This window comes from Lepisosteus oculatus, chromosome 14 (assembly GCF_040954835.1).
Source record: "Lepisosteus oculatus isolate fLepOcu1 chromosome 14, fLepOcu1.hap2, whole genome shotgun sequence".
Lineage (NCBI taxonomy): Eukaryota > Metazoa > Chordata > Actinopteri > Semionotiformes > Lepisosteidae > Lepisosteus > Lepisosteus oculatus.
Genome location: NC_090709.1, coordinates 16,050,212 through 16,122,300, shown reverse-complemented (window position 1 = coordinate 16,122,300; position 72,089 = coordinate 16,050,212). Strand labels below are relative to the sequence as shown.

The 72,089-nt window shown below is 40.5% G+C and overlaps 2 protein-coding genes, 1 long non-coding RNA gene and 2 other non-coding genes across 5 annotated transcripts; all 5 read left to right on the top strand.

Moving 5' to 3' along the window:
* The first annotated feature begins 3,338 nt into the window (after positions 1-3,338).
* On the top strand, positions 3,339-3,410 carry trnaw-cca (transfer RNA tryptophan (anticodon CCA)). Its single transcript has one exon. It is a non-coding gene; the product is annotated as a tRNA-Trp (tRNA).
* Positions 3,411-21,916: 18,506 nt separating this feature from the next.
* LOC138216046 (T-cell differentiation antigen CD6-like) lies at positions 21,917-38,765 on the top strand. Its single transcript, XM_069198045.1, has 4 exons — positions 21,917-21,966; positions 36,422-36,733; positions 37,352-37,503; positions 38,616-38,765. The coding sequence occupies exons 1-4, from the start codon at positions 21,945-21,947 to the stop codon at positions 38,763-38,765; spliced, it is 636 nt and encodes a 211-aa protein (XP_069054146.1). The 5' UTR covers positions 21,917-21,944.
* Positions 38,766-38,804: 39 nt separating this feature from the next.
* On the top strand, positions 38,805-56,229 carry LOC138242512 (antigen WC1.1-like). The gene is made up of 9 exons (XM_069198044.1): positions 38,805-38,995; positions 42,567-42,881; positions 44,793-45,095; positions 45,276-45,344; positions 45,661-45,972; positions 46,300-46,338; positions 46,578-46,724; positions 55,805-55,894; positions 56,216-56,229. The coding sequence occupies exons 2-9, from the start codon at positions 42,713-42,715 to the stop codon at positions 56,227-56,229; spliced, it is 1,143 nt and encodes a 380-aa protein (XP_069054145.1). The 5' UTR covers positions 38,805-38,995; positions 42,567-42,712.
* A 1,430-nt stretch (positions 56,230-57,659) lies between these two features.
* LOC138242935 (uncharacterized) lies at positions 57,660-60,499 on the top strand. Its single transcript, XR_011191814.1, has 3 exons — positions 57,660-57,733; positions 58,777-58,848; positions 60,320-60,499. It is a non-coding gene; the product is annotated as an uncharacterized lncRNA (long non-coding RNA).
* Positions 60,500-67,478: 6,979 nt separating this feature from the next.
* On the top strand, positions 67,479-67,551 carry trnak-uuu (transfer RNA lysine (anticodon UUU)). The gene has a single exon. It is a non-coding gene; the product is annotated as a tRNA-Lys (tRNA).
* Positions 67,552-72,089: the final 4,538 nt, after the last annotated feature.

Sequence of the window (72,089 nt, the reverse complement as noted above, 5' to 3'; positions counted from 1 at the left end):
TGTCCCTCAGTATAACATAGAAGTTGTTCTATTAATGTTTAAAATGTTCAATATTTTTCATGCTCTTAAGCACTTTCTGTCACAAAGTTTATGGTGTTCTTGGTGCTGTGCTGCACGTAGATAATATAGACGAGAGCACAGGTAACAATACAGGACAAGCAGTGAGGAGCTCCCGTAGCTTTCAACTCAGTGCAGAGTCCAGAGGGAGGCCTAGGTCGCTGAACGATCAACAGGTATCTAATAATGACATTCACAAAGGTGACAATACGTTTTTTTCAACATATCCTTACATTTACTCATACAGCACAATGTATTTTCTGTACCCTCAAATCCCCAATGTAACTACTTTCTCCTGAGAAACACAAGTATAGAGTGAAATCACAATAAATTATACAACAAATCTATTCAAATGCCCAGATATGACAGAACACACCCCTTTAAATATGTATTTCCTTCATTTCAGTTTTCTTCCCTCCCCAGGATACCTGAAAATTCACTATCGCATATTAAAGGCTGTACATGTCATACATCTACTAATAAAGATGGACATTAAAGTTAATTATTTAAAAAATACACTTTTCATTAAGACATGTATTGACAAAATTATTGTGAATAGTTGTGGTGTCTGGAAAGCAATTTTTGTTAAATATAACAATTTTCAAGCGAGTGGTGCATAAGCTCGTTATTTAGAGACTAAATTATTTCCACTGCATTCACAACAGTTCTAATGTGTTTGCTTGTTCCGCATAGCCTGCTACTGAGTTGTTTTCAGAACTGAAACCTATAAGAACATTATTTAAGATGCACCATGGCCCAGAATCGTTCATTGGGACTAGGATTAATATCAACTGAAAGTACTCCAAAATAAAATATTTAACCTGAATATTAAAAGAGTAGGAAAGTATTAAAACAACACCATAACGTCTTAACTTCCAATCTTCTTCCTGGTTCAGGCCATGTACAGGAAAATGACATAATCAGTTGAGTCATGCCGAGACTGAAAGTTTAAGCCTCACCTGGAGCAGCCTGGTTTTCTGTCTTGACAAAAAAAGCGTTTTGTTCCACAACGGCGTGAAATGATCACGTCTTTCATTCAACTTCTCTCTTGTAGTAAAGCAGACCTTGCTAGGTGAGCATTTGCTCCGGTAAATTAGGTCACTTTTCATGTTAACTCACTTCTTCTAAACACAACATTTCCTGGTGCATGTTTTCTCCATGAAAAAAGACATTTTCCCTTACATGATTTCTCGTTTTGTTTCATCAAAGAGTACAGAAAGAAGAAAGAATGGAAAAGCGTCGTAAATGAACTCTGCCGCCCTTGGGAGATGTCAAGCGCATTGGACATGAAAAGTGCCCAATAAAAGCCATTTCTCTTCGTTTCTCTTACAGTCAGGGCTCCTGTTGCATGTAAAGGAGTCAGCTTGCTCAGCCAGCAGACTCAGTGCTTACTGAACACAGATGGCTCAGAGCGGTGTGTCCAAGCGGCTGTAAAAGAGGAGAATTCTGCCGGCGCCGTAGCTTAGTTGCTTTAAGTACCTGTCTCGATAACTGGAGATCCTGGTTCCACATCCCAGCTGTGCCTTTCTTCCTGTCTTTTTGTGCAGAAAGTACCATTTTGGACAACCGCATAGGGCTTGATTTAGTTTAATGCATGAATGCATTTCCTTTCTGCAACAACTTGTTTTTCAAGAAATTCCTACTGCTTGTAAAAATTGAAATGTAATTCTTGGCTATCAGAGCAGAAGGAATATTGCCGACTGGCAAGAAAATGCAAGCAATGTTTATTTTTTGACCAGAAAGGTGCAAATGGAGAAAAGCCCCTCTCGTCAGTCTCTGTGGTGCAATCAGTGAGCGTGTTTGGCTGTTAACTGAAAGGTTGGTGGTTCAAACCCACCCAGGGACGATCTTCTTATTATTGTCAATGTAAACACTGCCTCCGCTAAAGCCGAAACCTTAAACCTCTTTATATTTGCTGAAAATGTGAGTCTTTTGCCCGTGTCCAACAACAGCACTTGAGACCGGGGAAGTCCAATAGTGATCAACACCGCAACTCCCCAGACAACCATATTCACCCATGGAAAAGTATCTTTCAAGGGCTGGCGGGAGATATAATTTATACTCCTGTTGCGTCCTCTGCTAAAATAGTTTAGAAATACAACGCGGATCTGTTTGAGAATTTGACAAGCATTGTTACGTTAGCATTGTGAAGTTGGATGTTGATATTTTGATATATTTACCTTCATTTTAACATAAATATAAACATAAATGCTGTACAATCTGTGCTATACAATCAAACACAGGTATATTTTGAGTCTCGTGCTGATCGTCCTGTGGATCCAAAAGAAAATTTTAAAGCTGATACATTTTCGATTGTAATTTGCATCTAGCTACAATGTCCCTGGAAAAGAGATTTTATTAGTTGCGTGCAATCGGTATCTTTTACTTTACGTATGGTAGTGGAAATAGTTTGAAAAATGTTTTCTAAAGAAGATTGTATTGCCAGGACCTGCCTTTAGCGCTCAGTAGCGATGACGCTGTTGATATAGATGGAGAAGAAATGTAAGATGAATTGATGATCTAAGCTAACATAGCCCTAACACGCCTCCTGGAACAGTGTTTGTATTCATAGCAAGTAATATTCTTTTTCAAACCCGAACGTTCCTTTTGCATTAAGTGTTACATAACAATTACCGGTTTCGGTAGCTTCTGAAGAGCGCACTTTTCTAAACTGAAGCCTATAAGAACATTATTCAAGATGCACCATGGCCCAGAATCGTGCATCGGTACAAGGATTAACATCAATCGAAAGAACTCCCAAATAAGAGATTTGACCGAAAAATTGAAAGAGTAGGCAAGTATTAAAACAACACCATAACTTCTCGACCTCCAGTCGCTTTCCTGGTTCAGGCTATGTGAAATGACATGATCGGTGGAGTCATGCCGCGGTTGTGAGTTCAAGCCTCACCTGGAGCAGCCCGGTTTTCTGTCTTGACAGGTAAACAGTGTTTTGTGTTATTTGCTAAATGGAGAGAGGATTCTGTGTTAATTGTGCTTCTCCTGGGAGAGGTCAAGATGAGAAGTTCACGACGCTGGTAGTAAATATCCTGTCCAGGAATATCGGGGCTGTAGGGGGTCAGATCTATAGATGTAGTAAACACATCAGTGGAGACGGTGTGTCTGCTCTCTGTGAGAGAGCCGGGCGGAAAGAATAATCTGTGGTCTGGGAAGAAGAGACCCTCGTTGGAAGAGCGGCGCTCCTCACAGGAGAGAATGAAAAAAATCTTTTTCAGGGACACTGATTGTTCTCTTTGGGGGAATTAAAAGCACTTATAGCAAGTGACCTTGTGGCGTAACGGTAGCGCGTCTGACTCCAGATCAGAAGGTTGTGTGTTCAAATCACGTTGAGGTCAGCCGATGAGTTTGCAGGTGCTGCTGGTGCCGAACCCGGAAATTACACCACGCAGTTGGGTTTTATCTGTACACCACATAGGTAATCTGAACGAAGTAACAGCGCAGTACAGAACACCCAGTCAGGAGCTTATGCAGCGAATCATCTTGAACACGACAAGAGAAAAGGCACACTGCACATCCCCGAAACATCACGTCCGGCTTTAGAGACAGTAACATCAGAGAATGGAAGTTTCAGACCTCCCTTTTGTTACAGGTTCAAGCAAACCTGAAAGTTAGGGAGTGTTTGGTCACTTTTGTATGAAAAAGTGTCTGAAGCTTGTAATTATAATTTGCCCTTTTTTAATTGTGGTTGAAATCAACTCCCATGTACCAAGACCTTAAGTATATTCATGTTTACTTAAATGACTAACGCTATTGAACATTAGTTGGTGTTTCTTTTGTAATGATTTGCTATTTCATGCAGGAAAGAAAGGAACCCAGACCCAACGTTTGCTTTCAGGTGCGGTCTATTTACATAACGGACATCTATTTCTGAGGAGCCTGATTTAAATCACACAACCCCGGTAGAAGTCGAATCGACAATCTAATAAACCGAAATCAGACGCGTTATCCATTAAAGCACTAGCCCGTCACGTAAATGAATTGCACCATGGTGAGTTCAGCGCCGCTACTAGTAATACCCCACCCCCATCTTAAATTTCTAAGTGAGAAACGTGTTTTCTACATTTTTATCAGTTTTAAAAAATCATCACTTTTAAGCAGACAAAGCCTTTATGTGTCGCTCTGAATTTCTAATTGATTTAGAATTCCAAGAAAAAAGCGTTTTGTTCCACAACGGCGTGAAATGATCACGTCTTTCACTCTACTTCTCTCTTGTAGTAAAGCAGACCTTGCTAGGTGAGCATTTGCTCCGGTAAATTAGGTCACTTTTCATGTTAACTCACTTCTTCTAAACACAACATTTCCTGGTGCACGTTTTCTCCATGAAAAAATACATTTTCCCTTACATGATTTCTCGTTTTGTTTCATCAAAGAGTACAGAAAGAAGAAAGAATGGAAAAGCGTCGTAAATGAACTCTGCCGCCCTTGGGAGATGTCAAGCGCATTGGACATGAAAAGTGCCCAATAAAATCCATTTCTCTTCGTTTCTCTTACAGTCGGGGCTCCTGTTGCGTATAAAGGAGGCAGCTTGCTCAGCCAGCAGACTCAGGGCTTACTGAACGCAGGTGTCTCAGAGCGGTGTGTCCAAGTGGCTGTAAAAGAGGAGCATTCTCCCGGCGCCGTAGCTTAGTTGCTTTAAGTACCTGTCTCGATAACTGAAGATCCTGGCTCCACATCCCAGAAATTTAATTCTTTGCAGAGCAGAAGATATATTGCCGGCTGGCAAGAAAATACAAGTTATTTTTTTTAACCAGGAAATGGAGAAAAGCCTTCCCAATTAGTCTCTGTGGTGCAATCGGCGAGCACGTTTGGCTGTTAACCGGAAGGTTGGTGGTTCAATCCCACCCAGGGGCGGCCCTGTTGTTGCCATTGATGATCAAGAGTCTCACCACCCACTCTATGATGCCCCATAGTGGTGATCTGTAAGCAGTGTGTCTTTTACCCACCCACTTGAAATAACAGCAAGCTGGAGTCCCAGCCCAGCTCCTCTCTCTCTCCCCTTGGATCTGGGAGATTTCCTCACAACCAAGATGAGTGTGTTGACACAGGTATCTTGGAAAGCTGAGGAGGACAGGGGAGTCGCCCCAGCCCCTGTACCCCCCTGGTACAGCAGTGTAAGCAGGACAAGGGAGAGGGGTTTCAAGAACTCACCAATCCTGTCTACGTAGCCTCAGATCCAAACTTGGCCAGGAGGCCAGGACCTCATCGTACAGCTCCAGGGCTGCCAGAGCCAGGCTGGGCTGAGCGGGTATTGCAGCGGATGTGCAAGAGGGCGTGTGAGGGATGCACGCGAGGGAGTATTGGGGTGTCCAAAGTTAAGGTCCATGGGCTGTTCCTCTGGAGATTCGTCTCCTGGCCCTTTTGGCTGTCCCACGGCTGGATCTTGGTCTCCTGCCTGGTGATTTGTTAGGCAGGCCTGAGGAGACAGGGGCACAGAGACGTCATGAGGAGGACAGAGAGAAACCAAAGACGACCTTCTCTAGGAGGACAAGGCCCTGCCCCTGGTCTCCCAGGAATCCCGGTCCCCTTCATTACAGCTGAGAGCATACTTTTCGACAAATGTCACAGACACATAAGACTTACAAACTCACAGCTCTCGGCATCCTGAGGCGAGACACAGGGGAAGTCTGCTCCCTCTTTCTCCGACAGTCCGCAATTTCTCCTGAAGGATCTACAGGAGGAGAGATACTGTCCCATCAGATGACAGCAGCAGACCTCATCCAACCCCACCTTCCCTTTCACACACACCCACACAGGCATGATTTTGTCACCTTCAACACCACATCCACCATCACAACCTCCACTATCTTCATCATCATCATCACCACCTGCACCATCACAACGTCCACTATCTTCATCACCATCATCATCACCTGCACCATCACAACCCCCACTACCTTCATCAAGATCATCTTCATCACCATTCTAATAAATGATCAACTCCACCATCTTCATCACCGTATCCTTCTTCATCATGTCCACCATCATCATCAAAAGCTTTTTCATCAAGACAATCATCATGTCCACTATCATCATCAACAGCTTTTTTATTAAGACCATCATCATCTAGACCACTTTCATTCTCTTCACTATCATCTGTATCACTATCATAACCCTGAGCAGAACACACTGGTTATCTTACTCTGGAAGAGTCTTTGCTCAGAGCCTCAGAGTATCGGTGGCCCCTCTTTGACCTTTCAGGGTCATGTCTGTCTCTGTTGAGACCTGTCAGCAAGTTGACTGCTTTAGTCTCACCAGTAGAAGTCGACCAAGTTTATGTGTGTCGGGATAGGCTTTTTCGTAGTTAAACAATATTAAACATTTAAGGAAGAGCACTTAAAATGACAGGAGGAGGCACTTCTTTACATAAAAGGTGGTAGAGGTGTGGAACAAGCTGTCTAGCCATATTGTTGAAGCAGATTCCCTGGCTTGTCTCAAGAGACAGCTGGATGAGACCCTATAGTCAGGACAGGAGGCACTACTGTACATAGAGGGTGGTGGGGGTGTGGAACAAGCTACCCAACCATGTTGTTGAAGCCAATACTCATGTTTCTCTGGGATCTGCCCCAGGCACTCACAGCTCTCTGGATGTTGGTCTGGACTCTAGAGTGTGATTCCATTCGCAAGCGACCTGAACACCTGTTGATGGGTCACTTCTCAGACACACATACAGACACCCACACACATATAACACTCATTCACAGACACACATAGACACTACAAATACTCACAGACACACACCCACACACTCATAACTACAAATACATTATAACACAAATGCCACTAACATTATAACAGTAACACTATCACTAAGACTTACACTATCATCATAATTACTAAACTACTAAAACTGACACAAACTACTACTACACTACTAAAATTAATAATAACAGTAATGCTATCACTAAAACTAACGTAACATTATTATAACATTATAATCACTAATATTAATATTAACATGAATACTAGCATTAAAACTATCAGTAGCACTATCATCATTAATACTGACATGAACACTGGCATTAATATTAAATATTAAAACTACCGATTGTACTCTGACTAATATTAAGATGAATACTATAGCATTCGTTTTAGTTGATGTCCGTGATGTCACACCGCTCTTTGTGATGAAGGCGAGACAAAGTGACGTGGCGCTTGTCGCCGTGGTTACCATACTCATGATTTATAAACAGTGGAAAAATGAATTTAAACTAATTTAAACTTTGATACTTGCACAAATTTCTCAATTTGGAATATAATTTTCTTGCTCTAGGATACAATTCCTAAATAATAATTTTACTAATCATTATTTAATTTCAGATTGAACATTATTAACACTAAAGACACTATGGTAATTGATCGATAAAGGCGGTATTGACTGTTTTCTAGATATTTAAAACAGGGTCAAGAACGGGAAAAGAATCAGTACTCAACAATCGGTGGTTAATCGATTATTTTACGGTTCTTCAGTTTAATTAATTGGTTGTCGATAAATAGGTGATCAATAACTCTCCGCGCACCTCCCGTGTCTCGCTCTCTGATCCCGGTGCTCTGGCTGGTGTCTGTGACGTCACAGCGCTCTTTCTGACAGAGCGGAGCGCGTCTCCGCTGGAGGAGTCTCCTTTCCGGAGCCCGAGGGGCTTTTCTTACAAATATAACATCTCCAAGAAAAACAAACCGGGCTGCGATTCATAACATTTGGAGAAGGAGAGTGACTATCCGAGGAATGAAATTCATTTAACAGAAAAAAATATATGGTTTACTTTAGACACTAATGCATTACAAAGCGTACTCTTGTGGAGCAGAAAATAATAGAAATATAAAGAATGCAAGTCCCTGTAACAATCTGTTCTAAGCGTTTTACACGATTCTCCACAGAATAGAAGCCAGAAGGATCAGACGCCTGATCCCAGAGGTTTAAACGCGTCTCCTGGTTTGATTTCCACCCAGCTCTCAGTTCCTCAACCGGTTTGATGATTTAATCAACTGTATAACTGTTATCAGACACTGTACTGTATATTTATAAGACTCTCCGTGAGACAGGTCTTCTGTGTGATCTGAGTCACACTACTCAGAGCTACAGTCTGGTCAGCTGGTCACTATTGTAGACATGACCATCGGTCTTCTGCTGCTGATAATCACAATACACTTATAAGAGTGGCAATATTGCTGTTCATTAAATAAGTAAAAATAATAATAAGAGATAATCACATACTGCTCAATTATCAGTCAAACACTTCTGACAGAGGTTTGGAGGCTGACTTACAGTAAAGACATTAATCAGGGTAGTAATACTGAAGGGATGGAGGTCCTGGAAAGGGTTAATAGAATTTTCTTGCTTCTGACCTGGAACAGAGCCCACAGCTGCCAGATCAGTGACCCCTGAGCCCAGTTTACAGAGTGGAGAACCAGGAGCTCTTCTCTGTCTCTAAGAGGGCTATGAGGAAGGGGAAAAGGGGGAGATGTGACCTGAGTCCAGGCTGTTCTGTCTGATATTATTCCTGTAGCAGCACTGATTGTCTGAATATCCTCTGGTACTGGATTGTGAGGATAAAGAGAAGGATGTTCTGTCTGTTCAGGAGGTAGGAGTTTGGGTAAAGTATTGAGGGATCCAATGCTCTGTGTGTGAGTCTGAGCTGTGAATCTGACTGAGAGGAGATAAAGATTTTTTTTTTATTCTGCCTCTGAGAAGTCTTTTCCTTTGCCAAGTGATGTTACATCCCCTTCAGATACTCTGCACAGATTGTCAGATCAAGAGAAGAGAAGAGAGACGGAGAGATAAGAGCACACACAGCGAGAGAGACGGGAAGGGGGAGAGAGAGGAGAAGGAGCAGGAAAACAGTCCAGGTGTTCAGCCACACTGTGACCACAGGAGACAGGGCTCCCCTGTGTGTTTCATTGTACTGCTCAGCTCTCAGCTGCCTCATCACACTGACACCCACAGCCTCACAGTACAGCCTGGCTTCCTGTGCTGGAAGAGCTCAGAGGAGCACAAACCACAGAGTCACTGCTGAGTCTGACATGCAGCTCCAGTAGAGCTCTGAGGAAACAGGCCCATTTCCTAAAGACAAGGGGGAGAAGAGATAGTGCTGTTATACTGAAGATAATATGTCTTTCTGTAAAAGTATGTTGTCATGTCATTATATGAAAATATTTAATCCTGGCTTAACAGGGATTGTTGGCTTAAATCACAGCTGTTCGGCTGTATTAACAAGAACTGATTGTTTATAGTTAATCATTTTGTTGTTTTTTAATACTTTGAAACAGACTCCTGCTCTTCTGCTCCTGCAGTTATTATGGTGAAGTTGCAACAAATACTACTGCTGCTATTACTACAACTGCTAATACTGCTACTATCAATACAACTACTACTTCTGCTGCAACTATGATAAACACTACTGATTACTACTAATGCTACTAACGCTACTAGTACTACTGTTACTACTGCTGCAGGTACCACTGTAACTTCTACTACTGCTGCCACTGCTACTACTATTAATAAGGAGGATGTGAGCTGTGTTCTCACTGTTCAGCCTGGGTGTATTAACAGGGACTATTTTTTATTTTTATTTTGTTGTTTCTCCGACTTTGAAACTGACTCCTGCTTTTCTGCTCCTGCTGCTGCAGTTATAGTGAAGCTGCAACACAGCTCTGTTATACTATTTATTTTAAACTAAAGAGTTTAAATACAGCATAACTACTAATACTAATACTGTTCCTACTGCTAATGCTCCTACAATTGCTAATGCTAATACCATTACTACTGCTACTACAGCTACTACTACTGCTTCCACTGATACAACTTCAACTAATAAGATTTTATTGCTACTCTTACTGCTACTTCTAATGTTACTAAAGCTACAGTGCTGCCACTGACACTACTGCTACTACCACTACTACTAATAAGGAGGAGATGAGCTGTGTTCTCATTCTGTTCACCCCCGGGGGGTGTATCAGTGTATCAGTATCAGTTCAGCTCCACTGTGCTGTTAGAGAGTCTCAGTCTCACAGTCATCTCCCCACAGAGGGACACTGGGGCCACAGCTGGAGGGGCTGGAACATCTGTGTGGACTGGAGCTGCACAGAAACAGACTCAGTGTCTGAGGAACTTAGAGCTGCTGTCCACCAGGATCAGTACAGAGGGGACAATCACTGCTGGGCTTTTCTTTCTTTTTCATTTAAATTATTGGGCTCTATTCACAGCCACAGGACAGCCAGTTCTTATTCAGTCCATCTTACCTTTGTATTCCTGTGCTGACCTGAGTGACCTCACTGCCACTTTAGAATGGGCTCTCATCACACTGTCCTTGACCAGGACCAGAAGACATTGCTGTCTGGAGACACAACAACTCTGTGACTCACTGCAGGACACCAGTTATTGGACACTGCCTGACACAGACAGCAAGACACACAGGACCATATTCAGGACACCAGTCACTGGACACGGACTGACACAGGCAACAAGTGACACACGACCATATTCAGGACACCAGTTACTGGACACTTCCTGAGTCACACAGCCATTGAAACCACTGTCCACTGTAGTGGCCACAGATCACAATAACACAGGAACCCACAGGAAGAAATAGGGTCAGCACAATTCTACAGTCCTTGTAGTTACTGTATAGAGACCACATCTCTCAGGACACAAATATCCAAATCTCTGACCTGAAGACACACAGTCTTTAAAAGCACTGTCCACTGCAGTAACTATAGTTACCATAGGTGAAGAATCTCAGGAACAAAGTCATTACAGCCATTGTCCACTGTAGTTAACATAATACATAGAAAATCAGAAATATAGTAATTAAAACCATCCATTGCAGTACCTCCAGCTCCCAAAAAGCACAGGAACATTGTCATTATATCTGCTGACCATTGCAGTGACCACAGGTCACAGGAACACAATTATTATAGCCAATGTCCATTATAGTGACCACAGTACTAAGAAACAAGGGAACATATTTATTACAGTCCCTGTCCACTATAGTGACCATAACACCAAGAAACAAGGAACACAGGCAACAAGAGACACAGGACCTTATTCAGGGCACCAGTCACTGGACACTGCCTGACACAGACAACAAGAATCACAGGATCATATATACATAATTGATTATCTTGATACTGATTTATAATTATAATACCTTTCTACGACTGCAGAGATTTTTTTAGTTCAATATCTGAGCTCTGCTTGCCCCTGCAGCACCTGTAGCCCTGCTGTCTGTGTGTTTCCTCCAGTGAGACACAGAGCTGCTCCTGTCTCTCCTCTCTTCCGCACTGCTGGGGGTGTCTTCAGGGAGAGGAAATAGTGATGTGGCTCTGATATATATGGAGAAGACTGAAAGGGCCCTGTCTGATTGGCCGTCCTGCCTGTGTGAGAGGTTTCTGCTGTCAGTCTGAAAAGGCAGTGCTGTGTGTGATTGGCGGGGCAGGGGGCTGTGTTGTTACTGGGGGTCTGGTGTGCAGAGCAGCAGTTCAGTTGTCCTGTGGGCTCAGGGGTGAAGATTGGAGTCTCAACTGCACTCTGTCCTGATAACAATGGAGATCTGCCTGTCCATCTTCTCTCTCGCTGTCCTGGTGCTGCACAGCTCAACCAGTAAGAGTTCTCTTTTCTCCTGTCTTAGCCTGTCCTTTGAAATTAAAGTTTAGATGGAAATGGAGAAAAAAGTGGGTAGAAAACAATTAGCTTTGCAGGTTATTGTAATTATAAAAAAATAATAAAAATTATTACAATTTATTATATCTTTTTTTCTGAGTTTGTGAGTGAGGAAATATAATTAGTTGCTTAGAATAGTTTTAGTTTGAGATCTTTGTATTTCATGAATCCACTACAGAATATTAGTAAAATATTATTTAAATTATTTAAAAAGTTATTAATATTATTAATTTTATTCAGGTTCTATAACTCAGGAAAAATAATTTCTTAGAACAATTTTAGTTTTTACAATCACCTATATTAATTATAATTCCATGTCCATTAATGTACAATTAATCATAGGGTTATAGTTTTCGATAGAAATGGAGCAAAGAGTACTCTGGTTGAGAGATTTTATTTTAAATGAAGCTTTGTGGGAATTTATCAAAAATTGTTCAAAATTATTTTTGTCTGGGTTTGCAAGTTAAACAAATTCAATCTATGGTTATTTTATTAAATAAATCAGAATGAATTATATTTATACCATGGATGCTACATGTACTACACTCATCTCTCCAATATACTTGTTGGTTAATTAACATGTTATTAATACATAATTTTATACGTATTTAGAAACTATGCTGTATAAGACATGTCTATGTCAGGCTGGGTCAAAAGTGTTTTTTTTTTGTTACCATGTTAATCATCTACAGTAGATACTGGTCATTATCACTCTCTTCATAATTTGTGATATTATATAAAAATTAGTATATAAACTCTATTTAAAAAGTTGTTAACAAATCCTAATCTGTTACACTAATAATAATAAAATTATTCATATATAAGCATAAATTTGAGGATATGCTGGAGCATGTGAGAAATTAGAAAAATGATTCCATAATTATATAATAGCATACAGGCTGATTCAGAAATATTTAGCCTGTTGATTGTTTCATTATCACACAGGGTGGTTCAGAAATGTTTACCCTGGATTGTTTATTGCTTTATTGTGCTCAACTAAAGACAACTAGTAAATGTGTCATTAAAGACTAAAGTTTTATGCTAGAGAAATAAAACTGGAAATTTAATGCAGCCATTATGTCTCTTGTGTGTTCAGACAGACCTGGATTCTGTCTTTAAGCTGTGTAAGATTCAGTTGCTGTGAAATCAAGAGTTTATAAGATGTCGTGTTCCATTATGATAGAAAGTTATTAGTGTGAATTATTCCTTATACCGAGATATAATACTGAAAAATATAAAATACTGAAAAAGTAAAATATTGGAATCCTAGGCAGCCACTCAACCCAGTTCCCAGAAACACAAGACCACAAGTCCCAGCTCTCTGAAGTCACGCACTAATTACAGCCACTGTCCACTGCAGGGACCACAACTCCCAATAACACAATGACACAGTCAATTCACTCACTGTCCACTGTAGTGACCATATGTCCCAGTAGAAATACAGGAACACAAATCAAAGCCCACTGAACAGCCACTGTCCACATCAGTGACACTGCACTAAGGAGAATTTTAAGACTTTTTTTGTTCTGATTTAAATTCCGCTTTATGGATATTTATTAAAATTATCATGTTAAATATGATTTGAAATAAATATAATTCAATCTGTGAATCAAGCATCTATTAAGATTTTTAATGGTCAAATCTAAAAAAATACATTTTTTATATATTTAATGTTTCAAGAGCAAAACAAATTCTTTATTTCTCTTAATTACGGCTTCATATCTCACAATTGCAACACAGAAATAACCCACATTTCATTGTCTATCCTTTTGGGTTCTAGGGCTTGTGCCCTCACTGCTCCTACGCTAGTTCCCTAGTGACCCCATGGACTCAAACCCAGGTCTCCGGCATTGCTCAACAAGGGTCTTGCCAGCTGAGCTAAAAAAGACCTATTTTAGCCCTGGTGGCCAACATTGCTGTTATGCACAGGGGAGGGCAGTGCCGTCACCACACAGCAACTGGCTTGTACAACCTGTATGTTGGCTGTTCCATTACACTATATTCATAAATCGTACAGGATCTATAGGCCTGAAGACTTGTCTTGTCAAGTGCCCTGATAAAAATCAAATTAATGTAGGTCTACAGTAATTTTTATGGAAGACTATTTCTGCCAGGGAGGCTTTCATTGGACTCGGATGGAGAAGTGGGCCTCTTTTGTCAGATGAGCAACCTGGCCTACATAAGTTCATTGTTGGTGCCAGAAATGATGTCAAAATTGTGAGATATCAAGTCGTGAATACGAGAAATGAACTCTGAAGCACAGTATTTTAAGTTGCAATAGTGAGATATGAAGTCGTAATTATGAGATTTTAAGTCACAATTTCGAGATTTAAAGTCATAATGTTGAGATCTAAAGTCGAAACTGCGAGATACCATAGCGCATTTTTTTTTTACTCCCTGGCGGAAACAGGCTTCCATATAAATCACACTTTCAAATACAACACTTTTACAGAGATTCATAAGTGTGTAAATACAGAGAGTCACTGTCCTGCTAGACTCGCCAGTGTCTCACTGTAATGGGAGCCAGTCCTGACTCCCGTGAAGCATGTAATTAAGAACCCTATGCAGATGGTATTATCCAGAAGATTCTACAGGGATACAGGGAAAACACAGTGACAGAAGGACGGGATGACCAACAGGGTGCAGTGACGACAGTGATCCAGGTGCATGGGGGAAGCGTAGGCAACCAAGTCCAAACGAGGGAAGTCCAAACTGGAAACTAGGGCGTAGTCCAGGGTCCAAGTGCCGGGAGATCCATCCAAGACTGACGATTAAAACCAGGAACGGAATCAGGAACAAGAAAGTTAAAAACAAGATAACGAGGCCAGGCACTCTGAGCCAGACTCAGCTGGTCAGGACACCGTTCTGAAGCCTATGCCCTCAAGCTGCGGACGTGGGGCTACTTGATGCTAGGCGGGCCTCTGGCTGTCAATCTTCCAATGCAGAACCCTGAGCTTCGGGGTGTTTAAATAATTAAGGGGAAACCAGGGACAGGTGTACATAATAATGAAACTAAACACAAAAGGGTCAGAGCATCCTCTAGAGGAGGGATGGCGATCGTGACACTCACACACAGTCACTGTGCTGTTAGACTCACACAGTCAAGTCAAACAGGAAAAACAAAATTAAAATACAATTACCAGGTGTGATTCTAATAGGTGTAAATATAAAATATCCTGTAGACATGGTTGTAAGTATGTACGTTATAAATGTAGATTGTATATGTGTATAAATGTATAAATGTATATTGTTTCTCTTTCTGCAGGCAGTGTTGATGTGAGGCTGGTGAATGGTGCCAGTCCCTGTGAGGGGAGAGTGGAGATTTATCATGAGGAACAGTGGGGGACAGTGTGTGATGATGAATGGGATCTTGATGATGCTGCAGTGGTGTGTAGACAGCTGGGCTGTGGATCTGCTGTTTCAGCACCACAAAGGGCTCACTTTGGACCAGGATCTGAACCAACCTGGCTGGATGATGTTTCCTGCACCGGGCAGGAGTCAGCACTCAGGGACTGTAGATCAGCAGGTTGGAGAATAGAAGACTGTGGCCATCATGAGGATGCTGGTGTAATCTGCTCTGGTAAGATAGTGTACATTAATTTAATTCCAAATATGTGTTAACTATGATACCAAATGTATTCATCTGTTTCCCTATTTTCTATCATCCTAAACTAGAACACATTAGGATATTGTCTACAAGAAGTATTATTTTTGTATTTTGTTAGGGCAGTAGTTTCAGGTTCTGATTTTTCCAGAAAGCTGTCAGTCACCCGACCAGTTCTAAAAGGACAACTGTTTGGTGACAATTTCAAACCAAGAAGCTGGTGTTTCCAAGGGAGAAATCTTTGTGGGAGAGACCTTTATGGAAATTAGATTCCCACCTTCATGAACACAGATACAACCAGGAACAAATCTGTATATACACCATTTTACCTCACTGATGACCCACTGATGTGGCATCAATTATACTATCTCCCAGTGGAATTGCTATCTTATTTTCTATCGACATCTCTGAAGTTCATGCACATGCCTCATTAGTTTGAGGGATTTTTCTCATTCATGTGTTAATACAATAGGACACAGGAAGTTTGTCTCTCTCTGTCTCTCTGAACCTGTAGCTCATCTTGTCTGTCCAGGACCTTCAGTGTCGGACGTTTTAAACAGCCAGTTGAGTCTGTATCTAATTCACTGTGTCTTTACTGTTTTAATACCAATGAGGTAAGAGTCTGTTGTGGTTCCAGTGTGCTGTGGAATGAAAGGTGATAGTGGATCTGATTAGTTTCAGGTGTGTTCTAATGGTATTTTGGTGGTAGGTGCCAGTGGATCTGATCAGTTTTAGTTGGTTTTTAATGCTATTGAGCTCTAGATGAGCTCTCAAAACAGCATTGCCTATCAATAGAGATGAATTAGACCAGTTCTCTTAGTTTGTTCAGCTAATTCAATGATTTCAGGTTTACAATTCAAAACTGGACCTCTTACGTCTTAGCTCCTCAGTATGAGGAATTAAAGTTTGAAAGACTAGTTCTTTCTAAAGAGCCTTTAAAGACCTCTTTAAGGCACTGATGGTCATGTATTTATGCACTGTAGCCAGGAGCTGAGACTAAAACCTGTCACGTTCACCTTCAAAGGGTGCTCAAACTTCCTCATGTTAGCCTTTTTTAATTACCTGCATTATTTCCGGGTGTGCCTTGTTTTAGTTTCCCTATTTACGTTTACTCCTTCCTGCCTTTGGCACTCAGTTTTGGTACTGTGAGTACCAATAAATCCTGTGTGTCTTCCCTGAACATTGTCTATGGTCCATTTTCTGGAATCGCTGCCTTGCATAGTGTCTAAACACCACCTTCCATGGGAGACCAACCTGGCTTCCGTGACAAAACCCAGGTGTGTGTAAATAAAGCTGAACTCCATGACAGTGAGTGTTTTTCTGTGATCTGATATCATGAGGAGAAGCACTACCTTGGTCTTATCCAGAGTGTCTGTCAGTGCTCAGATCAGACAGTCCTGCTCCACCAGTGCCAGGCTGTGACAGTCCTGGTCTTGTCCAGAGTGTCTGCCAGTGCCCAGGTCAGACAGTCCTGCTCCAGCAGTGCCAGGCTGTGTCAGTCCTGATGTTCCATAACCATAGCTCCAGTTTGGAGGGGCTTCTAAAACAGCTTAATGGATTCCAGTTGCAAATTGTGAATCATTTTCCCTTTTTTATATGTTTTCTCCTGCTTGATATTCAAAACCAGTATTCAGCAGCCCCCAGATTCCTCCTCACCCATCTCAGATATCCAGGTCAGCTCTCAGGGTTTCCTGCAGCTCTGGCCCTTGTGTTTTACATCGCATACCTGATTTTGCCCGGCTTCAAGTTTCTCCTAGCTTCAGTATAGGATTTGTGGCTCCCAACTCCTCTACAATGTGGATTGTCAAGGGGTCTCTCCGCTAATAGAGGGGTCAGACTGGTCAGGGACTGTCATCTTTGTTAGTTTTCCAATATTCCAGCTCATTGAGGGGTCAGACTGGTCAGGGACAGTGATCTCTGTTATCGTTCTAATATTCCAGCTCATCAAGGGGTCATACTGGTCGGAGGAAGTGATCTCTGCTCTGGGAGAGTGGAAGTACAGCACGGAGAGACCTGGGGCTCAGTGTGTGACTCTGACTTCAACTGGCAGGATGCAGAAGTTGTCTGTCGAGAACTGGAGTGTGGGGTTCCCTCACAGTTGTTGAAAGGGGCTCATTTTGGAAGGGCAGAGGGACAGGTCTGGACAGAGGAGCTCCATTGCCAGGGCAATGAATCTCAGATTTTCTCCTGTCCAAAGTCATCCACAAAATCACAGAACTGCACCCACGAGAACGACGTGGGACTGAAGTGTTTTGGTAAGAGCAGGATAATTGATTTAATTTATTTTTGTAACGTTGTTCCTGAATGAAATGATCAGAAGTTTAGGAGAGAGAAAACCCTCAACTCTCTCCAGTCACCTGCTCAAAGCAGCCTGTCATTCCCAGCAGTCTTTGGTCTATAGCCCCTCCCCTCACTCAATGTCAATACAGCAGGGGCAGCAGCCCTGTGCCCTTGGATACAGGGACTATCAGTGTCTCATCCATTTTTGTTTTCTTCAAGCATGAAAGAAAACAAAGCAAATATAACTTGGTCATGTTCTGTTCTGCTCCTAACATCATACAGCAGTAAAGAGCTGCCCAAGTCCCATTGATTACTGTCTGAGTCAGTATTGTGGGTTTAATCAGTGAAGAGCTGTAGAGCCCCATTGATCAGAGGTACTAGGTTGAGGGGTTATTGCTGGAAATTGCATGAAGCTCAATGTGTTGTGACGCTACTCTCTCCCCTATACTGTGTGCAGGATATACAGGGTTCAGACTGGCGAACAGCTCGGACTCCTGCTCTGGCCGAGTGGAGCTGCAGCACGACAGTAAATGGGGGACAGTGTGTGACCTGTACTGGGACCTGAGAGATGCCAGTGTTCTCTGCCAGCAGCTGGGCTGTGGGGAGGCTGTAGCAGCGCCAGGACAGGCCTGGTTTGGACAGGGCAGTGGACCAGTAAGGGCTGATGTGTTTGAGTGCCGGGGCAATGAGAGCCGTCTCTCACACTGCGCTGTCTCTTCATGGGGGAGAGCAGGGTGCTCTCATGGACAGGACGCAGGAGTCATCTGCTCTGGTGAGAACCAACACACTTGATAATTAGAGATGTAAACTACAAAAAAAATGGGCATGCAGCCATTGCATGCAGAATGTAAACACAATTTTGACACATTGCGGATGCTCCACTTCCATCAATCTGTTGGATCCTAATGAAAAATTCTCCTTCAAATTCAAATTCCATCCATCCAATTTAGGGTCATGGGGGAGCTGGAGCCTATCCTAGCAAGCAAGAGGAGAAAGGTGAAATACTCCCTGGGTGGGATACCATCGCAGTGAACACACAGACACAAACACACTTTTATTCTTGGACCAGTTATCCCAAAATCTAATTAGCCTGTCAGAATAATTCTGGACTGTGGAAACAGAAAAACAACATGTAGATCATTACTGCTATGAGGCAGTAATGTTAACTACTGCACCACAATGCCACCAAATAAAAGAAACTTGATTTTCAAACATTTTGTTGAAAAACAGTTAATGATTATTAAAAACAATGCTTCTTGAGGTTGAACACATGGATGTATCAAGGTTAATTTTACCAAAAAGATGTAGGTGAAATCGGTCAGGTATGAACAAATTTTCCATCCTTTCACCTGGACAAAATAAATTCTCCATCTCTGTGGGCCTGGTTTATGGTCCTGATGTCTGACAATAAAACTTGATGATCATTCATTTTTTTATAGGTTCCTCCCTGTCAGCTCTAGACGGTGGAGTCCGGCTGTCAGGAGGAGAGAGTCATTGTGATGGTCAGTTGGAAGTTCACTACAACAGGACCTGGGGGAGACTTCTCCAGCACTCCTGGGGCTACAGAGAGGCGTCTGTGGTCTGCAGACAGCTGGGCTGTGGCTCAGTGGTGCAAATTTACAACTCCTCTGTGTATGAGACAGACAACAGTGCACTGTGTCTGACAGGTATTCAGTGCTCTGTAGTACAAGTCTATAACTCCTCTGTGTATGGAACAGTGACAGTGCTGTGTGTCTGACAGGTATTCAGTGCTCTGTAGTACAAGTCTATAACTCCTCTCTGTATGGGACAGTGGAAGTGCTGTGTGTCTGACAGGTGTTCAGTGCTGTGTAGTTCAAGTCTATAACTCCTTTCTCTATGGGACAGTGAGAGTGTTCTGTGTCTGACAGGTATTCAGTGCTCTGGTAACGAGTCTCACTTGGTGAACTGCAGCTCTCCACAGACAGTCAACTGTAGTGCTGGACAGGAAGTGTCACTGCTCTGCTCAGGTAGGATTCATTTGGTCTGTATGAAGGTTTTTCATTAGTTTAATAAAATATTTTTACTGTGTTATCTGTTGCATTGCACTGGTAGAAGTGGCCCGGAGCCAGGAGGTCTGAGTAAAGCAGGCTGAGCAAGCAGACAAAAGTGAAACTACAGCCAGGCAGAATAAAAATAATCACCTCCTCTACCTAAACACCCAGATCCTTCTGTAAAATCGTTCTTTGAGAGATCAACTCAGTCTGACTGCTTTGGCATTCTTTCCACTCTTCAGTGAGAATCACAGTTCTCACTCCTACATCAACTGACATCTTGCCCTCTTTAAAAGCAACAAAGGGAAAGAAAAAAGCCTTAAAGAGCTCTTCTAAAGACCCTCCCTCTTTCCAAAACCCAGTGAACAACCTATTCTACAAAATTAACCCATCACACCTCTTAGCAGAATTTTCCCACAACATACCAAAAACCTGAAGATGACTGAATCTGTGCATTGAGATAAAGAAGAGCAGCTAATTTTATTTTGAAATCATTAAAGATCAACAATTAACAATTAACTTATTGTGTAATTTGGAAGGCAAATGGTTACACCCACAATTGCAATTAACTATTTGTAAGGGTTGTGGAATCGTTTCCTATCAATTTGGCTAGAGCTTTCATTTCTAATTACTATTTAGAATGTCTCAGAACAAAATCAGAACACAATGCATAAGCACAAAACATTAAACGTAACTGATACATAACAAATGTGCTGTGTCAACCTACTGATGAGGTGACTCATCAGTACTATCAGTACTGATATAGACTAGTGGTCAGTCTTATCATGCAGTTCTTAAATGTGGGACTCTGATGCACAGATACAACAGACTGGAACAGATTCAGCTTTCTCACACCACAGCAGCTGACCACTGTAGTGACCACACCTCCAAAAAAAGCGAGAATACAAGTCCCAGCCCTCTGTAGGCACATTGTCTCACACTCACTCACTGTACTGCTCGATTCTCCAATGTCTCACATACAGTCACTGTGTTGCTAGACTCGCTAGTATCTCACACACAGTCAGGATGTGAACACAGGTTTGTGGAGTGAAAGGTAAGATGGTCTCTTGTTCACCCGCAATCCAGTCATACAGGTAAAAGAAAATAGAAATAAAGGTTGTGATTTTAATGTAATGTGTAGCGTTTCTCTCTCTCCAGGCAGAGCTGATGTGAGGCTGGTGAATGGAGCCAGTCCCTGTGAGGGGACAGTGGAGATTCACTATAAAGGAGAGTGGGGGACAGTGTACAGTAATAACTGGGATATCAGTGATGCTACAGTGGTGTGCAGACACCTAGGCTGTGGATCTGCTCTTTCAGCACTAGGAGGTGCTCACTTTGGACAAGGGTCTGGATCAGTCCTGTGGCACTCAGTCTCCTGCAGCGGTTCAGAATCTGGGCTGAGGGAATGTGGAAAACAAGAAGCAAAACAGTTAAATCTCCCTCACAATGTGGATGCTGGAGTGAGGTGTTCAGGTAGGAGACATCACATTTTTTCAGCCTCCAGCACTGAGAACAATAAAACTCCTCCACTGATCTAGAGTCCATCATCATGTCTTTCTACCTGTGTGGGGACCAGAGGTACAAATACAGAAGACAGGAGACTCTCTCAGACAGGAGACTCTGTCTGAGACTCAGACTGTCTGAGAGCTACAGCAGGACAAACGCCTCCTGTCTGCTGTCTCTCAGGGAGGAAGAAGACACTCTTTCACTAAAAGCAAGATCAAAGCACAAGAATTCATATCATAAGACAGTAAAATGAACGATTGATTGAACTGAACAAATCAAAATCCCGGACCCTGGATCTGTATGTCAAGTGTTTCAGAGTAGTGACTTGGGTTACAAGTCCAGTCTGTCCACCAAACAATGTAAATTATCAACCCTTTTCATTTCTCAAGTAGTCTTGTTCTCCACTTTACTACTCCCTCTCTCTATAGCTATTTTTAACAATGATAACAATGAACCAGATAATTAACATTTTTTTAAAATGCATTATATACTATTATTTATATAGTGCACATAACTATAAGAAATACATAGATTACATAAATATGATGTAATCAATGTAATTGATGTAATTAATAAATATATTGTAGACATATTGCATATTCAGAAACTGCACTCTTCAGTTTGAGAAAACTCTTCTCTTATCTGTGTGTCTCTGCAGCACGAAAACAGGAAGCCTCTGTCTGTCTGAAACAATAGCTCATCCTGTCTGTACAGGACAGTTAGTGTGTCTGCATCTATTTCACTGTGTCTTTCAATTTTTAACACTGGTGAGTAGAGAGTCTGCTGGGGTTCCAGTGTGCTGTGGGGTGAAATGTCTGCTCTCCTGGTGTCAGGTCAGTCTCAGCTTTCAGTAGATCTGGTCAGTTTCAGTTGTGTTTTAATGGTATTGTGGTGTCAATTGTCAGTGGATATGGTCAGTATCAGTTGTGTTTTAATGGTATTGTGGGCTCAGTGTTGTGGAGCTCAGTGCTGCAGTGCACTGTGTGTTCAGCTGCAGTACCCGCTGGCCTAGGAGATTATTCTCAGTCAGAGAGTAGTGAATGTCATTCTGGTTCACATGAATGTAATTGAAAGATGAACTCTCAGTACAACACTGGATATAAAAAAATAACTAAAACAGTTTTGTTGGGCTTATTAGAGTAATCCAGTGATTCATATTTGCGTCTAACCTCACTGCCATATTGCAATATGGGCTACAGATGCAGCCATTCAAAATGCGCGGGCGATACCGCATTATTTTCCGGTACGCTGTACGCAGTCTACCGCGAGTTACCGGTAAATACCGCTAGCAAAATAATAGTATCCGGAATTTCCGCAAGGTGGAGCTAATAAAGCTCAACCTCTCATGTTTGAGCTGTCGCCATCAAAGTCTTTAACGAAGATATTACTAATAGTATTAATAATGAATGACCTTGGACAAGCTGTAAGTGTAAACTCAAAGTATTGCCCTGGTCCACATTCCTTTTTTCATTGACCGTCTTTGTAAAAGTAACACCACAGCATTTCGCAATCACGCATTTTTTTCCAATCATGCAAAGTACAGTAATTTTTGAGAATCGATTCACCATGCCTTTCACATGCTCATAAAAGAGATTGATTTAGGAACATAAACATATTACCGTATGCAAACTGTACTGTATACAGTATGTATATGTATATTTAATGTCTTAACTGTGCCCGTTTAAGTATTGAATATTCATATGGAATTTTACCACTGAAGGGAAATCTTAGTAGCTGAGCATAAAAAGAACAGGAGCATACTGCAACGCGTGTGAAGGCCATAAACGATATTAATTTTGGAAAATAAACATAAAGTATATGGCTGGTCTCGGTACTTTAAAGAAAACATACACGAAACATGGTTTCATTATGACCAGAATCGGTCTTGAGATATTTTTAACTTGATTTACAGTATTTGAGAGGTATGTCTTAACACCGATACTACGTAAATACTGCTCACGTATATGTTTCTAGGTTTATATTATGCATTTCATACGGTCAAATTACTTTTGAGCAACTAATAAGACACGATAAACGGTATGCCCAGGGCATTTTAGTTTCGTTTTGTGCTGGGACTCTGCTTTAACAATGTCGCCGTGGATTGATTAGAGATATCAAGTACATACAAGTCATTTTTTAAATGTTGTAGTTCGTCTTGTAAAAATGTTACGAGTACATCATCTATCAACAATTACACAGGTTCTGTTTCCATATTGCGGATTTTGGTTACGTAATATTATTTTCTAAATTTCACGTTGTGAATATATGATTTGGGCAAACAGAGCCGCAAAGAAGTACATTATGGGTTGTTGTTTTTTTTTGCAGTTTTATCTAGAACAAGCGATGCTTAAACCTTTGTCTGATTCTTGTGAAACTATCCACACGACAGTTACAGTACCTAGGAGTTGACTTCAGTGATGTCACTGATGGGATGTTTCTAAAAATCCATCCTCTGTAAAACGTCTTCTCTAGTTGTCCTGCATATGTATTCGCTAATGAAGCTTTGTGTTCTGAGCCTGAATCTCTACATTTCTGTATGAACCAGCTTAGAGGGCTAAAGACAGCTTGTGTTTAAATTGAGTGTAAGGTAATTTATGCTTCTAAAGTCATGGTCAGCATTTATTATTGTACTGTGCTGTAAACTTGTTCTGTGCCTACTCACATTATTTTATAACATTTTTATAGTGTTATCAAATCTGGTGGTGCTGTGTGTTAGTTTCCTGACTCCCATGTCACATGGTCTGTGATTGAATCCCATGGAACTTCTTCTTCTTCTTCTTTTTCACAGCCTTAGTCCCAGACTGTCCTGGGGTCAGCTGCTTTGGTTGCTCTTCTCCATTTGTCTCTGTCGAGCACATCTTCCTCACTCACTTCACATACCTCCATATCTTTTCTCACACAATCTATCCATCTCTTTCTAGGCCTGCCTCTTCCTCTGTTACCTTCCACCTCAAATTCCATTACCCTCTTTGTTACTTCCTCAACGTCCCTCCTCATGATATGTCCATACCACCGTAACCTCGCTTCTCGCATCTTCTCAACCACATCCACCACCCTACATCGTCTACGGATTTCTTCATTTCTGATCTTATCCTTCATTGAAATCTGCAGAATCCATCTCAACATCCTCATTTCAGTTCTTCTCATCAAGTTCTCTTCCCTCTTTCCAACTGCCAAGCATTCAGCTCCATATAGTAATACAGGTCTAATCACAGTCTTGTACATTTTGCACTTTAACTTTCTGGGAATTTTCCTGTCACAGATTATTCCAGTTATTTCTCTCCACTTGTTCCATCCAGCTTTCACTCTTTGTTTTACTGCCTCCAGTGTTTCTCCTCCCTTTACCAGTTTTGATCCAAGGTATTTAAAGTCATCAACTTGTTTCAGTTTTCCTCCATTTGTCTCCTCAACATTGGTCATAGTATCTCCTCTTCTCTCCATTACCATTATTTCAGATTTTTCTGCATTCATTTTCAGTCCACCCTTTTCCAGACTCCTCTGCCATTTGAACACTTTCTCCTGTAGTTCTACTTCTGAGTCTGCCATCAGTGCCACATCATCAGCAAAGATGAGTTCCCAAGGCACTTCTGTTCTTACCTCCTCTGTCAGTGTGTCAATAATGTTTATGAAAAGGAAAGGACTTAGTGCTGATCCTTGGTGTACTCCAACTGTGATTTCAAACTCTTTTGTCTCTCCCTGTTGTGTTATCATCTTTGTAGTTGTATCTCTATAGGTTGCTTGGACTAACTTCACCATGCTTTCTGGTACTCCTTTCTTCCTCAAGCACCAATACACCACCTCTCTGGGCACACGGTCATATGCCTTCTCCAAGTCCAGAAAGGCCACTACCAGAAAGGAACTATGACTTTATTTTTTAACAAACATTTCTTTGAAAAAATGAAACTTTTCCCTTGGTCAGAGATTAAATAAAACCTCACTTGCACCAAACAAATTTATATTTCTAAATATCACAACATGATCGAATTTAAGTCTTTTTAATAACAATGAATAGTCACCTATGCGTTACAAAATAAACATTTATATTGATTTAAATCACGTTTTGATTTCGCGTGTTTAAAGGCGATATACTGTATAAAAGCGCTGATTCTTATGGAGTGTGTTCCGCCGGGGATTCAAAAATTTTATTTTTTTTAATCGCGTATCTAAGGAAAATTGCAGTATAACTTTGTTCATGCACAAACAGTGGCATGTTACATTATAATTTGGGTGTCTCCCCTTGCCAGAAAGCTCTAAATTGCATTTTGAGTGCGGTTTTTTACTTTTTCTAAATTGCAACCCATAAATAAAGCTGATAAAGCTTAGACTAACTGTATTCTAAACTGTATTACAACAGCACATTGGACAATGCAACGTAAATGACAAAAATGCACTTGGAATCTGTCCAAGCCCTCCTACGAAAATTATTTAAACTGCGACACTTATCATTCATCTCTAAATAAACTTTATTTTATATAGCGTTTTAAGCGAATAGGTAATTAGATTGCTCATAAACCTAATCGCTTTTTCTACATAAATACAGCGTGATTGCTCTCTGAAAATGCTTTTCCTTTATATTTAGGCTCAGATTTCAACTATAGATCGTATTATTATAAACTTTCTTGGAAAAATGTATTTTATGTAAACCATGTTTGCTATTAATTCATTTAGGGCTAAAATACGTTCATTGTCTTCCAATCGAGTCGAGTTGACATTGGAAGCTTGCCACTCCCGGACTGTTACACCAACGCATTAGCATGTTAAAGCGATTTCATTGAGGAGCCTAGCTACCAGTTAACACTGTACTTCCTACTTTAAAAATACCTGTGAAACTGGTTTAATTCGTCACAGCCAGCACTCCGGCAGAGAGGGGGTTGTACTCGTAAAGTAGAAGCAGGCGAGATTTCTAGCGAAAGACACCTCCACCCAAAATCCCAGTAAGTACAGTACTAGTTAGGAAAGGCGAGGCTCCTCAATGAAATCGCTTTAACATGCTAATGCGTTGGTGTAACAGTCCGGGCGTGGCAAGCTTCTAATTTCAACCCGACCATGGCGAAAGGAACCCTTCTTTCATTTGAAGACAATGAACATACTTTAGCCCTGAATGAATTAATAGCAAACATGGTTTACATAAAAGCCCTTTTAGCCTTTGTCACTAATGAAACCACTAAATAAAGACATAAATATAAAAATCTTAAGATTTTTAAAATACATGACTTTGCTAAAATTTATTTGAAAATAAAAACGATTACAAATGCCAGGGGAGAGAGAGAACAGGGGAGGGGTGTTGGTTTTGCATAAGGGGCGGGGCTATGGAAATGAGGTCTGTTTGGGAATGTGGAGTTACATGTTCTGGCTGTTTGTGAATTATCGTTGTTGAGTATGGAGTGTTGAGGTATTGATTTTGTGTAATGCTTTATGTTGAAAATTGAGGTGGATTTTGTTTATGATAAAGAGGATAAACTGGGATGGGAGGAGGGTTTGGTTTTGCATAAGGGGCGGGATTATGATAATTGGAGGAATTTGCGAGAGTATAATGGTTTGATATATTTGATTTTGTATTGTGGTCGTTATCTATGTTTTTGGTTGGTATTATGTTTATATGGTTGTTTTTGTTGGTTGGTTGTTATTATGGTTATTAATAATACGATCTATAGTTGAAATCGGAGCCTAAATAAAAAGAAAAAGCAACTGATTAGGTTTATGAGCAATCTAATTACTTATTCGTTTAAAACGCTATATAAAATAAAGTTTATTATTAATTTGCTGGACAGAGCGGTGAACATTATTATGCATAAGACAAAGATAACGATCCTGATCAGTTTAGAAATCTGTGTACGCTGTAAGGTTTTTACTTCTTAAACTTTTAAAATACACGTTTCGAATAGAAAGAAATCCTCTTCCTGGTACAGTCGCATGAAGAGAGAGGCGAAACAGCCCTACACAGCCATGTCGCAGTACACGAATATAATCATATCGTTATTAAATTCTTTAGATACGCGATTCCATATTATATTAGCAGAAAAGCTTAAAACTACCACTTTTTCACACGCTATTTCACGTTAGTTAAATTTAATTTATTTATATATTATATATTTATATCTCTGACCAAGGGAAACGTTTCATTTTTTCAAAGAAATGTTTGTTAAAAGATGAGTCATAGTTTTAGTGGGATTCAATCACAGATCATGTGACATGGGAGTCAGGAACCTAACACACAGTGCCACCAGCAAGGTCACATGAAAACTGCTGAAAAAGCACTACAGAAACATTATCGACAGACAATGTACAGCGTGTACTATTCTTGTGTTGCGGTACATGAATATAATTATATCGTTATTAATTTCGTTAGATATGCGATTCCATATTATATTCCCTTTTAATCAAATTCTAAAAGTATGCTTGTTGACTACGGTATCTCTTTAGTTAAAGACTTCGATGCTTAAAATGTTTAGGGAGAAATGGAATACTGGTGTGTATTTTTTCTTTAAAGTACTAAGACCAGCCATATACTGTATGTTTATGTTCCAAAATTAATATCGTTTATGGCCTTCACACGCGTTACAGTATGCTCCTATTCTTTTTATGCTCAGCTACTAAGATTCAAACAACCTGGAATAACAAGTGGTCTCAAAGTCACTGAGCTCACAGAGCTTCAACAACAGATGACAATTCCTTTAGTCCTTCTTTAGTCTTCCTGAAGTTGTCAGATTATGAGTGAATAAAAGCATTTTTATTAAAAACATGTTTGCGTTTGTTTGGGAAGCCACCATTAAAGGCAATATATAAAAGCGCTGATTCTTATGGAATGTGTTTCTTTCTTCTTTTTTTCAGCATGGAATAAACCTATAACTTGATTCTTCTGGATGCCCGGTTCCACCGGGGATTAAAAAAAATTATATATTTTTTTTTAATTGTGTATCTAAGGAAATAGCAGTATAACCTTGTTCATGCACAAACAGTGGCATGTTACATTATTAATTTGGGTGTCTCCTCTTGCCAGAAAGCTCTTAATTCCATTTTGAGTGCGGTTTTTGACTTTTTTTTAAATTGCAACCCATAAATAAAGCTGATACTGTTTAGACTTTTAATTATTTTAAACTGTATTACAGCAGCACAATGCACAATGCAACGTAAATTGCAAAAATGCACTTGGAATCTGTCCAAGCCCTACATTGTCAGGCATTTTCTTTTACTGTAATGGACATAAAAACTCCCTTGCTTTTAACAGAGCGTTTCATAAACTACGAAATTATTTAAACTATTATTTAAACTGCGACACTTATCATTCAACCAGAGCTCGAAATATCACAAGGATCCTCAAGAGCACAGCAAAGACTGTGTTAAAAGTATACTAGTGACAAACTTGTTATAGAGAAACATGATCAGATTTTCCCTGGTTCAGAAAAAAAGATCTAAAGTGTTTACACCTAACTTTCTTAATTAGATGTATTTAAAACAGTGAACTACTGTAAGTGTAACATAACATTCAGAAATACAATCGAGAATAGTTTTGTGGTGTTTGTATAGATGAAACTTTCCTAAAACGTATAACGTAACAAAATCTGTTGTATGTCATCGGAAAATACAAGAAGTTTCTGCTTTGTGTAGGGATGGTATCAAGAAGTAATCTAAGTGGTGAGAAAGCTGTGCTCAATGATAATTAAGGGACTTAAAAGTAAAAGGAGATGCTTCATATTGCTTGACTAATTTTAAAAACTAAGTTATAAATGCAGACGCTCTCTCGGTGCCGCGCCAGGTCTAAATATCTAAATATACATTTGCCCCGGGCAAAGACCGATGAGCGCCCGGCCTGGGTGCACGGGGAAGAGCAGGACAGGAGTGAAAGTGGTCAGGGCGGGGTTTAGGAAGGCCGCCGACCAGTGCTGCAGTGTGAAGCAGGCGTACAGTCTGGACAGGTATCCGTTTTCCTTGTAAATAGTTCCCTGCTTCTGCACCCCTGGGTCTCACTCTCTCTCTCTTTTCTCTCTCTCTCGGGCGCGCGGGCGGTGTGTTGGTTCGCGCTGTTGGCGGACGGGGGCGCGGGAGAGCCGGGCTAGCAGGTGGTGACGGAGAAGAAAAATAAAGGCTTTAACTTGCTTTAACTCCGCAAGTCTGAGTTCTTGTGTCCGTCCTATCCAAACCCGAAAGTATTACAATATGTATCTGTATAGCAGGTGGTGTACAGCTTTTTAGTATAGATTACACTTTTCTAAAACGTATTTAAAAAATAAAAACGATTACAATCTAATCCTTCCACGTTTGATCCCAAAATCCCAAGAAAAATAAATCTAAACGGGGAGAAAGCTATGCTGAAAGTTTATTAAGATACTTAGAAGACAAAGATACTGTATCAATTTATGTTGCATTTGTCTGATTACAATTAAAAAAACATATAACTAAACACGCGTTTGCGATTTAAATCAAGACGCGATTTAAATCAATATAAATGTTATAATAAAATAGTGTAAACACCAGGCCGCAGCTGGGTGATGGTCAAACCGGTGTCGACGAGGGCCTGGCAGGGAAGGAATAAGCCAACTCTTCCCACAGCAGGCAGGGTGAAGTGCTCCTTGCTTAGAATAGCAATATTATGGACAATCAATTGACAATAAACATAGAAAGCACACATTAAATTTGGGAAATTTGGTTTCAAAAGTCCTCATATCAACGATGCCTATACTGTGTTCCTCTACAGTATGCGAATCTATTGTAGTGCATTCGCCCCCCTCTTAGGCTGCGCAAACAATCTTTTAGATTTTTATAGAGAAATAGAGGCTGTACAGTATGCGTTACAATATAAACATTTACTGTCAACCTTTAAATCAATAATTGATTTAAAGACGATCTGTCAAAGCGCAATGAAACCTATTACTCGATTCTTATGGACTCCCAGTCCCGCCAGGGATTCAAAAATAACATGGAATCGCGTATCTAAAGAAATAACAGTATACAGTAACTATGTTCATGCACAAACAATAGCATGTTACATTATTAATTTGGGGGTCTTGCCAGAAAGCGCTAAATTGCATTTTGCCTCAACACTCCATACTCAACAACGATAATTCACAAACAGCCAGAACATGTAACTCCACATTCCCAAATAGACTTCATTTCCATAGCCCCGCCCCTTATGCAAAACATACATCCCTCCCCTGTTCTCTCTCTCCGCTGGCGTTTGTAATCGTTTTTATTTTTAAATAAATTTTAGCAAAGTCATGTATTTAAAAAATCTTAAGATTTCTTTATTTATGTCTTTATTTAGTGGTTTCATTAGTGACAAAGGCTAAACTTTCTTGGAAAAATGTATTTTATGTAAACCATGTTTGCTATTAATTCATTTAGGGCTAGAATATGTTCATTGTCTTCCAATGAAAGAAGGGTTCCTTTCGCCGTAGTCGGGTTGACATTAGAAGCTTGCCAAGCCCGGACTGTTACACCAACGCATTAGCATGTTAAAGCGATTTCATTGAGGAGCCTAGCTTTCTTAACCAGTAAGTACTGTACTTCCTTGGTTTTGGGGGGGGGGGGGAGGTGTCTTTCGCTGGAAATCTCGCCCCCTTCTACTTTGAAAATACCTGTGAAACCGGTTTAATTCGTCACAGCCAGCACTCCCGCTGGCCGCCCACATGTTATGCTCTTCGTTAATGTCTAAGCCGGAACACCTCATTATATCTCATTTTGTATTTCTTTAAAAAAAATTGGTTGCCCAGCCTAACAGTATTGTTGTTATTGTTTTTTTCCTGTAAAGCGCTTTGAGGAGCCAGCTTTAAAGGCACCATATACAATAAAGTTCATTATTATTACTATTGTTAATTTGCTGGACAGAGAGGTGAACATTATTACGCAGAAGACAAAGATAGCGATTTACATTGCATTGTGCATTGTGCTGCTGTAATACAGTTTTAAATAATTACAAGTCTAAACAGTATCAGCTTTATTTATGGGTTTTAAATAAAGGCGATTTAAATCAATATAAATGTTTATATTGTAATGCCTAGGTGACTATTCATTGTTATTAAAATGACTTAAATTCAATCATGTTGTGATATTTAGAAATATAAATTTGTTTGGTGGGAGTGAAGTTTTATTTAATCTCTGAGCCAGGGAAACAGCTCCAGTGGGATTTGAACACACAGCATGGGAACCTAACCCAGAGCGCCACCAGCAACATCACGTGGGGAGGGCTGAAAAAGCACTACAGAAACATTATCAACAGACAATGTACAGCGTGTACTATTCTTGTGTTGCGGTACACGAATATAATTATATCGTTATTAATTTCTTTAGATACGCAATTCCATATTATATTCCCTTTTAATCAAATTCTAAAAGTATGCTTGTTGACTCCGGTATCACGTTAGTTAAAGACTTCGATGCTTAAAATGTTTGGGGAGAAATGGAATACTGCTGTGTATGTTTTCTTTAAAGTACCGAGACCAGCCATATACTGTATGTTTAAGTTCCAAAATTAATATTGTTTATGGCCTTCACACGCGTTACAGCATGCTCCTATTCTTTTTATGCTCAGCTACTAAGATTTCCCTTCAGTGGTAAAATTCCATATAAATATTCAATACTTAAATGGGCACAGTAAAGACATTAAATATACATATACATACTGTATACCTTACAGTTTGCATACATTAATATGTTTATGTTCCTAAATCAATCTCTTTTATGAGCATGTGAAAGGCATGGTGAATCGATTCTCAAAAATTACTGTACTTTGCATGATTGGAAACAAATGTGTGATTGCGAAATGCTGTGGTGTTACTTTTACAAAGACGGTCAATGAAAAAAAGAATGTGGACCAGGGCGATACTTTGAGTTTACAGCTTGTCCAAGGTCATTCATTAGTAATACTATTAGTAATATCTTCGTTAAAGACTTTGATGGCGACAGCTCAAACATGAGAGGTTGAGCTTTATTAGCCCCACCTTGCGGAAATTCCGGATACTATTATTTTACTTGCGGTATTATAGGAGAATTTACAGTAACTCGCGCTAGAATGCGTAAAGCGCACCGCAAAATAATGCGGTATCGCCCGTTTGTTTTGAATGGCTGCATCTGTATGTAACTGTGCTGGAAACTGTGAACACCAATAAACCCTGTCTATGGTCCTTTTTCTTGAATCACCGCCCCACATAGGGTCTAATCACCACCCTCTATGGGAGACCAACCCAGCTTCCATGACAAAACCCAGGTGTGTATAAATAGAGCTGAACTCCATAACAGTGAGTGTTTTGATGTGATCTGATATTATGTGGAGAACAACTCTTGTTACGAAAGTGTTCTTTCAGGACCCTATGCAGACAACACGATCCGGAGTAGAGTGGGAAAAACACAGGGAAAAAGCATCCGGGTGTCAGGAATGAAAACAGGGGGCGTGTCCATGGTGCGCTGGTGTTCAGGGGAGGTGTGGCCTAGGCAAACAATCCAGAAATAAGTCCAAGGGGGAATCCAAGCGGAGGCAAAAGTCCAAAACCGGGCTTCAATCTGAGACAAACTGAATAAAAACAGGAATCGGGTCGAACTGGCTGGGGAACGGAAACAGGAACTAAAACCTTAACAGGACCAGGTACTTCCAGGTCCCGGACTCGCCTGGTATGGAAACCAATGCAGACCCCGGAATAGAGTTAGCGCCTAGCTTTTAAAGAGAACTTAATAGGGGGCAGGAACAGGGAGCAGGTGCAGAGGGTGAGTAGGAAACAAGGAAGGGCTGGAGAGTCCTTAAGACGAGGGGTTAACGAACGTGACACTCTGGTCTGGTCTGCTCCAGAAATGCCAGGCTGTGACAGTCCTGGTCTTGTCCATAGTGTCTGTCAGTGCCCAGGTCAGAGGTCCTGCTTGATTCTCTTGTTCCATGGGTGGTTCTCTTTTAATCAGTTCATGAATATCTATGGACATCCTGGGCAGCAATAATTATATGATAGTTGAAATGCTTTATTTGCTGGAGCTAGAGCTGAGTCTCTGACACTTACTCAAGAGCTGGAAATAGACCCCACACTGCAATTTTAGGATTAAATAGGAAATAAGAAACACTGAATCCTTTTGTACATAGAACAGCAAAATATCACTGTAAACCAAATATTTTTAATATTATAGTAATAATTGTTTCTGTTGAAAGGAACTTGAGAGATCTGAGAAACCCTCAACACCCTGGCAGCATCATATCCAAGAAAAAGGAACAAACTAATTTCATGATTGTTTTGTATTTTTTGTGGGTATGTTTTTATTGGAGAGGCTGTTGTAGTGTGCTCTCTGAAGGCACCAGTTCTGTAGGGTTTGGGCATTTACTGGGACAATTATTAATTGTAGCAGTAAATCACAAAATTGATTCTTTTGATGGCTTTAGAATCCAACCATGCGATATAACTCAAACAACGCACGCACACAGGTACTAATACACGAGGATACATTTATTAATACATAGAATATGCATATAAACCTAACAGATCTTATCGAGAGGGTTATCAGAATACAAAAGGTATATATTCAGTCAGTTACGAAGAGTTACACATCAAGAGGACATACGTTCAGTATATCATTCATATAGACCGTTTCGTAAATGAACTTGGTTATAACTCCTACATTAGATACTCAAAACAAGTACATAACTCTTAGGAATTAAATTGATATCAGCTGGTTGGGATAACAATTGAATTCTCGAGCTTTAATGCATTGAAGTTGAATACTCATCCAATCTCTGGGGATTCAGATCTCCTGCGGGCACAAAGAAACAGTTGCCGGCTGTTGCTGTCCAATCCGTGCTCTCTGGCTAGGTGCCAGGCTGTGCTGTGCGGTTTGCGACGGTGTGCTGCTGATGCTCACTGACCGGCTAGTTAGTGTTGGCTTTAACTAGCAAAGTTTGCACACAGCAGAAAAGATGACTGTGGGTCCCAGCAAGTCAGGAAGAGGACCGGTTCGTTCCTGATGAAGAGCTAGTTCTGAATAGTGATTCAGCTGTCCACAGTTCTGATCTGTTCACAAGGCCTGCTGCTGGTGCTAACCTCGGGTGGATCCTCTGGTTACTCTCTGGCAACCTCCCCTCTAGACTCTTAGAACAAAGGAAAGTTCTGGCACTCGGACACACTGGCCATTCCTTGGTTGTCCGGGCTGAATCTCAGGATGGTCAGGAGGCGCGCTGCGAGAATGTCCTGCCCTTGGGAGCCTTCTGCTCCTGGGCCGTCCTGCCCTGGAATTCTCCTTTGAATTCCCTTTAGAAAAGTCCACAGAATTGTCCACTACAGGCTCTCTGTGTTGCCTGTTTTTACCTGGAGGAACTTCAGCTCGTTGATTGGCTGAAAGTTCCATGGGCATCAGAGTCCTACGTGGGTTACTCGGCCCTACCAGTCCCTGATTGGTTGATCAAGGTGAGATATGAGTCACTTACTCCTGACACTTAGGAATGCAGTCCAGATGTCCATCTGGCACTCCCTAGACAGATAGGCGCCAATGGATGACCATTGATCATGATAGCCAGGCTTAGCTAAGTGCATCCCCCTTTGGGAGCTGTCCCTTATCAAAGGAAACCTTAAATCAGCCTGCATGAATAGTTTCTCTGTGGCTGCACCACAGAGATGAACAGAGATGGGGCCTCATTTGGGAAAGCTCAGAACACTTAATTCTTTCTTATTAATAAGCCTCGCCGCTACGCTGTTATAATGAAAATCACTATAAGGCCTCAAAATTATTTAAACTTTACAGTTTCATTTATTGCAGGTCAATTGGATTCACTTGTATAGATTTAAATCCAACAAACCACCTCCAAACCTAACAGTTTTATGAGCTACCACAGCACAAGAGCTACAGAATGCAGGTTGTTTACAACTTGTACACATAATCTGATGACCTTCATTGTTGCTAAAGCTACATTTTCATCATAGATCTCGGCATGAGACTTCAGTTTCTCTGACTGCTGTTGAGACTTCATGAGGTGCTCCTGCTGTCTGTCTAGATCTCAGCCCTCCTTCTCTCTCTCTTAAGATCTCAGTTTGTACTCTAACTCTCTGATTGTCATTCTGCACCCCCTCCTGGATGAAAGGGTGCTGTGGCTACACCTACCTGCCTATATTAATTTATCTAAAAAATGAAACTGAGTTTATTTAACAGTTTGTGTGTCTGGTAATTTAGAAAAACGACAGAAACTCTTAGATGGACTAACAAAGATGGTTTCAAGCTGTTTTCAGTTTAGGATTAAAATATTTAATACAGAAGATCTACACATAGTTATCTCTTTACATTTACTTCAGTGTATCTTTGATATGGCAGGCCCGTGACCAGAAACTGGGAAAAAACTCCTGGAAACCTGAAATAGAGAACAAACACACTAGGGTTATTGACTCAATGTCTGAGCCCCGAGGAAAGGTTCCTCATTGCTTAAATAATAATAATAATAATTGCTTACACTTATATAGCACAGGTAATGTGGTCTTTCCTACACCACCAATGTGCAGCCTCACCTGGATGATGTGACGGCAGCCATAGTGTACCAGAACACTCACCACACATTAGCTATCAGTGGGGAGGAGAGCAGAGTGATGAAGCCAGTTACGAGAGGGGGGTTATTAGGAGGCCATGATTGGTAAGGGACAATGGGAAATCTGACCAGGACACCAGGGTTACACCCCTACTCTTTTCAGGAAATGCCCTGGGATTTTTAATGTCCACAGAGAGTCAGTACCTCAGTTTTATGTCTCATCCAAAGGATGGCATCTGTTTACAGTATCTAGAAGGTTCCAGGACACAGGCCAGGCTTTTATACTGTTTTACAGTATAGTGTCCCCACTAACACCTTTTCCAGCAGCAAGCTTAGTTTTTCCCAAGAGGTCTCTCATCCAGGTGCTGACCAGGCTCACACCTACTTAGCTTCAGTGGGTTACCAGTTGTGAGTTGTGAGTTGCAGAGTGATATGGCTGCTGGCAAGGTCCCCTAACGAGGCTGATAAGCTGATTGTTGAGGAATTTGATGGACTTATTGCAGGAGCATTGGGGCTCGTCAGGGCATCACAATCATGTTATGCAAACTATTAATTTGCTTTAATACTGCTACAATATGTCAGATGCTTTGTGTATACCTGTGTCACATGTCTGGTCAAGTCTATTGTACTGGACATAGATGGATGTGTCCCTGACTGTAAAACTAGACTGAGATTACAACTACCACGCCAGAGCAGTATGAGACACTTTAAGCACACAGAGGATTCACTCTGGTGTTTTTGATTAAATACATGCTAGAAAGGGAACTAATAAGAACCTTAGTTAATGTCTTGTGTCAACTTCTCTTCAGGTACAGGAGTGCGGTTAGCAGGGGGCAGGAGTCTGTGCTCTGGCAGAGTCGAGGTTCTGCGATGGCCGTCCTGGGGTACAATCTGTGAGGCCGACTTTGACATGAAGGACGCGGAGGTCGTCTGTCGCCAACTAGACTGTGGATTTCCAGCAGAGCTGCTGAGAGGGGCTCATTTCGGAGAGGGGCAGGGGCTGATCAGGACAGAGGAGATCCAGTGTCAGGGAAATGAAACCAGAATCCACGACTGTCCCACCTCAACCAGGGAGTATCAGAGCTGCTCTCACAGAAACGACATCAGCCTGGCCTGTACAGGTGAGAGACATGCTGTCTGTACTGATCCCCAGCTGTGTAAATCAACTCTCACTCTGAGCAGTGTGGGCTAATTACTTCTCTTCCTCATAACTTTGCCTACTAACGTTGAGAGTATTGTCTGTTCTACTGTGTCATCATCTGGTTTAATTAAATACCTAAAGACAGAATCGCACTAGTCGCACCTGATTTCTTTTTTAGTTTGCATGTCCTTGCTTTTCAGAATATGTTTTGCCACTTTTTAGACATTTTAATTAGCATATGTTTTTGCCTTTTGCATTTCAGGGCACTGTATATTGGGCCCCAAGCTAATATCTTTGGATCTGTCAGCGAGCTGCAGCAGGCAGTGGTCTTGTGGTCATGTGATTTCCATATTGCTTGATTCATTTTTGTTTGTCACAGTGTGACAGATAATTACTCTTGTGTATTAAAGTAAAATATTATTCAATAATAATGTGTAAGTATGACATGTTATTGGACAATGAATACACTGTAAAATCAACCATTATAATACTTAAATAATTGAGCACTGCGTTCATACAGTACAGCTCCTGACTCTCCTGTCTTTTCTATAAAGTCTAGAGAGGTATTAATGCTCTATGGCTCCTGTCCTGTCTGCAGAATACAGTGGCTACAGGCTGGTGGGCGGCCCTGACTCCTGTTCTGGCCGGGTGGAGCTGCAGTACCGCGATGAATACAGGACAGTGTGTGACCAGTACTGGGACCTGAGAGATGCCACTGTTCTCTGTCAGCAGCTGGGCTGTGGGGAGGCTGTAGCAGCTCCAGGACAGGCCTGGTTTGGACAGGGCAGTGGATCAAGAGGGGTTGATGTGTTTGACTGCCGGGGCAACGAGACCCATCTCTCTCAGTGTGCTGTCTCTTCATGGGGCAGAGCAGCTTGCCCTCACGGGCAGGACACTGGAATCATTTGTTCTAGTAAGAATTAACATATATTTATATTTTCAGAATTAAGAAAGCTTCAAATAAAAGATCAGTAGGAGGTCAAATCGAAATCTCTCCCAATTACTCACAAAGCAGCCAAATCTATTTACCTCCAACTCAGCTACACCAGTCCAGCAGTTCAAAGTGCCACTGAAAGCAATCCTCTTACTGGAATCACCAAGCCTCCCTTCCTTTTCAAACTGTCCTGACTTCCAGCACAACCATGGTCACCTCTCACTCAGACCTTTATTCCCATAATCCTCTCTCATTTACACAGAGGTCCAGCACAACTTCTCAAGACCTCTAGACCACCCATCATTCCATCATTTCCTCCATCCTTTTCTGCCCTCTCTTTTCCTTCCATTACCCACCTCTTCATGCTGTTCTACAGGAGCCTGCCCTGCAGCTAATTCCAGCTCCACCCTCCTTGTGTTATCAACACACAAGTCAGTCCACATTCACATTCCTCATTCACAGCCCTCTCCTCCACAGATGTCCACACTGCAGTTTGTGCACCATCTAGTGTTCAAGTCACCTGCTGAGGTGCTGAGAATCCCTCCATCCGCTTACACGTGGGCTCAACTGACCTGCCCAGCACTGGCACATCCTCTTCATGAGGAAGCTGCTGCATGGATGCAGTTGAAGTGAAGGAAGGGAAACTAGAAAAGATGTGCAGAGTTGTGGGCACCCAGCCAGTATTTATACTGAACAGAGAGGAAGTGTGAGATTAGAACTTGTCCAACCAAATGTCTGAAACCATTTTAAAATTCTTAGGAATATGTTTAAAACAATGTGTTCTGATTTAATAAACTGGGATGTGTCATGCTAATTTTATATGAAAAAAAATGTTGTTCCCGATAACCCTTCTGTTTTATGATTCTGATGTGAGAATGACAGTAAACATTATGATTCATTTTTATAGGTTCCTCCCTGTCAACTCTAGACGGTGGAGTCCGGCTGTCAGGAGGAGAGAGTCACTGTGATGGCCAGGTGGAGGTTCACTACAACAGCACCTGGGGGAGACTCCTCCAGCACTCCTGGGGCTACAGAGAGGCCTCTGTGGTCTGCAGACAGCTGGGCTGTGGCTCTGTGATGCAAATATCCAACTCCTCTGTGTATGAGACAGGGGACAGTGCTGTGTGTCTGACAGGTATTCAGTGCTCTGTAGTACAAGTCTATAACTCCTCTCTGTATGGGACAGTGACAGTGCTGTGTGTCTGACAGGTATTCAGTGCTCTGGGGATGAGTCCCACCTGGTAAACTGCAGTTCTCCACATACAGTCAGCTGCAACACTGGACAGGATGTTGCCCTGATCTGCTCAGGTAGGAACCACTCAAAGTAATTTTTTATTTTTAACATATACATATTGTAGGACATAAAACACAAACACTAAAATTCAAAACATATAATAACAGGACCTGGAAACAAGTTAAAATATTGTAAGAAGTGATATTTGTACCTACTTAAAGTCTTAAGCCCATTAATTTGAACAGGCAAAAAGCTGGGATAAATGTTTCCTGAAATTTGAGTATGACTGTAGAAGAGATTCCATATGTTGTTCAATCGAATCATCCCATTCTGTAGAGATACCGTGTTTAGTCATCAGGTTAATCCACTCCTGACCACAGATGTGAAACCTGTACTTCTAATTCAGTAAGAGCTCCTTTCTTGCAGTTGTGAGCAACAGAGATAAAAACTATATCTATATAGTTTATCTATATAGAATATCTGCATGACAAGTCAAAAGATTAGTTAAAACAGCTGGGAATGATGAAATCCTACAGCTTAAGGAAACAAAAATTGTATGTATTTCTTTTTTGAAAATGAATGATTGGTGGGCAATATCAGAATGTATGGATATACAGTGCCTTGCGAAAGTATTCGGCCCCCTTGAACTTTTCAACCTTTTGCCACATTTCAGGCTTCAAACATAAAGATATAAATTTTTTATTTTATGTGAAGAATCACCAACAAGTGGGACACAATTGTGAAGTGGAACGAAATCTATTGGATTTTTGAAACTTTTTTAACTAATAAAAAAATGAAAAGTGGGGCGTGCAAAATTATTCGTCCCCCTTGCGTAAATACTTTGTAGAGCCACCTTTTGCTGCGATTACAGCTGCAAGTCGCTTGGGGTATGTCTCTATCAGTTTTGCACATCGAGAGACTGAAATTCTTGCCCATTCTTCCTTGCAAAACAGCTCGAGCTCAGTGAGGTTGGATGGAGAGCGTTTGTGAACAGCAGTTTTCAGCTCTTTCCACAGATTCTCGATTGGATTCAGGTCTGGACTTTGACTTGGCCATTCAAACACCTGGATACGTTTATTTGTGAACCATTCCTTTGTAGATTTTGCTGTATGTTTGGGATCATTGTCTTGTTGGAAGATAAATCTCCGTCCCAGTTTCAGGTCTTTTGCAGACTCCAACAGGTTTTCATCCAGAATGGTCCTGTATTTGGCTGCATCCATCTTCCCCTCAATTTTAACCATCTTCCCTGTCCCTGCTGAAGAAAAGCAGACCCAAACCATGATGCTGCCACCACCATGTTTGACAGTGGGGATGGTGTGTTGAGGGTGATGAGCTGTGTTGCTTTTACGCCAAACATATCGTTTTGCATTGTGGGCAAAAAGTTCGATTTTGGTTTCATCTGACCAGAGCACCTTCTTCCACATGTTTGGGGTGTCTCCCAGGTGGCTTGTGGCAAACTTTAGACGAGACTTTTTATGGATATCTTTGAGAAATGGCTTTCTTCTTGCCACTCTTCCATAAAGGCCAGATTTGTGCAGTGTAAGACTGATTGTTGTCCTATGGACAGACTCTCCCACCTCAGCTGTAGTTCTCTGCAGCTCATCCAGAGTGATCATGGGCCTCTTGGCTGCATCTCTGATCAGTCTTCTCCTTGTCTGAGCTGAAAGTTTAGAGGGACGGCCAGGTCTTGGTAGATTTGCAGTGGTCTGATACTCCTTCCATTTCAAGATGATCGCTTGCACAGTGCTCCTTGGGATGTTTGAAGCTTGGGAAATCTTTTTGTATCCAAATCCGGCTTTAAACTTCTCCACAACAGTATTACGGACCTGCCTGGTGTGTTCCTTGGTCTTCATGATGCTCTCTGCGCTTTCAACAGAACCTTGAGACTATCACAGAGCAGGTGCATTTATACAGAGACTTGATTACACACAGGTGGATTCTATTTATCACCATCAGTCATTTAGGACAACATTGGATCATTCAGAGATCCTCGCTGAACTTCTGGAGTGAGTTTGCTGCACTGAAAGTAAAGGGGCCGAATAATTTTGCACGCCCCACTTTTCATTTTTTTATTAGTTAAAAAAGTTTCAAAAATCCAATAGATTTCGTTCCACTTCACAATTGTGTCCCACTTGTTGGTGATTCTTCACATAAAATAAAAAATTTATATCTTTATGTTTGAAGCCTGAAATGTGGCAAAAGGTTGAAAAGTTCAAGGGGGCCGAATACTTTCGGAAGGCACTGTAGATGCACTTCCTTCATCATGAGCAGAGTATTAAAAGGAACTTCTTTATTAGGTCCATAAAAACACTCTTCTTAGTTGTACTAATGATTAGTAATGTCTTATATTGATTGAGCTGGGTTTCAGTGGATATCACAAGAAAATAAGTATTAAAATATTCCGATTTCTAACAACTCTATTGAAGATAGAGTATCATGTTGTCACAGAATCCAAGTGCAATTTATGGCTGGAAGGATTACGGCTGGTTCAGAGCTTGAATTGAAGCTAATATCTTGGTTATAAAGCCTGAATCATCAGATTTCTTGTATGTCTTACTGTGTACAGTCACACGAAAGAAATATGCATAACACATTTCATTTGTCTTTCTTCAGAATTATTTTTTTTCATGTTGAGGCACTCTGAGAAAGATGAAAATATAAGCCTTTTCCTATGAGTCTACTACCTTAGATAGACACTTGAGACAGATTGAACAAATATCCAAAAAATGTCTGCGTATATTATATGGAGACATAACCTGGAATGTTTTTTCACTTTCCCCAAAAAATAAAACAATTTTTTTAAACACTGAACTAGTCTGTGCTGGAGAGGCTATATATAGCATTTAAGCAGTAAAAAAGAAGACTTCTTACTAACTGATTACTCGCTGATAATAATCTGATTGATCTTCACTTGACTGACAGGCTGACAATGAAAAGTAAAAGTAAGCTTGGCTTTTGCTAAGAATTTCCCTGAACATCTATAATAGGTCCCTAAGCCTGGTGAATGGTCAGACTTCACTGAATGACAGCTTTTTATACCTACCTGTTTGGATTTTCTATAGGCGGTATAATTATAGGCTAAAAATCTATAGTTTTTCCCTAGTTATAGAAAACTTTTTTTTATTATTTCTATAATATGAAATCCTCTATAATGCATAACCAGGCTAACCAGAGAATCACCCTGCATCCTTAATGAACAGAATATCATTAATATGATGCCTGAAAGAGAATGAAAACCTTTTATTTTAAATCTCCTTCACCAACTAGGGGAGAATGTATTTAGCCTGAGGACCGGACAATGAAGGAAATCAGACTTTTCTTAAATTACAAGTCTGAGATCCCTCTTAAACAAGGTTCACATTATTTAACTAGAATGTGAACTCCAATTCTTCTCGTCTCTTCTTTCTTTTATATTATATATTAATATATTATGCTTATATTTTATCTTGTGAATTTCGACTGATGACTCTAATGAGGAGGTAAACCAAAGATTCCCTTTGTTCCTCTGTGCTTACGAGTTCTGCAGCTGAGTAAACTACTATTTTTTTAGACTCCTAACGTTTTTATATTCAACGATAGCTTGAATGGCACCACACCACCTGTAATGATATATGTCTCTATATGACTGGGTATTGTCTCTCCTAGCCCAGCGGTTCCTCAGGCTGGTTGGGGCAGGTAGTGACTGTGCTGGGAGGCTGGAGGTTTATCACAATGGCTCCTGGGGGACAGTCTGTGATGACTCCTGGGACCTGGCAGACTCTCAGGTGGTGTGCAGACAGCTCCAGTGTGGGATGACCCTCAGTGCCCCAGTGCCGGTCTCCTTCAGCCAGGGAACTGGACCTATCTGGCTGGACGAGGTGGGCTGTCTCGGGAATGAGTCGTCTTTATGGGAGTGTCCTTCAGCAGGGTGGGGACGGCATGACTGTGGACACAAGGAGGATGTGAGAATCCTGTGTTCAAGTAAGTGGGCTAAATAATCCAGAATCTTAAATTCCACATTGGAATTGGATATGGTTTGCGTCTGGAGTGCTTAAATATATCTTGTTGAGGAAAAGACTGAACTAGATGCAGAATTAATTTAAAAATAAATATTTATATACTGATGGAAAAAAGAAATGCAACATTTTCTGGAATACATATACTATAGTTATAATTTATGTACAAGCAATACAGCTTCTGCAGTGAGGCATTGCAACTTGCCAATCACACAAAAACCCGTTAGGTGCTGTTTTACCCAACGAGGTCCAGGTGGAACAAAGGCCTTAATTCAAAGGTTAGGTCACTGCATGAAAAAGGCCACACTTAGTCAGTTTTCTGTGCATTTCATAATGCCTCATATGTCACCAAAAGCAAGGAAGAGGGCCATTGGCATGCTGCAGGCAGGCATGTCATATGCCGGCTTTGCTAGACACTATGGAGTAAGCCACTCCACTGTGTCCCAGCTGCAGAGAAGGTTACAACAGACTGGCAGGACAGATGACCATCCCAGATCTGGTCGCCCTCGAGTGACCACACCAGTGCAGAACCGACACATCAGACTGGTCCATCTGAGAGATCGTTTCAGATCTGCCACCCGTAATGCTGCTGAAACTGTTGGCAGACACAATGCCCTGTAAGAGGACACGGGGAAGGGTCATCTCTAACAGGTACTTCCGAAACGAAACGCTGAAAATGCTAGAGATGGACCTTAGCGAGATGGCGGACAAAAAGAATCAGCTGACCAGCAGATGGAAAGGGTCTACCTTAAGAGACAATGAGACACAGCTGAGACGCATCAGGAACTGGGATATAAGTGGCCCGGAGGCAGTGAACAGGGCGGAAGCCGGGAAGGTGAATGCGTTTTGGAGGAAAAGAGTGGAAAGAGGTGCTTGTTACGGATCGGGCTAAGGAACAACGAACGACTGCAAGGAGAAAGGTTTATGATTTTGGATTACGGACACTGGTTTAGGATACATCGCGGATTGTCTTTATTACGGACTTTTGGAACTCGGAACTAATCAGGACTAAGGGAACGGATAACGGACTGTGTTGGAAGACACGCCACGGATCTGAGGACAGTAAAGTGTGGTGTAAGTACTACCTTCGTTTACATAAACTAACCCCCGGAGACACCACAGCCCACATCAGTGACAGGAGAGTGAGGCTCCATGCTGCTGGCCTTAGAGCAAGGTGACCTGTCAGAGACCCTCTGCTCACACCTCCTAGACGTCACACCCGACTGGCTTTGGCCAGACAGAGGCTGCGATGGACTTGTCAGCAGTGGCATCAGGTCCTCTTCACAGATGAGTCACACTTCAGCCTTTTCAACGCAGATGGGAGAGCCAGAGTATGGAGGAGGAGGTGTTGTGTTTCTTTTTTCCATCAATATATTTATGATACATCTGCACATATTGACATCCCAGTGAAAATAAGAGATAAAAAAACTCTGGCACAGAAGGTAAATATATTAATCTCAGTCCTCCAGTAAAATCTAGGTGCCAGGTCTCATGGCTCAGTCACTTAGTTGTGCTGCTGCTGAATAGGCAAGCTGATCAGAAAGTTGCTGACATTTTGGATCCAATTATTTTAATTCTCAAAGACTTAATGGAACATTTAATCCTACTGACTCATCTCTCAGACAAAGCTTTGTGTATTACACTGTCCAGATTCTGAAATGAACAGACCACATACTCCTGTCACCTTCATGTCAACTGTGTGATTGTACAGCTGTCCTTGTTTCATTATGTGAGTCAGTTATTACTGCATTAGTAAAGGAAATGAGACTGGTAACTGTTCACATTTTTTGTATTCCGCCTCTAACCAGTTCAGAATGAAACTCTGGGCTCTCTTATTAGGGTTTGTTTCCATTGACTTTCCCTGCTGTCTTGCCAGATCACACTCTGATGAGGCTGTCTGCAGGCTGTTCAGGACAGGCAGAGGTTTACTACAATGGCACCTGGGGCAGCATCTGTGCCAACAGTATGACAGACATCACAGCTGCAGTGATCTGTAAACAGCTGGGCTGTGGAGACAAGGGCACCATCAGAGAGACAAACTCCAGGCTGAGCCCAGATCCCAAATGGCTGGACTTTGTCTCCTGTCGCAAACACGACTCCACCCTGTGGCAGTGTCCCTCCTCCCCCTGGGGTCAGAATGAGTGTGAAGACAGGGAAGTGGCTGAGATCACCTGCTCAGGTACAGACTGGAGAGTGATGCTTTTTCGAGCAGTTCTTAAATTATTTTCACATGTGTAGGGCAAGGACTTTAAACAGAATTCTTGTCAATATATATATAAACAAGTAAAATTAAATAAAAATAAATGTTACACCTTATTTTCATCAAGTTTCATTCTTATATGATTATTAAACTACGAAGGTCCTGGAAAAGAAGCTGACAGAAGCACTCCAGTCCCTCAGCAAGAGCAGCCTCAGCAGTACTGCCCAGGTGAGTCCAGTGAGCAAAACAGTCGGGCACACTCCAGCCCTGAGCTGAGGAACAGTAACTGTACTGTTCTCTTCTAGATTCACTCAATATCTCACTGATCTCTTTGGGAGTCAGAGTCATTAAGCAACAGCAACATTCTCTTCTACAGTCGCTCGGTAACCTCATTGCCCTCTTCTAGAGTCACTAAGCTGAGGACACTCCGTAAACTCATTGCTCTCTTCTACAGTAACTGAGCTGAGGGCACTCGGAAACCTTGATTCTCTCTTTCAGTGTCACTATTCTGAGGACACTCAGTAACCTCTCTGTTCTCTCTCAGTCCCACTGGCTCTGCGACTGGCTGGAGGCACAAACTGCTCTGGTCGGGTGGAGCTGTGGTATGAGGGCTCCTGGGGGACAGTTTGTGATGACTCCTGGGACCTGCAGGATGCCCAGGTGGTCTGCAGACAGCTGGGCTGTGGGGACGCAGTGAGCGCAGCAATAGAGGCCTCATTTAGACCAGGGAGCGGCACCATCTGGCTGGATGAGGTGAACTGCACAGGCAGTGAGCTTCACCTGTGGGACTGCTGTCACTCTGGACTGAATCAGAGCAACTGTCAGCACAAGGAAGACGCAGGTGTTACCTGTACAGGTGAGATTGGAGGGATAGAGGATTTTCAATACATTACAAATTTGAATTCATATCTCTGCATGACTTTCTTGTTCTGTCATTGTCATTGCTTTAAATTAATCACCATTATAAACAGGGGTACCAATCAGATCCTGCTGAGCTATATACAGTAACCAGATATAATTAATTCCCTGACAATCTAGTCTTCTAGTCTACATTTTGCTCTGTCTCTGACCCCCATTCATAAGCACTTTTGTCCTCTTGGACAAATGTGAAAGCGTTTCTGTTTGGACAGACAGTCAGACCATGTGTTTGTTTGCTCTAAAACAAGCTTTTTTTTCTTCCAAGGTTTGCCAGTTACAAAAGCTAATCTAACAGCAACAACAGGTAAATAACAAGGCTTTCCTGTCCCAAATCACCTCTTTTCTCCAATCCTGGGTTTTCAAAACTGGTCTGGTGGAGGAGGTGGGTTGACCTTCTGTTGTTTTTTGCTGACATAACAAAACAGGGACCCTGGAAAACTCTTAACAGATAGTAAGAGACGTCTGATCTAAGCTTTGAGGATTTGTATTCAACCAACACTACATCTCCCCTTCTGAGTTCTTCTCCTTTCCTGGCTTTTCCAGTTGTCACTAAATCACCCAGACAGCCAAAGCAGGAGGCAGGAGGCTGGACTGTCCCGGCTGTGGTCTTCTTCCTGCAGGGAGCTCTGGTCTTTGTGCTTTTGGTCCTGCTAGTTGGGCAGCTGATACAGAACAGGAGACTGCGTAAAGGTAAGAAGTGAGTCCAATTGGGAAAACCCTGAGCAGAGCTTTGTGTTTATTACAGTGATAAGATCATGCAGGAGGTCATGTATGTGCAATCTGGAGTTATAAAATCCATTTATTTGCAACTGTATATCCTGATAATTAATCTTAATGAGAAATAATCTATTCACATTGAATTTCAAATTATACATCGACCTTACAAGGTGAGAGATTCTTCCCAGGTGAAGTCAGGAAATCAGAGCTTCCAGACTGGGTGTCCAAACCTGTGTTATTCAGAATTCAGCTCTCATCATTTCACAATCAGGCAGTGAGATGTGTGCTGGCCTTCACAGAGCTCTTACCTGACAATAAACAATAAACAATGGTCCAGGGATTGCAGTCTAGTGAGATGATAGGCCAAGGATTTGAGTTTTGCATTTCTTCTTCTTGTCCTGTGTGCTGGGAGTATTATAATCCCTGAAAAGTGATGCCATGTCTGTGTGGGGGAGAAGGGCATAAGAAGATGTACAGTGTACGTTGTGTATTGTACACTAGCCCCGGTAATTCAACGTGAGGTTCTTCAACAGTCCACTTCATTCTGTACAAGTGATTGTTGTTCTGGTGTGACAATTCTGTGGTCTCTTAAGGATCCACTTGGTCCCACTTGTCATTTTAGATATTTGACAGACACTTCTGAGTGGTCACTCTTTTCACATTGAAATGACCTTCACCTTATTGCATCAGGAGACTGCTGCTGGTTTCTAGTTTGCCCCTTTTTCTGGAATGGCATGATTATGAATTGCATTGCTTTGTTGTTTTCACATTCTATGTGGATGTAATCAAAGATCCGAGGTTCAACTCTGAGAAGTAATCAACCTCAATTATCCACAGAAGTTTCACTCATGGAGTTAACCTGAGTGATTTGTGTTCCTTTAATGTATTCCTTTCTGCACTACATACAGATGCAGCCATTCAAAATGGGTGGGGTATTTCGCGGTATACCCCGGTGGGCGTGTAGCAGTATCACGCAGTATCACGGGGTACATTGTGTCTTTTGACGTCATGCCAGAAAGTATCCGGCATCACCTTGTAAAACCGCCAGGAGGAGCCAATAAAACTTAACCTCTCATGTACAGCATTTGAGCTTTTAAATTTAAACTGTGTATTAAAGCATGTTAATCATCAGTCATTAAAATGTTGGTATATTTTATGAAAGCAAGATTGCTCAGTTGGACAAAAGTACACAACCTACCTTTATCAGAAATATTTATGCATCAAAGCCTTTACCGAAGATATTACAAATAGTATTAATAATGAATGACTTTGGACAAGCTGTAAACTCAAAGTATAATTTCTTTAGCACATTTGTACAAGCACTTGGAATCTGTCCAAGCCCTACTTTGTCAGGCATTTTCTTTTACCGCAACGGACATAAAAACTCCCTTGCTTTTAACAGGGCATTAAAGCTTTTCTGCTAATATAATATGGAATCGCGTATCTAAAGAAATTAATAACGATATGATTATATTCGTGTACTGCGAGAGGGCTGTGTAGGGCTGTTTCGCCTTTCTCTTCGTGTGAGCCCATTCTCTTCCCTAGTAGCCCACTGGTCTACATGCCTGATTACTAACCTGCAGGTTGTGTGTTTAAATCCAGCTGGCGCTGTGACTTTTCTTTTAACAAACATTTCTTCGAAAAAATAGAATAGCAATATTATGGACAATCAATTGACGTTTATATTTCTAAATTTCACAACATGATCGAATCTAAGTCATTTTTGATAACAATGAATAGTCACCTTCTTACCTTCTGACAACGGTCCCTGCTTCTGCTTCCTGCTTCTATTGTGTGTGTGTGTGGGGGGGGGGGGATCCCTTCAGATCTCCGTTCAGATTTAAAAGGTTATTAATCATATCTTCGGTGTCGCATCTTACGAGTGCAGCTGATCTTTTGCTGCCTGGGTCAACTATCACAAAGCTTTAGAGAACCTAACATTTCTATTATCAACAAATTGTAAATTTGTAATAGAGTAAATTTTTATAGAGAAATGGAGGCTGTACAGTATGCGTTACAATATAAACATTTATATTGATTTAAATCGCGTTTTGATTTAAATCGCAAACGCGTGTTTAATTATATGTGTTTTTTTTAATCATAATCAGACACATTTTCATAGTTGGAAATTATGAAACGCTCTGTTAAAAGCAAGGGAGTTTTTGTGTCCGTTACAGTAAAAGAAAATGCCTGACAGAGTAGGGCTTGGACAGATTCCAAGTGCATTCTTGCAATTTATGTTGCATTGTGCATTGTGCTGCTGTAATACAGTTTAAAATAATTAAAAGTCTAAACACTATCAGCTTTATTTATGGGTTGCAATTTAAAAAAAAGTAAAAAACCGCACTGAAAATGCAATTTAGAGCTTTCTGGCAAGAGGAGACACCCCAAATTAATAATGTAACATGCCACTGTTTGTGCATGAACAAGGTTATACTGCTATTTCCTTAGATACGCGATTAAAAAAAAAAAAAATTTAATCCCCGGCGGAACCGGGCATCCATAAGAATCAAGTAATAGGTTTATTCCATGCTGAAAAAAAGAAGAAAGAAAACACATTCCATAAGAATCAGCGCTTTTATATATCGCCTTTAAAGGTGGCTTCTCAAAACGCTTTACAGGATAAAAACAACAACAACAACAACAACAATATTGTATTTCATTGCACTTTGACAGATCGTCCTTAAATCAATTGTTGACTTTTCTCTCTTTACTACTGTACTTGTTTGGATTGACTGAGCTCCACTCTGTTCCACACAATGATCCCCCCAGAGTCTTTGGGGCAAAAAACTCTCTCTCTCGCTTGCCCTCCTCCCCCCCCCCCCCAGTGTATTGTCTGTTTTTTTTGCGCTGTCCTTTGACAAAACAAGGCTCGCCAGATAATGTGAATCGAAACCTGTTTTTCTAGCTTTTAAAGTCGTGCAATGTGTAAGCGGGAACACATCATTATATCTTACATATAAAAAATACATAATAAAGCTCCCAAACAAACACAAACGTGTTTTTAATAAAATGCTTTTATTTACTCATAATCCGACAATTTCAGGAAGACTAAGGAAGGACTAAGGGAATTGTCATCTGTTGTTGAAGTTCTGTGAGCTCGGTGACTTTGAGACCACTTTTTATCCCAGGTTGTTTGAATCGCCACAATTCAAATAGAGAAAAAAGACTTGACTGACAAGATTTAAGATGTGGCTGTCAATGTTGGATTAAAAAAAACACATTGCCCGACATTAGTTGCATTGCTTGAAAAAAAACTTTATTTCGAGAGACTGGATAAGTAATTCAAGTGTAATTTTATTACACTTGCGTTTGTCTGGTATTTACTTTGGTCCTTTTAACTGTTTTTCCATCTACTGTATTGCTTTGAGATGCCACTTTTAAAGGTGATATGTAAAATAATGTTTTTATTATTGTTATAGAGAAACATGATCAGATTTTCCCCGGCTCAGAAAAAAAGATCTAAAGTATACTAGTTTGTCACTCTTCTCATCCCCTCTTAGCTTAATGGCTTTTGAATAGAGTCACATGAAGAGAGAGGTGAAACAGCCCTACACAGCCCTGTTGCAGTATACGAATATAATTATATCTTATTAATTTTTTTAGATACGCGATTCTTTTAATACAGTCTTTGCTGTGCTCTTCTTGTGATTCTTGTGATATTTCGAGCTCTGGTTGAATGATAAGTGTCGCAGTTTAAATAATTTTCGTAGTTAGAAATTATGAAACGCTCTCTTAAAATCAAGGGAGTTTTTAAGTCCATTGCAGTAAAAGAAAATGCCTGACAAAGTAGGGCTTGGACAGATTCCAAGTGCATTTTTGCAAGTTACGTTGCATTGTGCATTGTGCTGCTGTAATACAGTTTAAAATAATTAAAAGTCTAAACAGTATTAGCTTTATTTATGGGTTGCAATTTAAAAAAAGTCCAAAACCGCACTCAAAATGCAATTTAGAGCTTTCTGGCAAGAGGAGACACCCAAATTAATAATGTAACATGCCACTGTTTGTGCATGAACAAGGTTATACTGCTATTTCCTTAGATACGCGATTAAAAAAATTGCGTATCTAATTACGCGATATTTAATATATATTAAAGGCGATATATTTTATATATCACCTTTAAAGGTGGCTTCTCAAAATGCTTTACAGGATAAAAACAATGATAACAGCAACAACAACAATATTGTATTTCATTGCACTTTGAAAACCAAGTAATAACTTAACTATATGTGCAAACGTTTTATGATATGTCGCTGTTGTGAATGTTGTGAATGTCTGTGGAGTATATCTTATTTGCCTGTCTGTCCTGGCTGTGCTCTCTCGCTCACCCCCCCCCTCTCCCTCAATTCAATTCAATTCAATTCAATTCAATTCAAGGTGCTTTATTAGCACGACAGATGGGTACAATCAGTGTTGGGTATTTACTTTGCTTTGAGATGCCACTTTTAAAGGTGATATATAAAATCAAGGCTTTAACTTGCTTTAACTCCGCAAATCTGAGTTCTTGTGTCTGTCCTATCCGAACCTGAAAGTATTACAATATGTATCTTTATAGCAGGTGGTGTACAACTTTTTAGCATAGATTACACTTTTCGAAAATGTATTTAAGAAATAAAAATGATTACAATCTAATCTTTCCACGTTTGATCCCAAGATCCCAAGAAAAATAAATCTAAATGGGGAGAAAGCTATGCTGAAAATTTATTAAGATACTTAGAAGACAAAGATATCAATTTATGTTGCATTTGTCTGATTGTTAAATTAAAAAACACATATATTTAAACACGCTTTTACGATTTAAATCAAAACGCGATTTAAATCAATATGAATGTTTATATTGTAACGCATAGGTGACTATTCATTGTTATGAAAATGACTTAAATTCGATCATGTTGTGATATTTAGAAATATAAATTTGTTTGGTGCAAGTGAGGTTTTAATTAATCTCTGACTCAGGGAAAAGTTTTATTTTTTCAAAGAAATGTTTGATAAAAAGAAAGTCATGGCTCCAGCGGGATCCAAACACACAACATATGACTTAGGAGTCAGGAACCTAACCCACAGCACCACCAGCAAGGTCAAATGAGAAGTGTTGACAAAGCCCTACAAAACATTATCAACAGACATCGTACAGCATGTACTGTACAGTTCTTGTGTTGCTGTATATGAATATAATTATATCGTTATTAATTTCTTTAGATGTACTGTAGGTGTAACATAACATTCAGAAATACAATCGAGAATAGTTTTGTGGTGTTTGTATAGATGAAACGTTCCTAAAACGTATAATGTGACAAAATTAAAGACGATTAAAATCTGTAATCTTTCCACTTGTACTGTATGTCATCGGAAAATACAAGAAGTTTCTGCTTTGTGTAAGGATGGTATCAAAAAGTAATCTAAGTGGTGAGAAAGCTGTGCTCAATGATAATTAAGGGACTTAAAAGTAAAAGGAGATGCTTCATATTGCTTGACTAATTTTAAAAACTAAGTTATAAATGCAGACCCTCTCTTTATAATAATAACAGATATAAAAACTCCCTTGCTTTTAACAGAGCGTTTCATAATTTCTAACAACGAAAAATTTTTAAACTGCGACACTTTTATCATTCAACGAGAGCTCAAAATATCACAAGGATCTTCAAGAGATCAACAAAGACAATAGAAAAAGATATGTGTACTGTATAAGATACTGTCAATGGGAATCCAAGCTTTTTTATCCACGCTAAGTAGTCTTTAAAATTTCTTCATTACACAGTGAAGTCAAAATTCCAGGATGTGCCTATATGTACACTGGGCAAACGTTCCAAGGTGAAATTCTTCCAGCACGTGGGTACCTTTAAAGCGGAGACGACGGCACCGAATATTTTTGGTGTGCCCTCTCTTTAAAGCCCTGGCCAAATATGAAGACAGTACGTACAGTTATAATTCAAACTGAATTAAAAACTACACATCCCAGTTACCATGGTGGGGCTTGTGATCATTGCGTTTAATCAACGAAACAGGGCGAAAAATCAGTCACATGACTTTGGGGCTGAGTTTCGAAAGCTTAACCTATCAGCAAGACAGCAAAGACATTTTTCCAAGAAAGTTTAGCCTTTGTCACTAATGAAACCACTAAATAAAGACATAAATATGGAAATGGACAATTAATTGACTTTTATATTTCTAAATATCACAACATGTTCGAATCCAAGTCATTTTTAATAACAATAACAATAACAGTAAACTGGGTAAACTAGTACAAAGCTTTAGAGAACTTAACATTTTTATTACAACAAATTGTAAACATTTACATTGGCATTATTTACTTTTAACTTGAGTGTATGGAGGAGTGTCAGCTGTCAATGAGAGCAGGTAGAGAGCAATGGAGGCTATATGCATTACAATATAAACATTTACTGTCAACCTTTAAATCAACAATTGATTTAAAGATGATCTGTCAAAGCGCAATGAAACCTATTACTCGATTCTTATGGATTCCCAGTCCCGCCAGGGATTAAAAAATAACATGGAATTGCGTATCTAAAGAAATAACAGTATACAGTAACTATGTTCATGCACAAACAAAAGCATGTTACATTATTAATTTGGGGGTCTCCTCTTGCCAGAAAGCGCTAAATTGCATTTTGCCTCAACACTCCATACTCAACAACGATAATTCACAAACAGCCAGAACATGTAACTCCACATTCCCAAATAGACCTCATTTCTCCGCCCCTTATGAAAAACCAACATCCCTCCCCTGTTCTCTCTCTCTGCTGGCGTTTGTAATCGTTTTTATTTTTAAATAAATTTTAGCAAAGTCATGTATTTTAAAAATCTTAAGATTTCTTTATTTATGTCTTTATTTAGTGGTTTCATTAGTGACAAAGGCTAAACTTTCTTGGAAAAATGTATTTTATGTAAACCATGTTTGCTATTAATTCATTTAGGGCTAGAATATGTTCATTGTCTTCCAATGAAAGAAGGGTTCCTTTCACCGTAGTCGAGTTGACATTAGAAGCTTGCCACGCCCGAACTGTTACACCAACGCATTAGCATGTTAAAGCGATTTCATTCAGGAGCCTAGCTTTTTTAACTAGTAAGTACTGTACTTCCTTGGTTTTGGAGGGGGGGGAGGTGTCTTTCGCTGGAATTCTCGCCTCCTTCTACTTTGAAAATACCTGTGAAACCGGTTTAATTCGTCACAGCCAGCACTCCCGCTGGCCGCCCACGTGTTATGCTCTTCGTTAATGTCTAAGCCGGAACACCTCATTATATCTCATTTTGTATTTCTTAAAAAAAAATTGGTTGCCCAGCCTAACAGTATTGTTGTTATTGTTTTTATCCTGTAAAGCGCTTTGAGGAGCCAGCTTTAAAGGCGCCATATACAGAGAGGACAGAGAGGTGAACATTATTACGCAGAAGACAAAGATAGTGATTTACGTTGCATTGTGCATTGTGCTGCTGTAATACAGTTTTAAATAATTAAAAGTCTAAACAGTATCAGCTTTATTTATGGGTTTTAAATAAAGGCGATTTAAACGCGATGTAAATCAATATAAATGTTTATATTGTAACGCCTAGGTGACTTTGTTATTAAAATGACTTAAATTCGACTGTGTTGTGATATTTAGAAATATAAATTTGTTTGGTGTGAGTGAGTTTTTATTTAATCTCTGACCCAGGAAAATGTTTCATTTTTTCAAAGAAATGTTTGTTAAAAAAAGAGTAATGGCGCCAGCAGGATTTGATCACAGACCATGTGATATGGGAGTCAGGAACCCAACCCACAGCACTACCAGCAAGGTCACATGCAGAATGCTGAAAAAGCACTAAAGAAACATTATCAACAGACAATGTACAGCACATACTATTCTTGTGTTGCGGTACATTAATATAATTATATTCCATATATATTCGATATCCGATTCCATATTATATTCCCTTTTAATCAAATTCTAAAAGTATGCTTGTTGACTCCGGTATCACGTTAGTTAAAGACTTTGAAGCTTAAAATGTTTAGGGAGAAATGGAATACTGGTGTGTATTTTTTACCGAGACCAGCCATATACTATATGTTTATGTTCCAAAATTAATATCGTTTATGGCCTTCACATGCGTTACAGTATGCTCCTATTCTGTTTATGCTCAGCTACTAAGATTTCCCTTCAGTGGTTAAATTCCATATAAATATTCAATCCTAAAACGGGCACAGTAAAGACATTTACTGTAAATCTTTCTACGACCGACCAACAGACCCCAAGTGCCCCTGTCGGTCAACCAATCACGTACCGTGGTATTTTGCGTCATCGCGCGTCACAATGCGCGACGCCGTAGCCAATTACCTTCCTTATTGTACACTAGCCTCGGTGCTTCAACGTGAGGTTCTTCAACAGTCCACTTCATTCTGTACAAGTGACTGTTGTTCTGGTGTGACAATTCTGTGTTCTCTTAAGGATCCACTTGGTCCCACTTGTCATTTTAGGTATTTGACAGACACTTCTGAGTGGTCACTCGTTTTTCACATTGAAATGACCTTCACCTTATTGCATCAGGAGACTGCTGCTGGTTTCTAGTTTGCCCCTTTTTCTGGAATGGCATGATTATAAATTGCATTGCTTTGTTGTTTTCACATTCACATTGTTTTCACATTCTATTTGGATGTAATCAAAGATCCAAGGTTCAACTCTGAGAAGTAATCAACCTTAATTATCCACAGAAGTATCACTCATGAAGTTAACCTGAGTGATTTGTGTTCCTTTAATGTATTCATTTCTGCACTACATATGCACTATATAAGATATACAAATTAGAATTTCAAGAAGCAGTAACGGTCTGCCGTCTTCCGAAATGAAAAAAACGAACTTATCCTTGAAAGATATGACAAATAATTTGTATTAAACTCAACATGTTGAGTTGGATATTTGCTATTAAACAATAAAAAATGGTTTTGTCTCCCTTCTGATAAAAAATACCCATACAAAATATAATATTAATAATAAAAATATGTTTTAAACTTTTTCTTAAGATATGCAGCAATGTGTCTGCTTGTCTGTTCTTTTCCAAAGCTTTAGCTGAAGCAAAGGTCAAGCCCATGAATGAAGCTCTCTACCAGGAAATTGACTTCACACTGACTGCAGAGGGAGCCCTCAGGAGAGGTGAGTGGACACACTCTTGTACAGGAGGCAAGAGAACATCCCTCTCCGCACTCAGTACTACAGTCTCAACACGTGAAGAAATGTGTGTGCACAGGTTGTCATTACTGACTCTGTGGACCAATTATTATAAGATAAGATCTTGTATTAGAACTTTGTCCTTTCGCATACCCCAACTTGCTCTCCACAAGACACACATAGACAGGGAGAGAAGCTTGGGATCAGAGCACAGGGTCAGCCATTTATATGGCACCCCTGGAGCAGTTGGGGTTAAGGGCCTTGCTCAGGGACCATGGGATTCAACCGACAACCTTCCAGCCACAGGTGCAGATCCTTAGCCACAGAGCCACCACACCGCCTTCACAGCAGCTGGAGAAAAATCTTCCCTATTTTAATAACTGGATGTGAATTTCTTGATTATCAGTGGATGCACAGCACTATTATGCAACACATTTGAATATCACACCTCATAGCAACAGTGTCACGACTATAGTCCCCCCTCCTTAAGGGTGCTCCAGCCCTTTCACTAAAGACTTCATTCCCTGCACCTGTTTCCCATTCCCTGCCCACCTTAAAAGCCAGGCGCTGACGCTCTTCCGGGCTCTGCTCTGATTTCTATATCGTGCGAGTCCGGGACCAGGAAGCGCCTGGTCCCGTTAAGGTTTTAACCCCTGTTCCTTGTCCCCGTCCGCCGGTTCCGACCCGGCCTTCGTGGTTTTAATTCCGAGTTCTGATGGATCTCCTGGTTTTGGACTTACCTTCGTGTTTTGGATTCTCTATGGATTATTCTTGGATTGTTCGCCTCGGCCACGCCTCCCCCGTGCACCAGCGCACCTTGGACACGCCCCCCTGTCTTCAGCCCCGTTTTCCTGCATGACGTTTCCCCAGTGTTCCCCCACTCCGTCGGACTGTGTCGTCCGCATAGGGTCCGGAAAGAACTGTTCGTTACAGAATGCAGAGCCAACACCTGGACCCCGCGGACGGCACCCTGGCAGCCTGGATTCCATCGGTTTTTTTTTTCTCCCTTTTTTTTCTTAGGGCTTCGGAGCCGCCCTGAAAAGGAGGGGCGTACTGTCACGACTATAGTCCCCCCTCCTTAAGGGTGCTCCAGCCCTTTCACTAAAGACTTCATTCCCTGCACCTGTTTCCCATTCCCTGCCCACCTTAAAAGCCAGGCGCTGACGCTCTTCCGGGCTCTGCTCTGATTTCTATATCGTGCGAGTCCGGGACCAGGAAGCGCCTGGTCCCGTTAAGGTTTTAACCCCTGTTCCTTGTCCCCGTCCGCCGGTTCCGACCCGGCCTTCGTGGTTTTAATTCCGAGTTCTGATGGATCTCCTGGTTTTGGACTTACCTTCGTGTTTTGGATTCTCTATGGATTATTCTTGGATTGTTCGCCTCGGCCACGCCTCCCCCGTGCACCAGCGCACCTTGGACACGCCCCCCTGTCTTCAGCCCCGTTTTCCTGCATGACGTTTCCCCAGTGTTCCCCCACTCCGTCGGACTGTGTCGTCCGCATAGGGTCCGGAAAGAACTGTTCGTTACAAACAGTGAATTTAGTCTTAGGGGAACAGTGCATGAGGAAAGATAAAGACTTATCATTGTTTAATTGAATAGAAATAATTCAGTGCAGCATTCATCCTGTCACTTTTTAAAAGCACAAACTCTGAGTTAGTGTTCACACCCTGGTTTTTCCCCAGTGGGAAAAGACATTAGATACAGTGAGGCTGCTATCTGACTGCAGGTATCTCTGCTCTGTCTTTCTTTTCACAGGGAGATTCCTCTCTGATGAGGTGCCCTCTGAATACGACGATTTGGAGGACAGTAAGGGAGACCCAGACCCAGGTAAACATAGCTCCCTTGCACATGTGTTTCTATCAACACCCTTAGAAGAAAACAAGTTTGTTGTTTGAAATCTCGGTAAATCAATTTGACAATGCAAAAGGCTCAGTGATGTCTTTGTAACATGCTTGTTATGTCACAGCAGTGGTAGTGTGATGTTGTTGGGTACATTAATGCCACCTTCAATAGTAAGTTCATTTTTGCAGTCATTTTCACTTGATCACTTTTTAAATATTTCTTTTCACTTAGTGTTATAACAAATCCTAAGTCAAAGTCATAATCCCACTTTCAACCCCAATGTCATAATTCTTTAAAATTGCAGTACACGATATGGGTCACTCATGGCTTTGTGAGTCTTATATCACCGAATCATATACTTGTCATACAGGGATGATGTGTCCCCATCAGTACAGTGGCACTAAGCATCAATCAGTCCATTTCACAGAAACTAAATAACTACTCATGAAAAAGTGTCACACACAGTTAAAATAACAAAAATGATTCCATTCCATCTTATATGTGTTTAATATAGTCTAAAACATTTTCATTTGTATGAAATCAAACTGAAACGTTGCCACTCTGTGGTGAACATAAGATACATATTTCCCCAGATCCTCCTCATTTGTATCTTCCTAGACACAATTCCACAGACACAAACAATTATACAGCCACACATACAATTGATGACGACTTGCCTTCATATGTGGCAAGACTGTACTAAATGTGTTACACTTTTTTGCATATAAGTAATGATATTAAAATATTTTTAGTCTGAATAATGGACAGTTTATCTACAAACCTTTTTTTCTTGGTTTCCTACAACCTATTGAGATATAGTGGGGAACAGATAGCTGTATCTACTAAAGAGTAAACTTTTCATTTTAGAGGATGAAATAGTTTGACGTAGTTAGGAGTAATTAAAGGGATTAAAATATAGAATCTAACCACATGCACAAGTAGTAAGAAGCAGAAGAAGAAAATGTGTTTAATGAAATTAATTTACTAGGTGAAACACATACTGTAAGTAATTGATCTCTTGTTCCCAGGAAAACTCCTCTGTGATGAGCTGCAGTCTGAATATGATGATGTGGAGAACAATGAGAATGATCCCATCTCAGGTGAGGGCTGTGGAAGCCAGGGGAGCTCACAGTGGGTGTGGGAGGTTCAGCAGGTCTTCAGATAGTTCACAGGGAACCATTCCAAAGTCAACAAGACCCAGGACCAGACCTTAACTGTGGTTCAACTGTCAGGGGGTCTTCAGGGTTTAATCCCAGCACATTGAGAAAGAGGGTTTCTTACAGTGGGTCTGACTCAGTCTCTGGAGTCCCATCTGGAATCCCTGCTGAGAAACATTACATTTCTGAATAAACATATATTATTCTATTAGTGTATCCTATTCATATATTCTGTTTTCTATAGAGTTTATAACAGAAGTTTGGAAGAAAGATTTTATCCTAATCTCACTTCCTGTTCTTCTAAATTTAAATGTACCTATTTGGATGTTTTCACAATTAAACAATTACACAAATACAGCAGGGAATACCTGAGCATTTGAAAACATGTAACAATACTTATACTCATCTGAAATAGGGGATTAAACACAACAAATGTGTCATCATGGATAAAGTCAGCTCTCTGAAGAGTGCATATGAGGTTATTCACCAACCTCCCCTCAGAAGTGCCAGATTCTAATAGTCTATTATAGGAGGTGTTCCGTAAATTTAATCCCTGACAAGGGAGGATTTACAAAATATTACATGGATGTAAATAAATATGATTTCTACTGGACTTTATGTACAGTACTATAGAAATTACAATATAACATTTTTAGATGTTTTTAAGCTGGACACATGATCTAAGACATACATCTGTTTTTGATGATTTTGTTTCTGTTTCATGGGGGATATGAAAAAATCTGGAGGGCACATATTCTGTATTTTTTAATTTTCTATTCTTGCCCTGACATACTTCTGGGACTTTTTACATTAAGGGCTACTAGGTCTGAAGCAATGTACCCAGATATCAGAAGCTAGTTACTAGTGATTTTTTGGAATAAACTTTTGTATTCCAAAATGTGTACACTCTAAACAAAAGGCGAACATAGCTATAATTTCCTATATATCCTTTCATTAAAGAATTAATAATTATTAAATTCTAGTATTGACTTCTTTCACTTAAATTTTCACATAATGGCAAGAATGCCCATTGCAAGTTTCTCAGTGTTGATTATGCCACATGTATTTTGTCTCTTGACAGATGCTTCACACAATTTATATCTTTTCCACAACCTTGTTTCTTTGAGTAATGAGATCTTGAGGGGCAAAATCTGTCTCGATTTCTAACCAATTTATTTTATTCCACAAGTCACTGCCTCAGCGAACTTTACCACGAGATCAGCAGGCAGATCTAGCCAGTATAAGATAGTATGAGATTACTGTTGGTATTTATCCTGATGAATGAGGCAAATAGTCAAAAAAGAAAATTACAGTGTGTTAATAGAGGAATTTGGACATATGGTCCGTTTCTGTATGAATTACTCTGTTTGCTATACCCTGTCCACCTCTTCTGCTGACTGTGTGTCTCTGGCAGGTGTCTCCGCCATTTCTCCCGGAGTGCAGAGTCTCCTGGCCACACAGTCCATTGAAGATGGATGTGACTATGATGATGTCGGAGTCTCCTGACCACACTACCCTCTGAAAAAGGATCTTAGTATGATTATGTCAGAGCACTGTGCAGCTTTGTAGAGGATTCGTCCTGAAGTCAGTTTAGAGTTTTTAACTTAATAATACCATTACAATATGCCTTGTGTTTCTGAGTCATCCCTGTTAAAATACTGTTATCTTTCCCTTAATGTATATAGTTCTGTAGGTTATGAGGTGTTTGATTTCAGATTATCCAGTAACTGTACAGCTGAGAACCTGTACAGTACCCACACAGTCACTGGCCTAGTGAGACCTTGTTATTGTGTCTCCTGCTGTGTCTCTCAGGCTGTAAGACTGACCTGCACTTTTATACCTTTACATTGAGAGACACTGCACTACAACAGAAGGTCTATATGTCCTGCAATTCCAAGATAAGAACTGAATTGTGATTGTTGTTTCCCATTGTCTACTGATTACAGATGTGTGTCATTATCAGAACAAGTAGATACAACATTAATTAATGATCAGTTAATCTGGTCTGATTTCATGTCACTGCCACTTACAGATGCTACATATGGAAAATAATCTGCATACATTATAATTGCATCTGTATATTTAGATGCATAAAAGCATTGCACACAAAGAAAAATGAAGAAAATAACTCTTACCACCATTCAACCCAGGACACAGCAGCAAGGCTCAAATTCTAGACTTTTCAATCTGAACTGATGACCCTTCCTTTCTAATGAGCTTTTCAAAGACTGAATGTAACCTATATGTTGTTGTTTTTTGTGCTGAATGATTATTTTTTAAAAAATCTTAATTACTCGGATAAGACAATAAGACTAGTGTTGATAAGATGATTGTTGGGCAGGCATCTGAACACACAGAATGAAAGATTCATTCCTGCTCAGTGGCTTTTCTGGTTCTCCTTTTAGTTTAATTTAGCTTTTTATATTTGCAGAGGAAATTTTTAATATGTTGTTAATCTGATTTATTTACTACACATTGAATGTACTGTATCACCTTGAATTAACCTTTTATATAAAGCTTTATTTTTCATTGATCTGGTAAAAGTCATTTTCCTGGTCAGTAATAAAATAGTGAAAATAGAATCTTGCACAACAATGTATCAAGCTAAGATTGTTTTCCTCTCTAGCAATTTAGAATGACGTTTTAGAGTAGTACAGCTGTGAGCTTTTGAAAGGACGTACATTGTGTTTCCACATCCACTTCCGGATACAAATAATGTTTCCATGATGATAGAACTTCACAGATCCAGCAGCTTGGTAAAGAAGTATAATAATACTGTAGCCAGATGATGAATTTCAAGGTATTGAGTGCTCAGCGCTTTGGATTTAACTCCCCTGGCTGAAGAAAGCATAGTGCTGGTAAGAGATCACTGTCTTCACATCCCCTCTCCAGGGAGAAAATCCTGCAGCAGTTGTGTTGCGGTGGACCCTCTGTAGCCAGGGAGCTGTTATCTGCAGGGAACCAGAAGTATGAGGTTAGAATTTGACCTCCACCTAAACTTATCTGAATACCATTATATACAGATGCAGCCACTCAGAACACACAGTATTTCTCCCAGTAAGAAGTTTTGCGGTGCCTTATGCAATTCAATGGCCAAAGACGATCTATAGGTTGCACTTAGATGTTAGTGAAACAATTACTTCATTTATTCTGTTTCTCTACTGTGCATGTTTAAATCCACTTAATATTGAATATTAATATGGAATTTTACAACTAAGACTAAATTTTGGTAGCTGAAAATAAAAACAGAAGTACTGTATATCACAATTTTGTTTTGATTTGAACCAATGTTTGCATCTCAATAATCCATTCATCCTTGAAAGAAGCAAAGACAGATGTGTTTTGAATCTCACAATGATCCTGTTCTCAATCCAAAAGAAAGGTTTAATGAGATCACACTAGAACAAAAGTCAATTTCCATCTGAAATGATGTCCCTTCAAACAATTTGTAATATCTTCTAGAAGTAGAAGCCTGGTTAATTGCTTAAATTTAAACTAATCAGGACTATGGGAATGAGATTTGATTTTGAACTGGGATTTAAATAAATAGGAACACTTCACTACATTGTGCTTTATGTATTATGAATCTGGTTGAAAGAAAGGTGTTTTTTAATTTCTTTAATCAAAAAGTGAAAATTTGTCATTCACTTAGACGTCCAACGAAAGCCGAGTGAAAGGTGAAGAGCCTCCTGTTCTGAATTCTCCTCACGTTTTCTGGACTTGTAGACTCCTCACTCTTCCTAAAAGTGCTGCAGATAAAGGTAGTTGTCGGGAGTTCAGTTAAGTGGTAGAGCACATGCCACTCATTCCATTCAGCGGGGTCATCACCCTGGAGAACACAACGTTTCGGCCGTGGAGCCTTCTTCAGGTGTGAGAGAGACAGGGCCTATTATTTGGCCTATTATAACTTATTATCTGTATCTGCAAATCCCCAATATTATCTCATGAGAAACACAAGTGTAAAGTCAAATCAAATTAAATAATACAACAAATCTATTCAGTTAAGACCCAGATGTAACAGAACACATTTAAGACTTACACCCCTTTAAATATGTATTTCCTTAATTTCAGTTCTCTCCACCAGGATACCTGGAAATTCCCAAAAGCATAATACAGCTACTAAAGTACTAATGTTAAAGATAACATTAAACGTTATTATTAAGATATCACACTTTTATCAATAAAATATGTATTGATAAAATTCCTTGTGAATAATTGTAGTGTCTGGAAAGCAATTTTAGTAAAATATAAAAATAATTTTCAAACAAGTGGTGCATCAGTTCATTACTTAATGAAGATATTATTTCCACTACATTCAGGACAGTTCCAATGTAATCTATTGTTCCGCTTAGTCTGCTACTTCAGTAACATCTAATGGGCAGCAGCTGTTATTTTAGGTTTGTTGCAATTGAGAACAGGTTCAGTACAGAGCTGCTGACAAATTTCAGAGGCCAAGTTTGTTGCAACTGACCCGTTGTAGCTACCAATCAGCAACAAGGAGAAACAAACATCAGTTTTGCCTTTTTTTTTTAAAAAAGGGAAACAGAGTAGTAGTTATTGAGGTCATTTCAGGTACAATGTAAGAACTAAAGTTAACTAGTCCCACAGTAATGTGTGGGGTCCTATCAACAGAAAAAAAATAGTTGTAACCCAAAAACACAACAAACACAAAATGAGAAGTCTTCCGGGAACCTAGGTAAATCCCTGTAGTGGTCTAACAACTATAAAAAAACAACCAAATGCACCAACTTCAAAAGAAAAAGAACATTTAAAAACAAATCTGGGGAACAACAAAAACAGAATCTAATGCAAGAGCTTTATCAAGTCTTCAGTGCTCCTCTCATCTCAGTAGACCTCTCTCATATATTTGTGTACAGGTCAACTGGAGGTACACAGCTGATAGTAATTTAAGTAGGGAGCTGCGTCAGCATGCGTGGGCATGCTGCAAAGGGAAAAGTATAGGTTTATTCCATGCTGAAAAGAGAAGGAAACACAATGTCTCAGCTGTGGAGTCTTCTTTGATTGTGACTCGAAATAAACCTTTACCTTTACTTGTTCGTTTGATGTTAATTTATCTCCATCAAATACCTAAGAGTACCTAAACTCGACAGTTGCTTTCGGTACCTAAAGGCACTGCTCCAGGTGAGGCTTGAACTCACAACCTCGTCCTGATTCCGCTGTGCACTGCTGTCTAAGTACCGCGTGCTGACCGATTGCGCCACTGGAGCTGTGCAAAATATGCTCCTCATACAGACTGACGTTACACAAACAGGGTGAAAACAGTTTCGGTTGTGGATCCATCTCCTCATGGGGAAAAGCAACAGTAAAATAGCAAGGAAAATACAAGAAAAGAAACTGAAAGAATTGTGCTAACAGCAAAGGGGGACGGAGGGAGGTGGTCGGACAAGTAAATTAACCCGGCGGATTTTTTGTAGCGACATTTTCAAGTCGCCTCCTTTACACGCAATTGCAGCCCCGACACTGAGAGAAGCATGAGAAATGGCTTCAATTTCAATGTGAAGCGCAGTACAGGCTCGATGGCTTCACATCTCCCATCAATCAAATAAAATTGCAGTAAAGCGATCTAAATATGACTCTTAAGTACTGGGAAAGATGATTATTTTGAGCGTGCCTCCCAGGGTCTGCTACGAGGCTAAAGTTGGCTTCTTATTCGCGTTTTTCGTTCCACCTTAAATGGTGCTGCTGTGATGTTATATCTCTTCTTGTGCCGAAGAGCAGTCATACCTGACCCGTCTGGAATGACCACTGACAGACTTTATCCAGAAGCGACGGCACCACTCCCAGTAGAATGAGTGAGAAATACAGCATGACATGGGTAGTTAAGGGGCTCCCAGAATCCATCTTTCCTCACATTACTGTTTTTTTTCAATAGCATTTTGACCTTTTTCCACATTCAGATTTTTTTCACATTTAATTAAATCTTTTAATCAAAAACATTAAAAAGAAAACAAATGGAACATTTTTTGGAACAATAATTAAAAAAAACTTTCAATGCCTTGGTTGTACAATGCCATACGTGTGCACACCCTTTATAAAGGGAGTTGCAACAATGCTGAAATTTAAAGAGCATTTCTGTAGAGAAAACAGCATTTTTTCTGCCTTGATGTTAAGCTTAGAGAGTCTGTCTTTTAGAAATTATATTTCTTAACACCTTGCACAGCCTCCCGACAGACTAACACATATTTTTTGGAGAAATTGTCTCACACACCGGAAAACACTAACGTTTATTTATGTGAGAGTATGTAAAACTCAGGCTTTAACAGATGTTCATGGTGTTTCACACGGGGTGTTACCTTTTGTAGTGTTTCCAAAGATGTGTTAGCGGACCACAAATTATCTTGAAAAGATTTGGGTTTGTACTGGCTGGAATTCAAACACGACTCAATTATTTGGAAGGCGCCTGTACCACCAACGCACTTCCGAGAAGCACCTGCAAATTATCACAATCCTCTCTCTCACCTACAAAGTTATGGAGACACAGACGTCCAATGAAAACTCAAGGCTCCACTCAAGGCTTTATTCACTCAAGGCTCCACTCTTTTGTTGTGATGTCATTTTAATTAATATTAGCTTTGATAAGGTGTCATTTTTGCCTCTTAAAGGTAAAGTCTGCTCCTTTCTTCCTGGTATAGAAAGAACGTGTTCCATCTTTGTTTAAAAACACCACTAAAAGTAAATTATTCAGCTCTACCGCCTGTGTGCATTGACAAGACATCTCAAAAGGACATATTGAATAAGAACACGATCCTTCCTGTTACCATTCCTGTGCCGGGGCGTTGTTTCACCCTTTTACGTTAAATCATCAGTACTGCTGTTTTTCTATGCATAGTTTAATCAAGAGCACTTAAAAGATGCAAAAAGCTTTCAAATAAAATAGAATTGAAAGACAGTCGAGTAAGGAGGTAGAAAAAAGCACTCCCCCGTCTGGGAATCAACCACCGTCGCCCATGTAACTGGATACAAAAATAACAGATTAATTTGTGCCCAGTCTCTTGAAGCTTCGATGCGATTATTTTTCCTTCCTTATTTCTTCATTCCTATGAATTTACTCTGTAGTAGAAGAAACGCAAAAGTGGGAAACTGCAGGCATTCTTCGTGAGTGGTGGATTGTGATCAATGAGCATTTGCACATCTCTAAGTCTGTTCCATAAAATTTTTCATCAGGGATGTAGCTCAGTGGTAGAGTGCATTCTTTGCATGTAAGAGGTCCCGGGTTCAATCCCTGGCATCTCCAGGTGCTTTATGTTATAGTACTCACATCGCAATCTTCTGTTGAGTTAGAACTCTTTGCTCGTGTTCAGAGAGAGACAGGTTTACAAAATTAAATGCAGGCACACTCGACGTGCTGCAGAGTTGCGCTGATGTTTTAAATGTACCTCATTTAGTTCTGTTTAATCTTAAATTATTTGAACTAATAATTTAGTTCAAATTCAGGAAATCCAGAGATTGCTTCACACTTGTCGTGGCTGTTGCAGAAAACACCTGTTGAATCTCACCCGGGATTTCCTGAGAGATTATTCAGCGAGCGAATCCTCCTTCTGAACTCCGCACTAAACTGAAAGCTTCACGAACTCCTCACTCCGTGTCCTGTACTGCTCTCGTGTAAATGTGAAGCACAGCCATAAACACACTTTGAACTTTTTCCGTTTGTTAAGGTAAATGAAAAAGAGCATGACAAGTATTGATCGTATAAAATATCCATGGCACAACTCGAGAAAGTACTGAAGGACTACACATCGACTCTTGATGATTACAAGAGATTCAAGAAACACAACCGTCCGCACCTGGGTTTGGATCCTGAACGCTAGAGTTAAAAGAACATAAGTGATGGATATGACCTATAAACTCTCTTAATTGTCTTGTAGTTTATGAAATAAAACAATTTCTTAATAATTTCTTACTGTTGATAGACGATTTATTGAATTTTAACAAAATCACAATTACAAACTTTTTCTGTTAAACTGTTATTCACATATTCTAACGTAGATAAACGTTAGTGTCTTCCAGTGTGTGAGCCAATTTCTCCAAAAAATATTTGTTAGTCTGTCGGGAGGCTGTGCAATGTCTTTAGAAATAGAATTTCTAAAAGACAGGCTCCCTAAGCTTAACATCAAGGCAGAAAAAATGCTGTTTTCTCTACAGAAATGCTCTTTAAAATTCTTCACTGCTGCAACTCCCTTTATAAAGGGTGTGCACACGTATACAACCAAGGCATTGAAAGTTTTTTTTTTAATTATTGTACCAAAAAATGTTCCATTTGTTTTCTTAATGTTGTTGATTAAAAGATTTTATTAAATGTGAAAAAAATCTGAATGTGAAAAAAGGTCAAAATGCTATTGAAAAAAATCAGTAATGTGAGGAAAGATGGATTCTGGGAGCCCCTTAACTACCCATGTCATGCTGTATTTCTCACTCATTCTACTGGGAGTGGTGCCGTCGCTTCTGGATAAAGTCTGTCAGTGGTCATTCCAGACGGGTCAGGTAATGACTGCTCTTCCGCACAAGAGACACGTGACTTGCGAGGATCCCGACAGTGTCAACTTTCTTTCAGAGCCTGGATAACTCAGTCGGTAGAGCATCAAACTTTTAATCTGAGGGCCCAGGGTTCAAGTCCCTATTCGGGCGGTTGAACTGTTCTTAAGTCTATTGTGAATGTCATTCTAAATAGTCCTTTATCTTTCACTCTTCTAGCACTGTACTGTGGTTATTTTAAATGTCTATTACCTGTATTTACAGTAGTGTATTTAGTGTTTCATTTCACAAACCAAAAATGTTCAAGTAGATCTTGTCACTCTACTCCACGTAATCATCTAAATTAAATCACAGTAGAGTACAGAACACGCAGTGAGGAGCTCACACAGTGAGTACTCTTGAATACGACAAGAGGAAAGGCACACTGCACATCAGTAGTATAAAGCGACACCTTTCGTCAAACTTTTGACAGGTACCACGCCCCCCTTTTCCAGCCAATGGTCGTCCACGGTGTTTGGTTGTCCCGCCCCTTGCCATCCAATGGCGTGTTGTTATTTGTGCATGTCCCGCCCCCTCAGGAGCCAATGGTGTGGGTCGGAACCCCCGCCTCCCCCCGGCCGGTCGGTCCGGAGCCTCAGGGTCCCAAAGCCCCAAGGCGGCGCATCCCTCGCTTTAGGTGTGTGCAGGCGTGTATTGGTTTGGAAGGGGACCATGTCTGCCGCGGGGTTGAGTGCGCTCTATTATAACCCTAAGAAATCGGCTAGTTACGGCGGCGCGGGGAGTCTGTTGCAGGCCGCGAGATCCCGGGGTGTGAGCGGCACCAGCCGCAGCCGGGTGGCCCAGTGGTTGTCCGGCTGCACAAGCCGTGTCTCCAAAGCAGCAGGGGTGCAAGCACGCACACACACACACTGACTGCGTAAAGTCTCACGGAAAGAATTCACAGGACAAACACCATGTGAAATGTGAACCGCTTTATTTCAACAGGGGGTTTTCAAACAGTGAAACAACGCAGCACACATGCATTACCGGCTCCTGTTTGCATTCAACAATTAAATGTTGGTGCGGAAAATTAGTTCGCTACACATAACCACCACCCCAACATTGCTGAGAAACTTTGCAGCATCTGAAAAAGCATTCATAACCCCCTTCCGCTCCCCGTGTCTAAAGCCATGCGAACCACACTGGGCGATCCGATCTAGCAGAGCAAAAACATTTGCCTGCGTAATCAGCGGGATGGTGTTACCACAGGTTCTGAGCAAAACACGCTGTATTTTGGAATACACACTGTAGAACCCCTCAGGCTTCCTTTTCTGATCTGAAAACATCAGATCCGCAATAATTTCACTCAAGTTCTTGACATACACATCTATCTCTTTAACAAATTTAAGGACATTAGCATTTGACTCTTTGTTTTGCATATCAAGCTTTGTAGAGAGAAGTGTGTAAAGCACTCTTAGTAAGAATTCAGACGTATACATTCGAAATTCTTCATTCTTCGGACGATGGCGGTCCTCAATTATATTTTTTAGCAACTGTTTTATGCGCCGCTCAGTGTCATTTGTAATGGTGTACGAACCCAGACACCGGGCGGTGTACAGAACAGCCGATAAAATTCGGGCTAAACTGAGAGACTTATAAATATCTAAAGTGGCAAACGTCACGTCTTCAGACCCATCTGTGTAGCTGCCAGACAGGCATGTGTGACCCCGCTGCCCGGGATGGTCAATCAGACAGGCCGGGCAGTCATCAACCAGGACCCCCTTTAAACAGTGTTTGAAGATGCAATAAACTACTGCTTTCACAACCTGGGGCATAACATCGGGGTCATTAGGGACATAGGCATCAGCTTTATTAACATTTGGGCGAACACACAAGCATAGACACGAGACATTCACGTGTGCCGGTAGGCTGAAGATTGACCCGTCCACATCCTCTTTATTCTATTAAAGGAAAAAGAAAAGGAAGGCTTAACAAAATAGACATGCTTTGTACCTAAAATATTGAGCATTTAACGCGCTTGTGAGCTAAGGTTTTTCGTTAATATTTACCATTTGTAGCGTGGCATCATCGCTAGCACCCGGCAGTTCTTCAACATCTGGTACCCCAGCTGAACTCACACCCCCGCCGCTGTCACAGGGTGTAGAGGGTGGGGTTGGGTTTTGCTAAAAAGAAGATCAAGTATTAAAATGACATAGGCTAAGCACCGATACAAGTACGATCAGAAAAATATTTTAGCCGCCTACCTCTTGACTTTGTAGAGTAGCGGACCCCGTTGTTTCTTCACACAAAGAAGCCATCTCAGCACCTCTGCGGTGTCTGACAGCTCCAAGCACGCACTGCGACCCTGTCAGGCCGGAGCATTTAAGAATATGCGCCAATGGTGTAACACGCCTACATAACACAAGACATTTTTCAATTGGTTGTGATGACCCCCCCGATTTATCGAGCGCGAAAAGTATTCATACATCTGTTTATAAGTTTTAAAGTATTAACACACAATGCAAACACAAATGTTGTGTTTCCCCAGAAAATAAATTTTAAGTTTTCTCATTTACAAGCACACCATGTATTTCACGCAAAAATGTTCTTAACATTATTAAAAAATAAAACCTCAAAACGTCAAGCTTGTTTTGTGAACACGTCCCTATAAAGAACAGATAAGTTTTCTTATAGCGTTAATAAAAAACATTTTGTTTGATAATATTCTTAGCGGTCTGTTGGTGAATCAAACACAGACAGCGCGACACATTTTCACCACGTTTAACAGCTATGAAATTTAGACACCGTTGTATGCCTTAAAATAATATAGATTTTTAATAATATAGATTTTAACATTATAACAGTCTAAAACGTTTTCTAAAATGTTTCTTAAAATAATTTCTACAGACCAGTACGTGCACCCCCAACGATACCTAAGATTAATGGTTTTATGGGGGGCCATGTGTGTTTCTTAGAAGAGAATGTTTATCGGTTTGGGTATAAGTACCAGAGGTTTAACAGGCGAAGTTTTAGCTGCATTCCAATTCCTACAGTCTCACGTTATCGCCTAACTCGTCAGAATGGATCACGCCGATCAATTTCAACAGTCTGAAGATATTCTATTTACAGACTTAACACTGCTCGACTTGGTAGACGAAGGCCAGGACTCCACGAATTTCAGCGGTATGTATATCCGGCTTTTTGTGAGACAATTACAACGTCACGATGCATGTCTCATGTTTGATATAGTTACAAAACGTTGTATAATATTTGTATACTAGACAATATTGAATTATTATAATGGAATTACCAGGGAGTTGCTCCATAATGTGGTCGTGACTGTGTGTATCTATTCATTTCCATTAGCCCCAAAAACCACAGCTGTAAAAAGGCCAGTTACCGCACAGTCCAACACTGGTGAGTATTTACGACAATGTTTTGAATAACACTTTACGACCATGTGAGTCTTAAAGACACCGGGGTATATACTCCACACCAAAACTCGTGTGTCTATTCCACAGACGCGGGAGAAGGGACAAGTCGCTACACATTTAAAAAAACTCGTTTGGGGTTTACAATCCCACCGCAAAACCTTGTGGAGACAGATGTTCACGCCATACCAGAGGGTGCGGGGCATATTATCAGATCGCCTGAGAGAAGAGGTCGGTATTATATAAAACATTCTTTTAGCATGGCCATTTAAACGTGTCTATAATAAAAAAAAAACAACCGTTTTTTGGTAATTTGCGGTGTTGAGTTCTTTCACTAATGGTATTTTCCCACTCCGTGCAGACCCCGGACCTTCAAAAAATAAACTGCGACGCGCCAACACGTTAACTGGGTCAACGAGCTCAAAACGTCTGAAATCAACAAGCAAAGGTTAATATAATTTAAGCGTGGTCAAGATGTGTTATGATCCACTTACGGCAAACGTTGCTTCTTTTGTTAGGATGTTAATTCGCTGAAAGATCCTACATCGCGTAGTTTTCTGTTTGGGAGTGTTAAAAAACCTTATTTTAAAACTGCTTAGCTTTTAAAGTTAAAAGCGACTGGTCTGTGCAAGGGTCTACAGGCCGTTAACCACGCTCTAGTAGCGCCACCACAGCCGTAAAGGAAACCGGTGTAACAACATGTCCGGGTAACTTGTTCCATTCACCCGGAGCCCTGTGTGTAAGGATGCACCACATGTGTGGCGTTTTTATCATAGTTATCGTAGTTTTCTGATTTTGACAGTTTAGATTTCATTAATTGTTGTGTTGAAAAGTCTTTTATTTTTATCACCGTGTAGTTTTTTTGATTTTGAGATGTGGAGCATTGGCGTGGTAATAAAAAGTCTTTTATTTTTTCACACAGCCGCTGTATCGACGAGCGGTGAAACAAATGTGGCGGAAACGTCGGACCCCAAGGTGGTGACTGCATCGGAGACGGCTGTTAAGACGCTGACCAAAGCCAGACGTGTCAAGCCTGCGGAGAGAAATCATAACGTGCCTAAAGACTTTGTGTTGGGTGATGTGCTAGATTCAGTGCGCAGTATTACACAGTCACTATCAACGGCGATCACTAATGAGGTTGCCAAAAAACGAGCTTTAGAGCGTCTAAGAGCGGTTTTAGCCGGTGTACAGACCTTGTTTCCAAAACAGATCCAGGTTTTCACCGCTAACCTCTTTAGATATAATTTCTACAGAAGATGCCGCTCTAAACTCTGGATTTCA

Excerpts from the sequence above, each read along its gene's own strand:
- LOC138216046 (XM_069198045.1), top strand. The coding sequence starts at position 21,945 with ATGTCTGCTCTCCTGGTGTCAG. Across the intron at positions 21,967-36,421 it reads GTCTGCTCTCCTGGTGTCAG|GTACAGGAGTGCGGTTAGCA; the intron begins GTCAGTCTCAGC and ends ACTTCTCTTCAG. Across the intron at positions 36,734-37,351 it reads CATCAGCCTGGCCTGTACAG|AATACAGTGGCTACAGGCTG; the intron begins GTGAGAGACATG and ends TCCTGTCTGCAG.
- LOC138242512 (XM_069198044.1), top strand. The coding sequence starts at position 42,713 with ATGACCCTCAGTGCCCCAGTGCCGGTCTCCTTCAGCCAGGGAACTGGA. Across the intron at positions 45,096-45,275 it reads GGCTGAGATCACCTGCTCAG|GTCCTGGAAAAGAAGCTGAC; the intron begins GTACAGACTGGA and ends TAAACTACGAAG. Across the intron at positions 45,973-46,299 it reads CGCAGGTGTTACCTGTACAG|GTTTGCCAGTTACAAAAGCT; the intron begins GTGAGATTGGAG and ends TTTTCTTCCAAG.